This window comes from Chanodichthys erythropterus, chromosome 11, assembly GCF_024489055.1.
Source record: "Chanodichthys erythropterus isolate Z2021 chromosome 11, ASM2448905v1, whole genome shotgun sequence".
Lineage (NCBI taxonomy): Eukaryota > Metazoa > Chordata > Actinopteri > Cypriniformes > Xenocyprididae > Chanodichthys > Chanodichthys erythropterus.
In genome coordinates this window covers 11,738,095-11,799,042 of record NC_090231.1, presented here as the reverse complement: position 1 = coordinate 11,799,042, position 60,948 = coordinate 11,738,095, and the positions used below count along the sequence as shown (strand labels likewise).

The 60,948-nt window shown below is 36.2% G+C and overlaps 3 protein-coding genes, 1 long non-coding RNA gene and 2 other non-coding genes across 11 annotated transcripts; 4 read left to right on the top strand and 2 right to left on the bottom strand.

Moving 5' to 3' along the window:
- Nucleotides 1-7,330: 7,330 nt before the first annotated feature.
- Nucleotides 7,331-30,091, top strand: zgc:77439 (uncharacterized protein LOC378987 homolog). 4 transcript variants are annotated; one of them, XM_067400893.1, is made up of 8 exons: nt 7,331-7,353; nt 20,984-21,237; nt 21,545-21,683; nt 22,016-22,158; nt 22,412-22,464; nt 24,920-25,044; nt 26,433-26,747; nt 29,266-30,091. In XM_067400893.1, exons 2-8 carry the CDS (start codon nt 21,023-21,025, stop codon nt 29,623-29,625), a joined length of 1,350 nt encoding a protein of 449 aa, XP_067256994.1. In that variant the 5' UTR covers nt 7,331-7,353; nt 20,984-21,022; the 3' UTR covers nt 29,626-30,091. The 4 variants fall into 4 exon arrangements, with proteins under 4 accessions (XP_067256994.1, XP_067256991.1, XP_067256992.1 ...); XM_067400890.1 differs by lacking the exon at nt 7,331-7,353 and adding an exon at nt 19,876-19,942; XM_067400891.1 differs by lacking the exon at nt 7,331-7,353 and adding an exon at nt 20,830-20,884.
- trnas-uga (transfer RNA serine (anticodon UGA)) lies at nt 20,236-20,317 on the top strand. Its single transcript has one exon. It is a non-coding gene; the product is annotated as a tRNA-Ser (tRNA).
- Nucleotides 30,092-30,652: 561 nt separating the features above from the next.
- On the bottom strand, nt 30,653-30,726 carry trnat-agu (transfer RNA threonine (anticodon AGU)). The gene has a single exon. It is a non-coding gene; the product is annotated as a tRNA-Thr (tRNA).
- Nucleotides 30,727-32,751: 2,025 nt separating this feature from the next.
- Nucleotides 32,752-38,667, bottom strand: LOC137030429 (uncharacterized). Of its 2 annotated transcripts, none has more exons than XR_010896406.1 (3): nt 38,522-38,667; nt 37,227-37,409; nt 32,752-35,424 (listed from the first exon to the last, which is right to left on the bottom strand). It is a non-coding gene; the product is annotated as an uncharacterized lncRNA (long non-coding RNA). The 2 variants fall into 2 exon arrangements; XR_010896407.1 differs by having other exon boundaries at nt 37,227-37,394.
- Nucleotides 38,668-44,401: 5,734 nt separating this feature from the next.
- Nucleotides 44,402-47,480, top strand: serpine1 (serpin peptidase inhibitor, clade E (nexin, plasminogen activator inhibitor type 1), member 1). Its single transcript, XM_067400459.1, has 9 exons — nt 44,402-44,513; nt 44,922-45,163; nt 45,386-45,610; nt 45,756-45,950; nt 46,058-46,256; nt 46,369-46,469; nt 46,589-46,675; nt 46,781-46,864; nt 46,983-47,480. Exons 2-9 carry the CDS (start codon nt 44,923-44,925, stop codon nt 47,027-47,029), a joined length of 1,179 nt encoding a protein of 392 aa, XP_067256560.1. The 5' UTR covers nt 44,402-44,513; nt 44,922; the 3' UTR covers nt 47,030-47,480.
- An 870-nt stretch (nt 47,481-48,350) lies between these two features.
- ap1s1 (adaptor related protein complex 1 subunit sigma 1) lies at nt 48,351-58,286 on the top strand. 2 transcript variants are annotated; one of them, XM_067401679.1, is made up of 5 exons: nt 48,351-48,496; nt 52,528-52,706; nt 54,301-54,409; nt 56,756-56,903; nt 57,096-58,286. In XM_067401679.1, coding segments are annotated over exons 1-5 (441 nt in total). In that variant the 5' UTR covers nt 48,351-48,493; the 3' UTR covers nt 57,098-58,286. The 2 variants fall into 2 exon arrangements, with proteins under 2 accessions (XP_067257780.1, XP_067257779.1); XM_067401678.1 differs by having other exon boundaries at nt 56,756-56,893; nt 57,096-58,283.
- Nucleotides 58,287-60,948: the final 2,662 nt, after the last annotated feature.

Below are 60,948 nucleotides of genomic sequence, written 5' to 3'. Positions count from 1 at the left end.
TTCATATTTTTTTTACACAGCCAATTTTACCGGGTCTGGTGGACCCACCACATTATTAGGCTTTTAAATCAACACAGCCATAACAATTCATGTAAAAAATACTTGACAAATGTTTACTTTAGCTATTTACCCCTGTGAGATCGCATTTATGATCGTTTGTTTTTTGTGAGAAACCAAGGAAATTCAATAAAAAAAAAATAGAAAAGATTTTATCATTATTAGTGATTATTTCTTAGAACTTAATCAGAATAGGTGAAAATGCTTGAAATGTAACAATTTTGTAACTTTGTGTGGGAATAGCAGGTGCAGAAAGACAACACTCCCGCACTCAGACGGCCAATGAGTTTGTGTTAGAAAAAATAATAAATAGCATATTTTTTTCTTTTAGCAACCTTTAAAACGGGTCCCAAAGACCCAAACACCTTGGATTAAATGAGCTACAATAATAACAAGACCAGTAATACAATTAATTACCTTTTTATTTAAATAAAATGAAGAAAAACATTAAGAAAACTCTCATTAAGAAAACTTTTGCTCAGTGTTCCCTCACTGTTAGACAGGATTAGCTACTTTCCACCTCAAATGAACCCAAAGCCTGAAGTCCTTGTTAAGGGGTTGCCTGTCGGGCCTGTCTATTACCCCCCCCCCACATCCCCTCAGTCCCTAGCACCAATGAGCCACTTGGAGACCGCCTTCTCTGCAGCTTTACAGGTGATTTGGCTGGTCATGGTGCTTTTCTTTAAGCCTCCTGCAAGAAACAAATATAACGGTCACTTACTTTATATGTGCCAACACAACTCTCAGCCAGGACTGTAAAGACCACTATGTAAAGAAAAGTGCTACATAAATTAAGATTATTATTAGAACTACACATACTCTTAAACACACAAGATAGGCAACTTACTTGCAACTCCATACACAGTGGCTACGTTGACATGCACCAATTTTCACCAATCCGAATGAATTGAATCTGATTGCAGATCTGTTTACATGTACTCTAAACATTGTAATCTGATTCAAATATCCGTTTATATGTGTTTTATATACATTGTGATTAAAACGTTTGCGCACACACTGTGCGTGTGTGACGTCATATCAGTCACACATGCAGTAACCCAGGTTGCGTCAACAGACGATTATCATGTCTCGACGATAGCAAGAGATATTGTCAACAGCTTCAAATCTTGGCAATATTAAGAGGATTTGGTATTTCCAATTAATGTAGGCCTGTTACATTTTTCTAGTCTTATTATAACTATTAGGTTCAGCTTCTTTTATTATTATATTAATATTATATGTGCTGTGAGAATAATAAAAGATTAGGCTATTAGCTATCTTTAAAAATGATTTAATTTTTTTTTAGGTCTATTATTACAATGAATTATAGCCTATAATTAAAATTATTTAGAGTGTATGCTATAATACTATTTCCTAACACTGCAGTCATCAATGAAAATTAAGTGCAGCGTTACTTCAAGCACCGACTTAAAAAAAACTTCAAGCACCGACTTTGTGCACTGCGTAATGCGTGTCAACACTGCACTGCGCATGTGCCCCAGAGTCTTCTGAGAACGAATGAGAAAGTAGTCGGATTTAAGCGTTTACATGGTCATTTTTTGCTGTTGGATTGGATTAGAAAAGGAATAAACCACCCCTTCCAATCCGATCGAAATTTCATTCGGATCAAGCTCAGTCGGATCGATTAAGGTGTTTACATGAACGTCTTTCAATTTGATTGAGCTGTCAATCCAATTACAAATGGATTATTTGGGTGCAAGTAAACATAGCCAGTAAATAATGTTTATAACTTTGGGGTATTGTGACAGCTTTCTAGTCTCAGTACAACTTAAAACATTATCCACATGCACACCTACCATTACTTCATACAGTTTTAAGGCCTTGAACTCTCTCTTCCCGTTTCGGCCCACAAAGTTGTACTGCCAGTTGGATGGAGGCCATGGAGGTGTCAGCAGAGATCTGAGGGTGGATGGAGCCCGGTGGAGGTGTCGGCACAGATCAGAGGGTGGATGCAGCTGGTGCGCTGTAAAAAAAAACAAACAAAAAAAACACAACTTTGAAATGAATAATTTTGTTGTGTTGGTTCAGCAAAAATCCACACTGTAAAAATCTTGTACAACAAAAAAATCTTTTAATACACACACACATATATATATATATATATATATATATATATATATATATATATATATATATATATATATATATATATATATATAAATTAAATTCTTAAGTACTTCTGTATCCAATAGACATTAAATGTTGAATTGGCTCAACTACAAAAGATTTGGTACAGAATAGTTTTCTCCAGAAAACAAATAATGTCAAGTTGACTTCTTTTTTTTATAGTGGAGGTGATGACCTGAGGGTGGATGGAGGTGTAGGCCTGATGGGGCTCATCCTCACTGGACAAAATCACTCGCCTAGAAATCTATAATATACAAGCACAATCAATGAGTTTAAGTGTTTTAAAAACAGTTGGTTAAAAAATATATACATAAAAAATATATACATCTCTGGTATCTACACTCTAGATACCAGAGAGACCCTCACATTGATCCTTAACATCTGTTCCAACACCCCATGCTCCCTTCAGGCATGCACACATCCATTTGTATACATCTCTTTTCCCCTCAAAACGTGATTGTTACTTTTATTAACTGATTACATTTAATATTATTTATTTCTTAATCGTATATCTGTTGTCTACCTCCCTCGTTTTGACAGCTTTGAGCCAAATACACTTAACAAAACTCCCACAAAACATGTCCTTCCTGTGTCATTGGGAAATTTTTCACCATCCATTTAGTAGTAGTAATTCAAATAGCCTCACCTCTTTCTGCGCTTCCCCCTTCCCATATTCTCTGTAGAATCGGACTCGGTTGGTACATCTGTGTTCTGTTCATACTCAACTAATTTTGTGTGGGCAATTTCATACGTTGCTGTGGGAAACAGAGTGGCAATTAGTTTCATCCAGAGCAAATTTTACATTTCTAATGACACCCACAACCTACAAACAAAATATATATATTAAATTAATTATTATCAGTAAGTGTATAATATTTAAAACATTGAAATAAATGAATAAACTTTTAATAGTAATAGAAGATAACTACTTCTCTTGTCAGAGAAGAGTCAACATTTTTTGAGTGCACACCCACAAAATTGTCCGAATGCGCCACGTGCAACATGGATTGGGTCTTCTGACCTTTTGATTTTGATTAATATGTGAAATATGAGAGAGTTAAGACAGTTCTTATTTTGAAGACAGAGAGAGGGGCGGGGGAGGGGCTCTCTGCTCGTTCTCTCTGTCACTCAGTTAACATGCGCAGCAGGCATCTACATCACTCATAAACCGGGCTTTGGCGGGATAAAAAATTGTTTTGTCGGCCGCTAAAAAAATAAACGCAGGAAAACCCTGTTAACGTTTGGTGATTTACGGTAGAAATCTAAAGGCACAAGTTGACAAAATATAATGAAATAACCACCTTAATGTGTAATGTTGACAATTTTTTATTTTGACATGAAAGCTTACATGTTAAGGGAGCAAACTGGTTCAAAATCTCAAAATTGATCACTGCATAGAAAACGATGTTTTCACCTGCCGTGTTTCGAAGTGCAGCAGAGTGCACGCGCGCTCCCGTGGCCAGGGGATGCAAATCATGGCGGGGATATGTGGGGCCTTAATTGGCACGACACCCTAGCCGATAAAACTTTGCTGACATTCACATGGACTTTCATCAGTGTTTTTGCTTTAACTGTAAATGCAACAAGTGCAAATATTAAAATTCCACCAGCTGGTAAAAGCGGAGAAATGGGCATTTTACAGCCTTTTTAACAGCTTGCTAATACCTGTTCGACTGCCTTGCTAAGAAGTGTACAACCAAATACTTCTAAACAATATATTTAAGTCAACCACTCAAATAAGCTCAAATGCTACTGACTTAATAAATTAAAGTCGTCTGTTCAACGCTTTAACCAGGTTTAAGCTACATCTGCTAATGCACAAACATTTGCTAAAAGCTTTCCTCGTAACTAATACTTTCCAAAAAAGCTTTAGGTTAACATCATGCGGTAAAATCATCCCCAGTTTATTATACTCTTACCTGCCTTTTGTCCACACGACGACACCGGTGAACTCGAGGATCCTTAACGGACAGCAGCATACTGAAAAGGCGGCAAAGTTGTTGCTTGGCAGATTTCGCTCGGTGATGGGGGTGGAGCTTTCCAGATGTGCGCTGCACAGAGTGCGCACTGCTTACGGTTTGAACATTACGGTTGAAACCGTACAAACTTGTCTTTTGAAACTCGTACAACGTTCTTAAGACAACTGTTTAGCTGCAGCCTGCAATTTGGCGCTCTAGCGATTAATAAACAGAATTCTTCTTGCGGAAGAACACTGCAGCCGGAACTACTTCTCCTGTTTATGTCTATGACGAGTCACGCAGGGACTTTGCTCCTCCGCAGCGATTCCTACTTGACCGGCCTGAAATAGTCCCAATATAAACACTTATTATAAATGTATAATGATTCGGGGTAAGACAAAAACACGGTTAGGAAAATGGATTGTTAGATGGATGGATTGAAAATGAATGTTGTACATTTTCATTATAAAATTTTTGTAAATCTTAAAACACACAAAAAAGTTACAGAGAGCAGCTAATCTAATAAAATTTGTATAAAAAGTGGACCTAGCCCAGAATCTATATTGTTAAAAATAGCATCCATGTCTGACAGTCCATTTTGAATGGAGCCCTTTAGCCTATCTACTGCCCATGTGGGGCCCAACAACAACAGCCCACCCTGAGCCCATGCCCAGCCGAAGCCCAACTAGCCCAAGCGAGGCCCATGTGGGCCCCAACTGGACGTGTTTGCAGGGATCTTGACACAAAATGATAACTGCAAATCCATGTTTCTCTGCTGGAGTCCAGTTGTTTCTGTGAATTGCAGTGATCCATTTGCTTCTTTTTTCTGTAGCTTTCGGCAGTCCTTAAATATATATACCTCGGATTTTGTGTCAAAGCTATTTGTACAGTCAGTCGCAAAGCTCATTCCTGTTTTGGAAGTGTTTTTCACTACATTCACGCTAAAAACCGGTGATACAGCTCAGTCTTTGTGCCACTCAGTGGGCGTAACCGCAGTCCTAACGGTCGACGGTAACGTCACGTGCATACCATCTATACAGCAGCTATGGGAGTGACAGTAAAAATTACATCTTTCTCTCTTCTGACTGCCGTTATCAATCGCTCTCTACTTTTTTTCCTATTTTTGAAAGTCTATTTTGAGCAAAAGGAAATACAAAAATATATATTTAATGTATTCTCTCATTCACCATTTTACCCGACTATTACGACTTCCGCTTCTGAGAAACCCGGAAATGTGAAAAATGGTCTGTTGGCAGCTGCTATTTAAGAGTGTAAATTGATGTGTAAATAGGTGCTATTTACACTAAGTGTAGCAATTAGATGCTATTCACACTAAGTGAAAATAGCAATAGATTATATTTACACCACATAAAAGTATCAGTTCTTTGGAATAAGAGTAAATGGTAATTAGATGCTATCTGTAGGCCTACTTTATATCGCCACATACTATTTGCACCTCAGTATTTTTGTACATTAACAGGATGCAATAATATCATAGAGTGTAAATGAGTACATTTATTAAAATTATTAAATGGATGCTGCCTTATTGGGAAAATAAAAAGCGAGGAAACGAGGAAGCATCAGTTTGACTATTGAGACGCATCCATGGTCTTATTATTCAGAAATAGGAAGGTCCATGGCTCTACCACTGGAGAAAGCCTAACAGCTAACTTGGATCACATGTGCCTTGATAACCAATCACCTTACAGCCTTGACGTCATTGAATTTCATTCAGAATTGTGTGATAGTCAATCACTGATTAGCTAGCGTAGCGCCTTTTTCAGCTTGCCTTCAGTTGGCTTTGCTCACAGTGCATTAGGGGTATTCTCTTGAATATAGCCTACATCGGATGTACACTCGTTATTGCGATGCATTATGGGATTGAATGAGTGCACCCAATAACATCCACGTTTCAGACACCACTACAAATGGATGTCCCCTTAAATAGTGCCCTATTTAAGGATGATTTCAGACACAGCCCATTACAACTAATGAACAGGGACAAAGGAAACAAGAACTAAGAGGGGCCATTTACACTATGTCACGTTTTCTGTTTTTTAAAAACAGAAAACTTTTTATGTATTAGCCTATTGTCTCAGTGTAAACTACAAAAAAGTGAATTTGTGAAAACGGTGACGTCATGAGCACGCATATTACGTGTGCATCGCCAACTAGGCATGCATAATTGACCCTTCGGGAGTTTGATTGACAAGTGATCTAACCCATCATGGTCACCGTGATTTTGCCAACTAAGACATGTTCATGGATCAACATCTTTGTTGATCCTGGAACAACATTCCAATCAACCAATCAGATTTGAGGGACAAGTTCACCATTTATGTCAAGTTTAGGCTTACAACCTGGGTTAGGTGCTTCCACAACAGTGTTATTCAACTATCATTTCCCTCTTTTTAGGGATAAGTTATGGGTAGAGTTAGGTTTGGGGGTTGGGAATTTTTGGATAGGAATGTTGTTCCAGGATTAACAAAATATGTTGATCCAGGAACATGTCTTACTTGGCAAAATGACGGTGACCGTGGCATGGCGTGACAGTGCCATGGCTTGTCGGACAAAGCAACAGTAACTAAGGGGGGGTGGGACCTTGCAAAGGGTCAATTGTCACATTATACTTTGGGCCTGTCCATATACCCACACTTGCCGTCTTGGCCACCTGCATGTGCACGCAACAGGAAGCAAGTGCGCAAGACCGCCCCATGTCATAAAAATTCCAAAGCGCAGTGCCGTGAACACACACTAAACCCACACTATCTCCTTCGGAGTGGAATAAAACTTTTGGAGTTTTCTCCATTGATTACCCAGCAATCAATATTATTGTGAAATATGAGACATTTTTATGAAAATGTTCCCAATTACTCGCATTATTACACATCTTTTTTCATTATATGTTGCTTCAAGAATACATTAATATGCAAATTAGATACAGATGCATTGCATAGAATAGGTATAGAAATTATGGCCATGTTTACATGCATATTGCATAAAGTAAAATTGTATATCAATCATTCTGCTATATCTTTCATCTTTCATAATATAGTTGAGAATCATCTTTAAACAAAATTTGGATACCTAAAATCGATTGGTGAATGAAAGAATTTGTGTCTTTTCGTGTCTTTTCTTATTAAAAGGGATCCTGGTTCAACAGGCTGGTTCTCAGGAGGCTATAACACAGGTAAAACAAAAACCTCATGTGACTTATTTTGTTAAATATCTTGAAAAATAATATAAAAAAACACATAACAATAGTTTTCCATGACACTTGCAAAATGACTGAAGTAATTCATAAGTCTTCCAGTTACATCATTTTTCACTGAGGTAATATTACTTGTATATATTACTTCTGATGCTAAATTAATTCTGTCCTGTGACCAGAACTGATGGGAATCACTCCTATGTTATTGAGAATCCACCCTGTTGTCTGATAACGCATGTACTGTACTTTATGATGCCTATAAAAAGAGGCGCCCTGAGAATGTGTTGAATCAGGTCCAGCCCATCGATGTGAGTCACTAAAGCTTGATGAGTCGAGGTCTTGTATACATTGATTAGTCGCCTATAAAAAACATCATTGTTATATAATATTTAACAGGTCTGAACATGCTTACTGATCTGTTAAGCGTTATACCATGTGCGGTAATTACTTTATTGTAAAGTGGTACTGAATCATCTGTATACGTGATGCAGCCTTCAGATGAAAAGTAGTAGTTTTGCAACTGAAACTTTTGTTTCTGTTTGCTTATAGTTGCAAAATACATCATTTTCATTATAAAGTTCTTGGAAATTAATGGTCTTACAGTCATACAAGGAAGACAAACAGGTGGGAAATGATTTGAGAAATGTATACTTGTATTCATGCCTGCACATGCACAGTGAGTGTGATCTGATTCAAATGTAGATTGAGTAACATTTTACAATAATGTTCAAATTTGTTAACCTTTGTAAATGCATTAGGTGTAAATATAACAACAAACTATTTTTTACAGCATTTGTTAATCTAGGTTAATATTAATTTATAGATATACAGTTGTTCATTGTTAATTCATGTTTGTTCATAATAATAAATGAACTAGTGTTCTAAAGTCAGAAAACATTTTTGAAAGAAATGACTACTCTTATTCAGTGAGGATGCCTTCATTTAATCAAAAGTGACAATAAAGACGTATAATGACACAAAAGATTTGTATTACAAAAAGTGCTGTTCTTTTGAACTTAAAATCTCTTAAAAGTCTCTTTAGATTTTAAATATATATACCAGTTTCCACACACACACACAAAAAAATTAAGCAGCATAACTGTTCAACATTGATAATAATAAGAAATGTTCCTTGAGCAGCAAATCAGCATATTAGAATAATTTCTGAAGGATCATGAGACACTGAAGACTGGAGTAATGAATAAATCAGCTTTGCCATCACAGGAATAAATTCAATTTTAAAGTATATTGAAATGAAAAACAGTTATTTTAAATTGTAATCATAGTTTACAATATTACTGTTTTGCTGTATTTTTGATAAAATAAATGCAGCCTTTGTTAGCATCAAAACATTAAACGTTACAAAATCTTAAAAAATTAATTAACATTAATAAAGATAATAAATATTGGGAAAAGTATTGTTCATTAGCTATTGAGTTTCAATAAAGTTAATGTATAGAACCTTATTGTTACTTTACATTTTTGAATTCTTCCCTGTAATATTTTTTTTTTTTTTTTTGCCATGCATATAGACATGCCTGTTGCCACTCTATACTGATACATTTGATCCTTACACTGTTTTTTTTTTAACCTGTTCTTGTATGTACCATAGAGAGAGAATTTTTATTGCCTAAAACATTAATAAGTGGCTTGACCCCAGGAAACCATACAGCGATAAGCAAACCTTTGTCCCATATCTATGGTGTATTATGGTACATTATAATCCTCTGAGTCATGACTGTACCAAAACCTTTTCAACATATGATTTAATCATCACCTTAACTCACAATCACTATGTTAATTTTCAAACAACCTATAGAGTCAGACCCCTCTCATTCATCATTTACTTTAATCTGTCTTCCCATACAGATCCTCCTTTTCTTTGAACTTTACAATTATGTCTCTGTTCTTCCTGGTATTTAAAAAAATTAATGTGCATAATATGTCATAAGAAATGCCACCTACCACATTGAGAATTTTACTGTTACTCATATGCGATTTCTCCATCTATGTTGCAACAATAATCTCACATCAAACAACACAATGTTGCAACATTTGTTATTATTTTATAATTTATGTAATATTCCATATTATTTTATACATAATGACCAAAATTCAAAAGCAAAATAAAATATTGTTGTTGTTTTTTAAAATAAAGTATTTTCCTCATAATTTGATGGTTTAGTAGTTAATTGGGTCATTAAACCTAATATCCCATCCAGACATCACCTCTGGCTTATTTGTTTAAGTTACTGTACACCAATCAGGGATAACATTATGACCTCCTTCCTAATATTGTGTTGGTCCCCCTTTTGCTGCCAAAACAGCCCTGACCCATTGAGGCATGATATCCACTAGACCCCTGAAGGTGTGATGTGGTATCTGACACAAAGATGTTAGCAGCAGATCCTTTAAGTCCTGTAAGTTGCAAGGTGGGGCCCCATGGATCGGACTTATTTGTTCAGCACATCCTATAGATGCTCGATTGGATTGAGTTCTGGGGAATTTGGAGGCCAAGTCAACATGTCCATGTCTACAACACGACCCTGGTGCCATTTGTTCCCCAGGTAAGCGAAGCACACACACCTGGCCATCCATGTGATTTAAAAAAAAACGTGATTCATCAGACCAGGCCACTTTCTTCCATTGCTCCAGTTCTGATGCTCAAGCACCCACTGTTGGTACTTTCGGCAGTGGACAGGGGCTAGCATGGGCACCCTGACTGGTCTGCGGCTATGCAGTCCCATTCGCAGCAAACTGTGATGTACTGTGCATTCTGACACCTTTATCAGAACCAGCATTAACATCTTGAGCAATTTGAGCTACAGTAGCTCGTCTGTTGGATCGGACCACACAGACCAGCCTTTGCTCCATACATGCATCAATGAGCCATGACCTTGTCGCCGGTCGCCACTGTTCCCTCCTTGGACCAGTTTTATTAGATACTGACCACTGCAGACCAGGAACACCCCACAAGAGCTGCAGTTTTGGAGTTGCTCTGACCCTGTCATCTAACCATCACAATTTGGCCCTTGTCAGACTCACTCAAATCATTATGCTTGCCCATTTTTCCTGCTTCTAACACATCAACTTGAAATGTTCACTTGCTGCCTAATACAGATGCATCTCAATAAATTAGAATATCATGAAAAAGGTTTTTTTTTCTTCTGAAATTTAATTCAAAAAGTAAAAGTTAAATATATTCTAGATTTATTAGACATAATGTAAAATATTTCCTTTTTTGTTTTCATTTTGATGAATACATCTTGCTGTTCATCAAAATTAAAAAATCAGTATCTCAAATTATTAGAATATTCAATTTCAAGTTCTATTAAATTACCATTCTCAGGGTATAAATACTGGGTTTAGGTCAGTAATCCCAAAAGCCGCCATGGGGAAGTCTGACAGTTGTCCAGAAGACGATCATCAAGACCCTCTACAATGAGGGTAAGCCACAGAGGGGCATTGCTGAAAGAGCTGGCTGTTCACAGAGTGCTGTGCCAAAGCATATTCATGGAGAGTTGACTGGAAGGAAAAAGTGTGGTAGGAAAAGGTGCACAAGTGAAATGAACGACTGCAGGCTTGAGAAGATTGTCAAGTGAAGCCGATTTAAGAACTTAGGAGAGCTTCAAAAGAAGTGGACAGAAGCTGGAGTCAGTGCATCAAGAGCCACCACACACAGACGTCTTCAGGAAATGAGCTACAACTGTCACATTCCACGTACCAAGCCACTTCTGAACCAAAGACAACGTCAAAGCGTCTTACCTGGGCTAAGGAGAAGAAGAACTGGACTGTTACTCAGTGGTCCAAAGTCCTCTTTTCAGATGAAAGTAAATTTTGCATTTCATTTGGAAATCAAGGCCCCAGAGTCTGGAGGAAGAGTGGAGAGGCACAGAAACCATGTTGCTTGAAGTCCAGTGTGAAGTTTCCACAGTCAGTGATGATTTGGGCTGCCATGTCATCTGCTGGTGTTGGTCCACTGTGTTTTCTGAAGTCCACAGTCAACGCAGCCGTCTACTAGGAAATTTTAGAGCACTTCATGCTTCCTTCTGCTGACAAGCTTTATGGGGATGCTGATTACATTTTCCAGCAGGATTTGGCACCTGCCCACACTGCTAAAAGTACCAACAGCTGATTCAATGACCATGGTGTTACTGTGCTTGATTAGCCAGCAAACTCGCCTGACCTGAACCCCATAGAGAATCTATAGGGTATTGTCAAGAGGAAGATGAGAGACACCAGACCCAACAATGCAGATGACCTGAAGGCCATTATCAAAGCAACCTGGGCTTCCATAACACCTGAGCAGTGCCACAGGCTGATCGCCTTCATGCCACGTCGCATTGATGCAGTAATTCATGTAAAAGGAGGCCCAACCAAGTATTGAGTGCATAGGAATGAACATACTTTTCACACTTAAAAGAACCAAAGACTTAAAGTACTTCATTCTGTGTGCACTGAATTTATTTAATACACGAGTTCAACAATTTGAGTTGAATTACTGAAATAAAGGGACTTTTCCATGACATTCTAATTTATTGAGATGCAGATCTGTATATCCCACCCACTAACAGGTACCGTGATGAAGAGATAATCAGTGTTATTCACTTCACCTGTCAGTATAACTGAGCAGAAGTTGGAAAGAATGTCTGCAAAGTATGTTTTCAAAAAAGAACACTGAAGGTTTAAATGTATCTTGAATTTCATGAGGTTCAAGTGGTGATACTGATTTTGTGGGGAGAGAGAGACAGGGAAAGAGACAAACAAAGCATAGATTGGCCCAACAACAGAACCTTACAGCTCTGGACATAACAATATACAAAGATTTCTAAAGTATCAAACTCATCTTTACAGCATTACTTCTGTTAATTTATACAGCTCTCCTGTCATAGCATAACTGCATTTACCACTGTATGAAATGTTGACCTTTTTATATTTATTCAGTATCATCCTGGAAAGATAGATTTTACAATTGTTGAAAACAGCCTTATAAACCCAGATTTAGAAGCAGTTACATTTGCTGCTTTGAGTTTATTGCTGGAGTCTGGTCCTCCTGCCATAGTGTTAAGACACACCTGAATACTTTAAAGGGTTAGTTCACCCAAAAATTCTGTCATTTATTACTCACCCTCATGCTGTTCCACACCCGTAAGACCTTTATTAATCTTCGGAACACAAATTAAGGTATTTTAGTTCAAATCTGATGGCTCCGTGAGGCCTCCATAGGGAGTAATGACACTTCCTCTGTCAAGATCCATAAAGGTACTAAAAACACATCTAAATCAGTTCATGTGAGTACAGTTGTTCAATATTAATATTATAAACCGACGAGAATATTTTTGGTGCGGCAAAAAAACAAAATAACGACTTATTTAGTGATGACCGATTTCAAAACACTGCTTCAGGAAGATTCGGGGCATTATGAATCATCGAATCATGAATCGGATCGCGGTTCAAACCCGCCAAACGGCTGAAATCACGTGACTTTGGCGCTCCGAACTGCAGATTCGATACAGATTCACTTTGCTCCGATGCTTCTTGAAGCAGTGTTTTGAAATCGGCCATCACTAAATAAGTCGTCTTTTTTTTTTTTGGCGCACCAAAAATATTCTCGTCGCTTTATAATATTAATATTGAACCACTGTACGCACATGAACTGATTTCGATGTGTTTTTAGTACCTTTATGGATCTTGACAGAGGAATTGACATTACTTCCTATGGAGGCCTCACGGAGCCATCGGATTTGAACTAAAATATCTTAATTTGTTTTCCGAAGATTAATGAAGGTCTTACGGGTGTGGAACGGCATGAGGGTGAGTAATAAATGACAGAATTTTCATTTTTGGGTGAACTAACCCTTTAAGTCTCCTAAAAATTCTGTATATGGGCACTTTATTACTCTCTTATAGGCACATCACCTGTGGCAGTGAAGATGCACTTAATTTTGTCCCATGTTTGAAACCCAATTTTGGTTTCCACATTTTGGCTTTCCTTTGAAAAAATAATGACAGGATAGTGTGTTATATGTTATCTGAAACTATAATTGAAGAATATAGAATTTGTCTGTATTCAAGAATAACAATGAAGATAATTTAACCTGACAATATGCTGAAAATAACTTTAAAATATGATTGAATGCTTCTTCATACTGATAGTGGACAGATTTGTATCTGTTGGATTTAAAAAAAACTATAGAATAGAATAGAATAGAATTTATACATGGAATAGCTTGTGGAAAGACTACAATATACTAACTATAATACAGTACAAGGAACAATACCAAACCATAAACATAAACCATATACAAACTGTGATACAGTATATTTGAGGAGGCCGTGGGAGGTAAAGAATGATAAATTAAGGTGCTTTTAATTTGACAGGGTGCTATGTAAACGTGGATTATACAGCGCTGTTACTAATAAGGTCACTTAGGAGTGTTTGTTGAAAAAGTTGACAGCTGTTAGAAAGAAGCTGTTCTTTAATCTGGATGTTTTTGTTGATCTCATGCATCTAATCTTTTCATCCTATGTGATGGATGTACAGATTCCACTAGACTGGTGGGAGATCTCTACCTGTGTTTTTTTGCACACTGATGGATGATTTCAGGATTCTTATTACAAAGGCTTTGAAAAAAAAAAAGTGTGGCTGACTGACTTCAGATTTTCTCAGTTGTATAAGGACGAAAAGTCTTTGATGTGCTTTTCTGTCTGTGTTGAATTGCTGCAGAAGTTGGTTTTCATAAATTTGAATGCGTGTTATGGAAATTGGTTTGTTGATGGCTGCTGTCCTGTGTGTCTAAATTCCAAAAACACTGTCTGATTTTTAGATTCTGTGGGTAGCCATGTGTAAAAGGTTGTAAACGTTTAATTGGCATTACGTGTGGCTATGATATATGTGGTTGCCAGCAACAAAACTAAACAATGTACTTGTGAAATGTGGGAAGAGTGCATTGATCTTTGTACAAAGAGGTTCACTTGGCTGAGCCATTGTATGATACTGGGTGCGGTTTAGACTTGGTCTGCCTTGTTGTAAGGTCTTTTTGACTTTCTTAAACACTTTAGTCATGGATCTTATGTGGCATTTTGCTGCTGACCAGTTATTATTGGCCCATCCTTATCAAATTCTGATGCACTCTATAATTTATTATTTGATTCTAGCTACTGTGCAATATCATCAGACATATATTTAAATTATAAGGGTTTGTTCTTGATAAATTATATATATGAAACACTATCATGGAAACGATATTAATAGCACTATCATGCCATTAATATCGTTCAGACACTTTAGGTGCTGATTCAAGGTCATCAGTTCAAAGACACATAGATATGACTCCTATAACAAACATGATTATTTGTGAGTTGCTATTATTACATGAGGGGACACTGATAACTCCAAAGATTCTATACAGAATACATTTATCCTATAATTGGACATCAAATATGACTTCACTTTTTCTGACACAGTACGTGTCACAATACAGTACGTGTTAAAGTCTGGATATCCTTTTTAGTGCAGATTCAGAGCTTTTCAGAGATACCAAATGTTTGGAGGTCTTTAAAATTACTGACATATCTTATGGAAATCTGATAATATTTTGTAATTATCATTTAAATCTGACTAATTTTCAAATTGTTTATCATAAATCAACATCTCAGGAAATTGTTATGGGGTTTCAAATCCGAATATGACTTTCTGTTACGAAACAGGATATCAATTTCATACGTTCATACTGTAGTGGACACCAGGACTTAAAGCATTTGTAAATTAGACATTTTGGGAGACACAACAAGTGAATGGAAATAAATGATATATAAATATTCTTGTGTAATATTAGATATTCTTTTGAAAATGTTGCCAAATATTACTCACATTATTACGCTTATATTTTCCATTACATGTTGCCCCAAGAACATATTAATATGCAAATTAAAATACATTGTATAGATGCATTGTATTAGATGGGACTACCTATTTATGGCCATTTTACACACACATCACATAAAGTAAAATAGTATATCAAATCATTCTGTTATATCTTTCATAACATAATTGAGAATCATCTTTATACAATGCTTGGTTGAATCCTGAAACCTAAAAATTAATTGGTGATTAAAAAAAATCTATTGTTTTTGCCTATACATGTCTTTTCATTCCTTGTTAGAATAGAATAGGAAGTTCTAAAAGTCCCTATCAAAAATAGGGAGTTCTATGAACAACATATGAATAACACACACACATTCGTTTCTTATGCTCCAAACAGTTTAATGACTGGGGTAAAATAAAACAAACAAACAAAAAAAAAGAACAGTAAATTCACAAAACTTTTCCCCCTGGTTCTCAGGATGATATGAGCAGATTATGACATTATTTCTGTGGAATACCTCCACCTACTGGACGTTGACTGAAACATCCATGCATGTAACATTTAATGTTCCACACTTGTGGCTATCACCAGACCAACCTCAATTTAAAATTGAACATTGGTCTGGGGAGTTTGCTATGTATTTCCTACTGCACAAGAGGCGTGATCAACGAGCATTATTCACGCAATTGGATAGTCCTTCAATCAGATCAACGATCCGGGTGACGTACATTTGAAGAGCGATGCGAAAACTCCAGACAGGCTTAGTTTGTATTGGTTTGTAGCATTGATCAGCGGTTTGCAGAAGCAGCAATGGCATCGAGCGATTTTTGCAGGTTGTGCAAAAAAACATGAAAGTGAGTGGTATTTACACCCAGTTGAGCGATTTGTTTGCTAAACGAAAGAAGTCATTTAGCATCGTTGAGAGGTTAAAAGGAATTGGATTGACGGTCGTGCGAGAGACGTCATCGTGATATACCCGCCCAGAGCCATAGAAAGAGCTCTGTACCCGCCAATAGCGAGCAATGTGGATAAGCCAGTCTGTGATTGGTTCCTGCAAAAGTGTAACAGATGCAGCAGAAATGAATGTACGGGTTTCCAGACTGAGTTGCCGGGCGAAATCAAATCGCCGGCAGATCAGGCTGGGTTTACCCAGTCTAGTTCCACACTATAGTACAGTACAAATTCTGTGTAGAAAAACCTATAATCACATTGTAGTTTTTATATATATATATATATATATATATATATATATATATATATATATATATATATATAGTTTTTTACTTGCAATAATTATACACAAAAGCCAACGCTTTTCCACACTCCCACTTGCCAAACTGTTTTTTCACAAATATTGTAACAATGTATTGCTCATTGTTAGATAATATTATTTAATGCATTAACTAATGTTAACTACTATAGGGACCTTATTGTAAATTGTTACCGGATAGCTATAAGAAATGTGTACATTCAAATCGCAACAAGTTCCTGCACAATTTCTGTAATTTTGTAAAAGAGTCATTCTATAATTAGGGGTATATGTCGTTTCCATGGACTCTATTATCAATTTTATTAATTTTTCATTAACTTTTCACTTCAAGCAATGATCACTTTTATATCAGGGGACATTTCTAATTAATTTAATGCAAAAATACAACAGATACCCATCTTTTATCTTGCAAAAATGGCATATTCTATACTTGAATTTGCTGTTTTTGTGCTGTCTGATTTGGTAAATGTGAGGTTTTGCTCTTCAGATTAGCTCTAAAATACATGTTTCTGTATATATTTATTATACATATTTGGCCAAAATAATCATTAAATTATGAGAAAGGTGTTTTTTTAAATATTTTGCTTATGCATCTACATTAAATCATCCATTTTGTGTATGTCCGAGAAATCAGCGTCAACTGTGTTACTCCCTATAAAAACCCCTATAAATCAGCAATGGTTTGTTCCAAAGTCACATGTCCAACATCACGTGATGTAATTTACATTTTTGGAAGGAAATTTGAAGACAGTGTGGGAAGTCATAACTTCTCCTCTTCAATATTTTATTTATATTATTGTCTGCACATATAGATTAATTGACTGTGTTATCAACATGTTCTAGTGAACTTGCGTCACATGCTATATTTATAAATATGTTGAGAAAGAATATAGAAACATAAGTTAATCAAGGTCATGTACTAACTAGTCCCAAGGTCAGCAGTTTGCACAAGGCCCTAAAATGGCCGAAATGTCAACCGTGTTACCCATCAAAGGTAACACGGTTGACAATGTTGGCAATTCAGTGTCAATTTATGCTCACACTGAGTGTTGATAAAAAAAATTATTATTCACAAACTATTGTCATTACACAGAAGTTACATAGGAATTGCCTAAAACCATGATTTGCATTACAATGGATAAACTTAACAGATCTAATCACGGCCACACTTTCTATGAATTCAGTATCCATAATATTATATACACATTATATTCACATTTGTCATGGGTTATAAAGCATTGAGAATTCCTCATGATTGACTTAAACCTGTGTAATATTATAGATTTGACATATATCTATTTCTGCTTAGTCATGACTGATAAAGTATTATGATGTTATTGTATAGGTCCTTACAACTTGAAGTGTCATGATGCATTATAAAACTTAATTTACATTTATAATATAATACATTCATTAATGTTATAATATATATATATTTATGAATACTTTATGGATACTGAGTTCATATTAAAAGAACACTCCACTTTTTTTGAAAATAGGCTCATTTTCCAACTCCCCTAGAGTTAAACAGTTGAGTTTTACCGTTTTCGAATCCATTCAGCCGATCTCCGGTTCTGGCGGTACCACTTTTAGCATAGCTTAGCATAGTTCATTGAATCTGATTAGACCGTTAGCATCGCGCTTAAAAATGACCAAAGAGTTTTGATATTTTTCCTATTTAAAACTTGACTCTTCTGTAGTTAAATCGGGTACTAAGACCGACAGAAAATTAAAAGTGGCGATTTTCTAGGCTGATATGGCTAGGAACTATACTCTCATTCCGGCGTAATAATCAAGGAACTTTGCTGCCGTATCATGGCTGCAGCAGGCGCAATGATATTACGCAGCGTCTCTTACAAACGTCTCCATGGTTGCAAGGCACGTTCCCCGTGCAAGCAGGGGCTCACGGGCGCTGCGTAATATCATTGCACTGCTGCAACCATGGAACGGCAGCAAAGTTCCCAGAAAATCACAACTTTTTATTTTCCGTCGGTCTTAGTACACGATTTAACTACAGAAGAGTCAAGTTTTAAATAGGAAAAATATCAAAACAATGATTTCATGGACTTTCACAAATTCGACATGACTCCATGATTTGAATAAGCCTACCATAATATTAAAGCTACAATATGTACATTTTTCACCGCTAGAGGTCGCCTATTCAAAACAAAAGCGTAGCTTGATGACGCCAAATTTGAGCACGGAATCTTGGGAAATGTCGTCTTCACCTCACAGTCAGTGTAAAAGAATCGGGACGGGACACGAGCAGAAATCATGTTCATGGATGAGATTATTAACGTTACTGTAGTTTGAAGCAGAGCAGGACCGAGTGATGTTGGAGCTGAACGAGGCCGCTGGACCGATTGCTAATGAGAGACGAGCTTTTGTTGTGCTGCAGTCGCCGCTTCCACTTCTTCTGGTCAAGCATATGTGGGGTAAAGCAGCGCTGCTTATCATATTAGACACATTTGACTGTGTTGAAAATGAAATTATAACATTACACTTAGCGTTTGCTCAGGGCTGCTGTGAGACACTGTTACTGCAGTAAGCTAGATCATGGTTTCTATAAAATAAAACCGGAAACCGAGGGTAACGCAAATATAACGCCATTTTTGACTTAAGTGGTCCTGACTGAACTCTGGTGAATACTCTGGAAAAACCTTCAAACAAATGTGTTATCAAACATGTGGTATTTCAATTCATGTTTCATTTGACACAGCATTTGTCTGTAACACAGTTGACAAGATAATGAATCATTGACATTTAAAAAGTCATTAGAGCTTAAGCTTGCCAAATAATTATTTTAGCACATTAAGGGGATATATTATTCAACCACCTAGTTTATTTATCAAAAATGAATCCTGATCTCCTGACTTTTTGAAATGTATCCCTAAATATAGAATGACTCAAAAGCTGTTTAAGAAGAAAACTGTCTGTGTTTTCAAGTTGCAGGTCGTGAAAAGACACATTAAAGCAAAAATTATTTAAATAAGGATAGTAAGTGTAAATCCACTCTGCTCAAGAAGAAATTAAGATGCTAAGTGGGTCTTGCTATTCGACGCAGTAAAAAGTGAGGTGGATAAAAGCAAAATGTCTCCTAGTTTATAAAACAGACCTCTCTCGGGTCAGTGCAGATCCCTTGTCAACAAGTCACCAAGTTTCCATGACGTGCTCTCGTACTTTTTAGACTTGCCAGTCTGGGAATTCTTATTTGTTTATAGAAACTGTCTAATAAAATAAGAAAGTAGTTTATTGTATTGAAACAAACAGCCTTATTGATTGATTAATTACACCATAAATTTGAACGGGGAGGGCATCTGGCAACCAAAACCATCATGTGACGCTCTGTTTGATATAACGTAACGGGAAAGTAGGCCAGTTTGCTGGAGGTCCGCTGAAGCTGCATTTATTCTCTTAGCATCCATTCACGGTACGATTGACCATTTTCCATATTTCTATGATTAACTCCAAATGCAAAAAATAAATTTTATGATCGATGTCAAAATAGCTAATTGACAATAGCTAATTGACAAAACTAAAAAACAAACAAACATTAACGTTGGCGTGCATTTTGGTTAGTAAAAGCTATATAATGTTACGTTCCAATTTGCACCTGGGCTTTTGCAATTTAATGAAGTTGTTTTAATACATTTCTTTAAGTGTTTTCTATATCAAATTTGTTGTTCAACAACAAAGGAGGAAGTTATGAAGTTTAGTTCCGGCGCTGCGATGGCCGAGTGGTTAAGGCGTTGGACTTGAAATCCAATGGGGTCTCCCCGCGCAGGTTCGAACCCTGCTCGCAGCGAAAAAAAATATTGTTTTGAGTAAATTAAAATTGCACTCGTATGACAGAAAAGTGTGTGATGTATGTTGGTATTAAATAAAAAAATGCTGAATCCAACAAGAAATTGCATATGATAGTAACTGTATCCATGTACAAGTGTGAATAGCCTACTGAAAATAACTTTTGCAGGCGAGGCAAGTAACAACCTTCTCAAGCACACGGCAATTCATATTTTAACTTTTGAGCAATTACTGATAAGTTAGTTCAGACTGCCTTTAAATAGAACGCTTAGATGTTTATGATCAAAATTCCACATTTCATGTGGAAATAATTCACCAAGTCCATGTTAATATATATATATGTATTCTAAATGTTATTTAAAAACTAACGTAATTTTAAAATACAGGCACGCAAATTGCTATCTTCAATTCAGATGAAAATGTGACTTCAAAACACGAAGGGTTAATCTGATTGCCGGGGAAGCTGGACAGTTTCCAACGCGTCTTCGATATAATTAGACAAGCTTTCGACAGACAGACCCCATTACTGATCATCCGAGGACAGCTGTAGATACCGGTTTGAAATTCAGTTAGCAGATCATCAAAACCATTGTGAATTGAACAAGTTTTTTTTTCCACTTACACTGGTTTCACCAAGGTATCTGTGGATTTGCATTTATTTTGTCAGGTGTCAACTTTCTAGGTCGTACCCACATTTTGCATAACGATGGCCGGCTTTGGGAAGCTGCGCGTCGCTGTTGTCGGGGCCGGTGCTGCGGGACTCTGCGCGGCCCGCCATCTGCTCTCCCGCCCGGACACTTTCGCGCCGCCTGTGGTATACGAGCTCACCAAGAACATTGGAGGAACTTGGGTCTATGAGGAAAGAATAGGATGTTACGACAATGGCTTACCGATTCACAGCAGCATGTACAGGGACCTCAGGTGAATTGATCAGTGTCAGTGGTTATCATTTTAGTGCTAATGTAACTGAAATAATTTATATTTATTACATTGCACTGTGATTAAATATTGCAGGAGATATGGATTGACGACCCATAGTAAATGAACATCTTAATGAATTAATAAGAGTTTTTTTTTCTTATTAAAAGTAATGTAAATTTTTCATTTTTATTTTATTGTTTGCTTAATGTCCTTCTGTTTAATTTCTTCTTGGAGTATCACATATTTTAAGTGTATAAAGCTGTATTGTAGTTTTTAATGTGTTGCATGTATTCTCCTTGCATGACAGAACCAATATTCCCAAAGAGGTGATGTCCTTCCCTGACTTTCCTTTTGCAAAGCATCTCCCCTCTTTTGTCCATCACACAGAGGTACGGAAGTACCTTGAGCAGTACTGTGATCACTTTCGCCTGTGGGACCATATACAGGTGAAAAAGAATACACCTTTTGCCCATTTCTTACATCTCTAAATACCCGCACATCTTTGTTCACGTTTAACGTGTCAGGTCAATTCGTGCGTAGTTTGATAGATAATCATTAATTTCACTGTTTATGACCAGTCGGTCCTGTTGGAAATCACATACCTTATCTTTTCTGTACATTTATGATCAGTCTATGGGATTGTGGAAAACTGCTAGAGAATTTATAGCCACCTATACAAAGGACTGAATGCTGCTGATTCATTCATTTGCTTGATAAACATCAGTCTGAATCTTTAAAAAAAAAAGTATTGATAAGTGTATTCCTCTCTTCCAACAAGTTTGGCACCTCAGTGGCCTCAGTGACCCCGGTAGATGTGAAGGGAGGGTGGAATGGGTTGGCTTGGAATGTCACCTCCAATGATGGCATAGACCACAGCAAATCCACTACAGAGCAATTTGATGCTGTTATGGTGTGTAATGGGTAAGTGCACAGCAAAATGAGTGAACTATGCTCTGCAAAACCTTCCTATGTGCAACATAGTTGAAATGTATGCCTACATCAATAAGGTCATCGGGTACAGTGGATTAAACAGTAACTAATGATGCAATGAATCTGTATTGCACTTTTACTTATATACTGTGCCAGTTTTCCCGTGTAAGATGTGATTATGTAATCAGGTGAGAAAATGATTACAAATTGAGTCTTACAAATTAAATTATGTGATTTATTTCAGACATTTCTATGACCCCTACATCCCTGCAATACCTGGACTGGAAAAATTCAAAGGTTTTCCCTTCCTTATATTACATTTACTTTTGTGAAGTAAATCAAAAGAATTTCATGTCTTGCACACCAAGTGTGTGCTTAACAGCAAAAAAAATTTAAAAATGTGCTTAGACTTGTTTTAGGCGAATGCCTAAAGCACCCTTTGCTGTTTCAACATGTTATCAGTTTATCAGCATGGGGGTCTTACTGAGAAATGCTTGAGATATAACAGTGGCTTTGGTTGGAGAGTAGACCCAGTTTTGGTTAATCATTATATTACTTTATGTTTATCAGTGGAATAACTGCATTAGAATTTGGAAGTTAAACCTTTAAGTTTTTTATGATGTTGAGATTGGAATATTTGTTATCTACTTATCAAAGTGCAATGAACAGTCAAGGCTTTATTGTATCACATTATATAATAGAAAAGCTATATATGCAAATTTATTAATGCATTTAATGTACATTCGGTGCCGGTCCGAGACTTCTGGGGGCCCTAAGCCATAAAATCTATTCGTTCATAAAAACCCCAAAATGAAGGTGCTAAAGAGGATCTTTTCATCGACTGAGAAACCATAGACTGTTAGTGAGTTTTTGAAATGAGCGCATGCGTAAGAACAACCCCCCCTCCTTTCGAGGGAACGCCACCCAAAACTCGTGCCACGAGTATTGGAACACGAGTGTTTACCACCGGCATTCGCTGTGTCATGTTAGTGGATTCATTATGTCGGACTCACTGCAGGTAACTCATAATCTGCAGTTGTTACTCCTGTCTCCTGACAAAAACATTGCATGCGGCGCCTGTGGAGTGTGGAAAGTTACTGGAGCGCGCAGCCGCGCTCGTCTCTGACAAGCGAGAGGGATTGGCTGATGTTTTTAAGGCCCTACCTCGTGCACAGATGATGTATATTAATATTATTCCCTTCAGTGCACCTAATAAATAGTCTTTTATCAGTTAGTAAAGACAGTTTCAAGTAATATTGCAAAAATGTATAAAACAAAACATCCTCTTTAGCACCTTTAATCTGTTCTTTCAGTCAAACAACAGCGAGTTAAAACAGTCAGTAATTCCATAAAAAAATACAATTACAAACAGTAGGGCAAATACAACAGAAAAAGATTCAAATTAAATAAACAATTTAGTCTACTACTAATAATAGCCTACTATACAGAAAAGTAATCAAATGTAAAAAATAAAACTTTGGTATAGTCATCACTGTTTGAATGAAATATACATTGATACTTAGTAAAGTTACTTAAGTGTTTCATTGAAGAGCAGTGAATGATTCTCTCGTTTTCTTTTGATGTTAGATTAACAATAAAGGACACAGATAGCAGCAGGTTTATTGGGCTGCTGTCACTTTACGACCAAATGCACAGATCTACTGATAAGCATTCGGTTACTTTCCCAACTGTTTATGGTCTCTTAAGACATAACTGTCTGCTTTTAAGCGAAAACTCGCCAAGACTGCCATTTTGACATATTTTTATGTGTATTTGTCCTTTTAAAGGGTTAGTTCACCCTAAAAATGAAAATGAATAACTCACCCTCATGTTGTTCCAAACCCGTAAGACTTTCGTTCATCTTCAGAATGCAACTGAAGATCAGTTTGATGAAATCTGAGCAATTTCTGTCCCTCCATTGACAGGCTATGCAACTGCAACGTTGACACTTCTTAAAACTAATCCATATGAATTGAGTGGTTTAGTCCAAGTTTTCTAAAGAGACTTGACAGATTTAATTTAGGCACAGAAGCTCAACAGAACCTGAATGATGCCCGAGAACAAACCTCTTCCGGAAGCTCAAACGTGTTGTGTAACCAATGAGGTTTATTCTTGTGTGTTACGCAGCAAGTTCTTCCACAAGAGGTTTGCTCTCTCACGCCATTCAGGTTTGGTTTAGTTTTTGTTTATGTTTGCTGAACGACATGAGGGTGAGTATTTAATGACAGAATTTTCATTTTTAGGTGAACTAACCCTTTAAACGCATGCCCGAAGCCCAAAGCAGCCAATATTTCGCTTCATCTTAGATTGTGCACACAGAAAGCTGCCTGGGGAGCAGCATCTCATTCGTGACAGCTCAATACACTTTTAACTGTTTTAGTATCGAGCAAGTCTGACAGGAGACTGTATGTCACGACAATCATATTACATGATTTTACTTATTTGGACTTTCCTTTGAAGGAAAGGTGACAGCGCAACGCTTTAAAGGAAAGGAACGGAATGCGGCATCGTGTTTTCATAATCCAAAGCCAAAATCAAAACCAAAACTAAAATTCTATTAATCACATCCCTAGTCATTAAATCATTGGAGGTTTGAGAGCCCTATGCAACTTGCGTACTTTGCTTCAAGGGAGGACCGGCTCTGTGTACACATAATGCTTGCATGCTTTAGGGTTGCAGTTTTAGTAATTGTTGTTATTGCTATTAAACTTTGCAAAAAATAATGTATTTGTCCAAATGTTTGTTTTTTTAGGGACGCTGATGCACAGTCATGATTACCGTAGTGCTGAACCTTTGGCAGGAAAGTCAGTGGTGCTGCTGGGAGCTGGTCTCTCTGGACTAGATATTGCCATGGAGCTCTCCAATGTTGATGCTAAGGTCCTTTACGATGTGAAATTGTTTAATGGTTTAATGGTCCATATTTGACTGGGATGGAAGGCTGGAATACACTATGTCAGTGGTTCTCAAACTTTTTAGAGGAGTAAATTTTGACAACAGTGGAGTTAACGGTGGAAAAGCATTTAACATCTTTCCGAGATGGAACTAATATTTCGTTGCAAAATTGAGCAAAGAATACTGACAGTACTCCATTTAAAATGTTTGTCACTATATTTGTTGAACTGATAAAATCAAACATTTGCAGTCTTGTGAATATTTGGGGAAAAATTGCATTCTTGCTCATATAATATATCATCATCATTAGAACTCAGGGTTTTTGTATTGAAGAGAATTTGAGTCATCGAGCACAGTCTGTGTTTTATAGGCTTTTTTGTTCTTAATGCTAGTAAGTGCTAAATCCCAACTTTTACAAAGGTACATTGTCGAGAATGGCAGTAATGTAGTGCGTTTTGATAAGACAGCATCTGCATTCAACATATTTGCATGCTGCTTGTATGGATGCAGTCAGTTTTGACCGCAAAAGATTGGATGTCATGTATTTACAACATTTTGCCTGTTAGAAATACTTGCTCGGTTTTAATGTTATTTTAAGGTGGGGTAGAATAAAATGAATGGCAAAACTCAGCATTTTGTTCGCGTACCCCCTCTTGTCATCTCACGTACCCCAGTTTGAGAACCACTGCACTATGTGAATTTTTCCCCCGATTTGCAGTCTGATTTTTCAGTCTAAAAATAAGAGCCAGTCTGCAGATTTTGGGCAGTTGGAATCAACAGATTTCACAGAAAAGTGTAGTGTATGATGGGCACTGATTTTGATTCCATCCAGTCGGAGGATATCAAACATATTTTGATATGGTTTTAGAACATGTTTTAATTTGTCATGAGGTGCACATGTTACACGTAGTTACATTGTAATAACTCAAATAAGTACTGAGTAATATTAATTAACTACATGAACGTACTATAGAGTTACGATTAGGGTTATGGTTTGGTTTAGGGTTAGTTACTTGTAATTATGCATAATTTACTGTTATTAATATAATAAGTACATGTAATGTGTAACTACGACACCTTAAAATAGTGTTACCGGTGCACGTTTCTTCAGGAGTTTGTTGCGTTCGAAATGGCATGAAAAGTCTGTTCCTGTGTGATCCTCAGTGGTTTAGTATATTATGCCCAGTTTTTCTCTGTAACTATAGAATTTACAAATTTATATTTACTTATACTCAGATTTGTTACAAAAGAAACTTGTTCTGGTGCTTTTATAGATGATTGAATGACTGCAAGCATAAAAAAACACCATCCAAAGTATTATATCTGGAATTTCTTTGCATATTTACCTTTATTTACACATTATTTACCTTTAGGTGATCCTGAGTCATGGACAGCAGCCTTTGACCTGCCCCCTTCCTCCAGGAGTCCAGCAGGCTCCTCCAGTAACCTCTGTACTGGATGATGGGACTCTTGAGTTTAAGAACGGGGAGAGGGCCAAGCCAGAGGTGTTCCTGTTTTGTACAGGCTACAACTTCACCTTCCCATTCCTAGATGAGAAAGTGGGTGTAAATGTGCAGGAGCACCTTGTCTGGCCTCTCTATAAGTTCCTAATTCCTCCGGCCTACCCATCTCTGTTTATAGTGGGCATCTGCAGAGCTATATGCCCCTTCCCACATTTCCATATTCAGGTTAGTTGTGAAAGATACATTTTGTGTGACTGAGGTTTTTTTTTTTTTAATCTTTTTTTTTAAAGATTTTTTTTAGACACTTTACATTAAGGTTCCATTTTTTTTTTATACATTTATAGTTATTCACATTTCAATTCAAATTTATTTGTATAGCATTTTTCACAAAACATATCCTTTCAAAGCAAGTAGTCTACCAGTAATATGTAGCTTTACAAATAAATATGAAGATACACATTATAAGAATATAATGTGTTTAAAATCCATATACACTGTTCAGTTGAATGATAATAAGCCCTCTAATGTTTTAAAAAATGAACACATGAAGTAAACTGTTTGCTGAAAATATCCACAGCTTAACAACACTGAAAGAGGAACAGTGGAAACTAATTCCATGTTTTCTAATAATATTACCAAGGGGCAGCATGTATACTGAAAATAGCAGAGGGCCTAAAACAGACCCTCGTGACACATATTTTACTGACGTTAACTTGGATAATTCTCTGATTAAATAAACAAACTAGTAACAGTCAGATAGGTACAATCTAAACCATCTTAAAGGGATAGTTCACCTATTCACCTCATGTTGTTCTAAACCTGTATGAGTATCTTTCTTCTGTTGAACACAAAAGAATGTATTTTAAAGAATGCTGGTAACCAGACAGTTGACAGTAGCTAGAGTAAAGACAGAAGAAACAGAAGAAAGAAACTCATAAAGGTTTAGAACAACTTGAGGGTGAGTAAGTGATGACAAAAGATGATCTAAGAGTATGTCATGTGCTATAGAACGAAGCACTAAGATCAAGTAAAACTAGTACTGAGATTCAGCCTTGGTCAGAAGCTACAAACCCGATTCCAAAAAAGTTGGGACACTGTACAAATTGTAAATAAAAAAGGAATGCAATAATTTACAAATCTCATTAACTTATATTTTATTCACAATAGAATATAGATAACATATCAAATGTTGAAAGTGAGACATTTTGAAATGTCATGCCAAATATTGGCTCATTTTGGACTTCATGAGAGCTACACATTCCAAAAAAGTTGGGACAGGTAGCAATAAGAGGCCGGAAAAGTTAAATGTACATATAAGGAACAGCTGGAGGACCAATTTGCAACTTATTAGGTCAACTGGCAACATGATTGGGTATAAAAAGAGCCTCTCAGAGTGACAGTGTCTCTCAGAAGTCAAGATGGGCAGAGGATCACCAATTCCCCCAACATGATCCAGAAGTGCAGGTGTTTTCTCTGGGCCAAGGCTCATTTAAAATGGATTGTGGCAAAGTGGAAAACTGTTCTGTGGTCAGACGAATCAAAATTTGAAGTTCTTTTTGGAAAATTGGGATGCCATGTCATCCGGACTAAAGAGGACAAGGACAACCCAAGTTGTTATGAGCGCTCAGTTCAGAAGCCTGCATCTCTGATGGTATGGGCTTGCATGAGTGCGTGAGGCATGGGCAGCTTACACATCTGGAAAGGCACCATCAATGCTGAAAGGTACATCCAAGTTCTAGAACAACATATGCTCCCATCCAGACGTCGTCTCTTTCAGGGAAGACCTTGCATTTTCCAACATGACAATGCCAGACCACATACTGCATCAATTACAACATCATGGCTGCGTAGAAGAAGGATCCGGGTACTGAAATGGCCAGCCTTCAGTCCAGATCTTTCACCCATAGAAAACATTTGGCGCATCATAAAGAGGAATATGCGACAAAGAAGACCTAAGACCGTTGAGCAACTAGAATCCTGTATTAGACAAGAATGGGACAACATTCCTATTCCTAAACTTGACCAACTTGTCTCCTCAGTTCCCAGACGTTTGCAGACTGTTATAAAAAGAAGAGGGGATGCCACACAGTGGTAAACATGGCCTTGTCCCAACTTTTTTGAGATGTGTTGATGCCATGAAATTTAAAATCAACTTATTTTTCCCTTAAAATTATAAATTTTCTCAGTTTAAACATTTGATATGTCATCTATGTTGTATTCTGAATAAAATATTGAAATTTAAAACTTCCACATCATTGCATTCTGTTTTTATTCACAATTTGTACAGTGTCCCACCATTTTTGGAATCGGGTTTGTAGAAGTCATTTGTAATTTTAATGAGCGCAGTATCTATGCTATGATGGGGCCTGAATCCTGACATTTTTTAAAATCCATATATGGAAGATTTGAAATGGGTCTGTAATTTGCCCATTCATTTGGATCTAGTTGTAGTTTCTTTATGAGAGGCTTAATAACTGCCCGCTTGAAGGGTCTTGGGACATGATCATGATCAGAGACATCATCACTTTGCTAAGGGATATCTATATCTGTAAGTCATAGAATTAAATCTAGTGTTTGATTAAAACGAAGAGTGGGTCTGGTGATGTTTTGCTTGACCTGTTTTCTGCATTAGTTAATGTGAACTAACAATGAAATACTTCTAAAACAGGTAATCATTTGAACATTTACTAATACATTATTAGATTCTTATTTTAAAATAAGTTTCCTCACTTTTTCCCCTCAGTCTCAGTTTGTCCTGTCAGTGTTGGATGGTTCTTTCCCCCTGCCTTCACGTGAGGATATGGAGAACGATATCAAGCAGGACATTGCCGCCCGTCGTGCCCGTGGGATTGCCACCCGCCATATCCTTAAACTGGATTCTGAGCAGTGGGCCTACAATGATGAGCTCGCCCGCCTGGGGGGTTTCCAACCCCTCCCACGCTACTGGAGCAACCTGTACGAATCCAACAAGGTGTTCCGTGCCCGAGACATGCTCAATTACAAGACCTACAACTACAGTGTCCTCGAAAACATGGAGTGGAAGGTTCACAATTTGCATGGCCAGCAGCTGCAGAAGCCTCTGGCTGTTAATAAACAAATATAAGCTATGATTGAAAAATATACCATCATTCAGGTGCTAATAGGCATATGCCAGTGTAGCAAGTAAAATTAGGAAATTAACAAATTGTTCAATATTTTGACTAATATGTTTTTCAATTATTTGATAAAATATCTAAAAGTACTCTTTTATTTTTATGAGCCGAAATATCTTTAGTTTATAATCTTGTTTATAATAAGCTGCTTTTAAAATAATAAACCATAAATAAACTTAAAACAATATGCACTTGCAGCGTGTTAAAATAATTAATGTCATGATTTAAAAAATGTCATCAGGACCAGAGATTCCCAACGCCAGGGGATGCTTATAGAGATCCACTCCAAAAAATAAATAAATAAATAAATAAAAATTCACCATCATGTCATTCCAAACACATATGACTTAATTTCTTTTGTGGAAATATAAAATAAGATATTGAGAAAAATATCTCAATTTTTCCCCCCATACAACAGAAATTAATGGTCACAATGGTAACATTATTCAAAAAATATTTTTCAAAATAATAATAAAAAAAAACTTATTTTGTGTCTGTTTGTATTTTGTGTGCCCTGTATGCAACATTAATGTCTTTTGTCAGTCACATGCCTGTTGAAGTGATGAACTCCACTAGTGGTTGTTTTCAGAGATGGTAACAGACATTTTATACTTGCGCTATAATTGTGTGGCATGTGCTACAAAACTTCCAACCTCTGTAGCACCAGTGCTATGTGCAAAAAAGTTAATGTACAGCTCTGTAAGGATATCTAACACATTTCAGAAGTGATGTTGTAGTGGGGCTTAAGATGTTCTAATACATAAAAGGTTGAGAAACACTGATCAAGACTTTGTAGTTGTAATTATCTCTTCTCATTAGAATAAACAGTTTTTATTAACGGTTAAAGCACAACCCAGTCAAATGTATTTTCAGAATAATATCAGATAGGCAGTACATGTTCCAAAAGAATAACCACAAGCACAGTAGCCAATGGATGTTCAGTGCTATTTTATGAAATGAACACACAGACGCACTAAAAGGCACCGCTGGGATTCGAACCCAGGATCTCCTGTTTACTAGACAGGCGCTTTAACCAACTAAGCCACGGCGCCTTGTGTCGACGCAACGAAATTTTGCTTTCAAGAATGCCACAGTGAGTCATAAATAAATAACTACTACACATTAAATCATTCTTATACTCAAAACATTTGAACTTTGGAATGCCGCAAATAATGCAGAACTGTCCGAACATTTCAGTAATTTTGATATAGGCTGACATGAGATCCAGCTAACAGCATAGACACTTTTGAAGTGATTTACGAGCTTTAAATATAGTTAGTTAAATAACTGTGACACTCTAAATGCAATGCATTATCCAGAAGTTCGATCATGGAACAACTTCATGGAAGCACCGTAAAGAAACAACTGCATTACTCCGGTTGTTTATGTAACTCACGATGACGATGATGCTAATGCGGCGAATAATGCTCCAGCCACGCGATGGCAGCACACCATACATGACCACGAGCAGGCATACCGTACAGCAATTCTAACATTTTGTGAACATATATCACAATATGACACACTGGAAATTTTAAACAGTGAAGCTGTTGAAATCACGATTAAGCAACACGCATAAACACAGTCTACTCATAACTGGAACAATGCAGACACACAATCCAAGCAAAATTCTGAGTCACTGGTTCTTTCCATGTGAGTAACTTTCACTGATGCCGCCATTCCAAAATAGGGTCTACAATGGAGATAAAGACCACGAATTATTTATTCAGTCATTTCACCAGCCGCAATGTTAAAGTCGTGGTTTTATTCTAACTGCATTCACACATTTATTCACTTCCTTTTGGAAGCTTGAATCATCACAGAAGAAAGTGTCAGCATTCTCCTCACACATCTTATAATTTAACAAAGCCAAAAACTAAAAGGTAGCTTGTAAATTGTAAGTGTGTTACAAAAGCTTTGTTCTTGTTAAATTGTTTAATTTTATTTGATCGTTTTCTCAAAATGGGAATCATTCGGCATGGATCTTGATTGACCAGGGGTTGAGATTAAAGGGTTAGTTCACACAAAAATGAAAATAATGTACTCACCCTCATGTCGTTCCACACCTGTAAAACCTTCGTTCATGTTCATCTTCGGAACACAAATTAAGATATTTTTGTTGAAATCCGATGGCTCAGTGAGGCCTGCATAGCCAGCAATGATATTTCCTCTCTCAAGATCAATAAAGGTACTAAAAACATATTTAAAACAGTTCATGCGAGTTCAGTAGTTCTACCTTAATATTATAAAGTGACGAGAATATTTTTGTGCACCAAAAAAACTAAAACAAAATAACGACTTTTCAACAATATAGTGATGTGCCAATTTCAAAACACTGCATCAGAGCTTTACGAATCGAATCAGTGACTCGGAGCGCCAAAATCATGTGATTTCAGCAGTTTATCAGTTTGATAGGAGATCTGAGTCACTGATTCGATTCGTAAAGCTCAGAAGCAGTGTTTGAATGCACTGAGCCATCGGATTTAATCAAAAATATTTGTGTGTTCCGAAGATGAATGAAGGCCTTATAGGTATAGAACGACATGAGGGTGAGTAATTAATGACATTATTTTCATTTTTGGGTGAACTAATCCTTTAAGTCGCAACATCTAGCTACTGGGGTGCCTCAGGGCACAGTGCTTCGATCTACATGTCATCACTAGAATCTGTCATTCAGAAACTCTCATTGCTATGCTGATGACACACAACTCTACCTCTCATTCCAACCAGATGATCCGACTGTAGCTGCTTTCATCTCAGCCTTCATAACTCATTGCTAGAACTGCCCGGTCCTGCAGATTTGCTTTATACAACATTAGGAATATTAGACCCTTCCTATCAGAGCATGCTACGCAACTTTTTGTCCAAGCTGTTGTTCTACCCTTACAGAACAAAAATATATGGGAATATACTGCAAAATATATTACATAATACATTTCCATAAATGGGAAACTACTGCTTATATTTTTCAATATACTGCAATATATGCATTGACAATGTATGGCTATATATTGATACATATACAATATTTATAAATGAAGACATAAATAGCTTTACATTTATAAAGTTTGATCCTTTATTGTGTACATGTATTGCAGATACATGTTCCCATATAAATGTGAATGTATTGTACACACACATATATATACACACATTCATGGAATGAGTTACAATCAGTGGTTACAACAGATTTCTAGTTCTGGAATGCTTTGCTTCTGACTGTTAAAGGAGAGTAAATGTTAAAATTAAGTGTTATTTCATGTGTTTTGCTCAATATTGGTATAGGGGGAGACCTGTTAGTGTTTAAAGTTGTATTATTTTGGAATTTAAAAGGTTTTCTGGTATGTGTGAGTTTTTGGGGTTACCATTGTGCTGAAGAGTAGAGCCTGTGGTTAGGTTTATGATTGGCTGAACACCATTGAGACTATAATAACTTTATGAAAAGGCTGTGCATGTCATAGCACAGTGATAGTCTCTTTGGTAGAAACTTTAGTACAACTAACTTGAAAGGTTAATAATTATAAAATATAAGAAATGTGTTACATAATATATTTTACCATGTATGTGTTTATACTGCATGAGTAAATATATCTGCAATATATGCATGTAGTACCATATCTGATCACATATAAATCTACATATTTTGAAGTTGTCCATTAGTCTAAAGTTAGTACATTTAGAGAATTATTGGTGCATTTTTGTATGTTTAATTGCTTAAAGGTGCCCTAGAATGTTTTTTTACAAGATGTAATATAAGTCTAAGGTGTCCCCTGAATGTGTCTGTGAAGATTCAGCTCAAAATACCCCATTTTTAATTAATTTTTTTTAACTGCCTATCTTGGGGCATCATTAACTATGCACGGATTCAGCGTGCGGCCCCTTTAAATTGAGAGCTCCCTGGCAGTTTAATGTGTGTGTCTGTGTCTGTGTGTGTGTGTGTGTGTGTGGGGGGGGGGGGGGGGATTTGGGGGGTTTGGGGGGTTACATGACCAGTAATTATCCACCCAAATGTCTCAGAAAGTTTAGGGGGACTATAGGGACTAGTGCTTAAGGAAACCAATAAGTTGTCTTGTTATTAATCCTATGTATTAAACTAATTTTTCACATGTACTGTAATTTTAAAATTTTAATTTTAAAACAACTTTCATATTTAATTTCTTTTTGAAAGATAATTCCTTTAGGCTTAATCCTCAGATATGTAGACTGCTTCCAGATGTTTTTGCTCTTCTGTGCTATTCCTCTCTACTGTTTTTTTCTCTACACATTTTTCTAATTTTACTCAAAGCCACTGGTTTTCCAAGTGATGTAATATCCTATGTACAACAATGTCCTAGTAGTGCAGTGTAGAGTCATGACTTAAATATCTATGCATCATTCTGGGATATGTTTTACATTCCCGCTTGTCTATTTTTAGCTATAATATATTTTATTCAGTTAATTATTTAAGCACAAAAATCACTTTATTTGTAATGCATGATAAAATTAACAGTAAATATGATTTAAAAAGTGCTTTAATTTATACACACACACACACACACACACACACAGTATAATAGGATGTGACTAGTACTTTGCAGTCCAAGAAGCAGATATTTCACATTTCAATACAGATCAAGAGCGATTGTATTATGGATAGTTTATTTAGTTTGACCAAAACGTGGGTGGTGACGATTGAAAGCTGAATAGACATACCGCCGAGGCCGGCTGTTATTGTTTTTTTTGTTTTTTGTTTCGTTTTGATTTTTCTTTGAGCTCGAATGTGGAGACAGTTGAAGGTGACCAGAGCCAAATGATCTTAGATTATACTTGCGCTACAATTGTGTGGCATGTGCTACAAAACAGATTAAGAACATTGATTAAAATACAGAAGAACACATGTGTGTGGGTGTTTCCAACTGACTTGGTGGAGCCTGCTGTCTAACACAGAATTCAGTTTCACAATTAGTTCCAGAGCTTAACAGTATATGCACTCTCATAATTTACTCTCATGTAATTTCATCAGTATGATGCAATAAAAATGACAGTAAGAAAAACTAAATAGAGGAAAAGGAGCAACGCTTCCGTAATGAGTCAAATATAAAGTGGACTTTTGAAGTCAGACTCGAACTATACATCATTACACTTTGCATTTTAAAGTGTTGAAATAGAGAAAAAGACAAACACACCTGAAGCAACTGAGAGATAATAATGCTTTGTAAGAAGGGAGATGGCAAATTAATAATCTCAGGTTTCTAAATCATTAAATCCAGATTTGATGGCATGGAAAGTATCATGCTTTAGTTCAACCTGTTGTATGCAGTGCTATTATTATGTAATTCAAGGCAGTTACAAAAGTATTTACCTGATTCTGAATGAGAAATGAACAGTGGTAGTGAGAGAGCGGGGTGAGTGTGACTGTGAGGATAGACCTTGCTCCGCAGAAACTACAGGAATCCCAAAACAGAGATTGCTTAGATTGACTTAGTTTAGATTTGGTTTTGGACAAATGTTTTCACTTGCTTCTGATTTACATAGCTAAGAGAGTTGATTGTTTTGTGTACTGTTTGCTTAGTAATGACCTTTTAGCAGTGTTTGTTTGTGTGGGTGTTGGCAAAGCAACATTTTACTTCTCTCAGGTTGGCTTTTGTAGAACAGCATGTCTTCTGTAGTGTTTTTGGCGTCTTAAGGATTCCTCTTTTTCCACTCTGTCTTGAAAACACACCAAAGACCATGTGAATCATTGTGGTTTTACAGACTCACCTCCTTGAGCACTGGGAAAATATGAGCAAGCATTTCAACTGAATTGAATAAGGTCTTGTACTCTCAGCACAGAAATACAAATATTTTTTAATATATTGCTAGGTAAGGCTAAACGTTACGGAAGAGGCTTAGGGCCATGCAATAATAAAAAAAATAAAACCATCTCGAGATTAAAGTTGTTAAATTTTGAGAAAAACTCATTACATTTCGAGAAAAAAGTCGAAATAAAATGTCGAGAATAAACTCGTAAAAATATTATGAGAAAAAACTCGTTAAATTTCAAGAAAAAAGTCGAGATAAAATGTTGAGAATAAACTCATTAAATTACGAGAAAAAACTTGTTAAATTTCAAGAAAAAATTCGAGATAAAATGTTGAGAATAAACTGGTTAAATTACAAGAAGAAAAATTGTTAAATTTCGAGAAAAAATTCAAGATAAAATGTTGAGAATAAAGTCATTAAATTCAGAGAAAAAAATTGTTAAATTACAAGAACAAATTTGTTAAATTATGAGAAAAATATCATTAAATTTCGAGAAAAAAGTCTAGATAAAATGCTGAGAATAAAGTCATTAAATTACGAGAACAAATTCGTTAAATTATGAGAAAAATGTCGTTCGATTTCGAGAAAAAAGTCGAGATAAAATGTTGAGAATAAAGTCATTAAATTACGAGAAAAAAGTTGTTAAATTACGAGAACAAATTCGTTAAATTATGAGAAAAATGTCATTAAATTTCGAGAAAAAAGTCGAGATAAAATGTTGAGAATAAACTCATTAAATTATGAGAAAAAAGTCATTAATTATGAGAAAAAAGTCGTTAAATTATGAGAACAAATTCGTAATTTTTCTCGAAATTTAACAAGTTTATTCTCAACATTTTATTTTCGACTTTTTTCTCGAAATTTAACGAGTTTTTTCTCGAAATTTAACAACTTTAATCTCGAGATGTTTTTTATTTCTTTTTATTATTGCTTGGCCCTAATCCTCTTCCATAGAAGAGACACAATGTCAAGGTCATAGGTTTGATTTTATAGGGAATTCCTTGTAAGTATCTGATGTAATTCACTTTAGACAAAAGTGTTAATAATGCATAAACGTAAAGGTTTGTTGACAGTATCATCTTCTATGTGTTACATATGTTACATATGCATATTTTCACAAGATCCATATGTAAAAAACTTACATCATTGTTAAAATTTACAATATTACATAAGATAGAGACACCAATATTTAAATCACACATAGATGTATGTTAATACATTTAATAGGACAATTGTAGTTATGTAATTGTATTTATTAATTAATTTGTTATTGTAATTTGTATTTAAAATGTGAATGTATGCATGTACAAAAGTTTGGGGTCGGTAAGATTTTTTAATGTTTTTGAAAATGTCTCATGCTCACCAAAGCTGTGTTTATTTAATTAAAAATACAGTAAAACAGAAATATCATTACAATTGAAAATAACTGCTTTCTATTTTAAAATGTAATTCATTCCTTTAATGGCAAAGCTGAGTTTTAGCGTCATTACTTCAGTCTCCAGCGTCACATGATCCTCAAAATTCATTCTAAGATGCTGATTTGATGTAAAGGTCTTCAATTTTAATCAAATTAATGCATCCCTGCTTAATAAAAGTATTAGTTAATAAATAAACCCCAGACTTTTGAATGATAGTGAGCATAATGTTGACTTTCATTGTTCTCTTTCACAGTTTTCTGTGAAAAAAAGACATCTCTATAAAGGCAAGTATTCATTTAGAGAGTAAAGTGAGTAATACTTTGCTAAAGGAAAAAGTTTAGTGTCAAACTCACATTTTTGTACCCATAAATCCTTGTACCTGTCGATGATTCAGTTCGAGCCACACTCTAGAAATAAGCGTGTCAAAAGTCAGCATGAGTGTGCGGTGCGATATTGTTGCTTTTTAATGTTGTTTTCATCTCCAGACTGATGAACACTTCCTGAACCATCTCAGACAGTGACTGTTGGGAAACACACTGAAGGTAAGAAGAGATAAGAGCAATTAAATGGCAGCACACGTGCGGCATGTGTGATTCAGCAGCTCCTGTACCCACTGCTGTCACTGAGTCATAGATGCTCATACACATGCACACACATGCTGCATGCTTTCTGTTTTGTTAATGCCATAGATGTCTTTAAGTTCTTGAAATGTCTAGGGCACAGTGTCTGTCTGGTATATTTGTTTCAGGGAGGTGAGTTTGGATATGTGTCTCTGCAAGGTTCTTTGTCAGGTGAAGACAAGTTTATGTTATGTAAGCGTCTGGATCCTGTGACCTGTGCGCATTTGTGTGTGTTTAAATCATTGTGTGTGAAATGAGATTTATTTTATCACATCATTTTTTTTCTACTGTAATATACTTAACCCCTTCTAAGCTATTTGTTTGGATGGTCTAAAGGGTTGCCACTTCACTTCTGTGTATATTTGTGTGTTTGTTGTGGCTCATCTCGAACATCCTGAGAGGGACTTTTTTCCATGCAAGCATACAACCAGATATCATTCCATCCTATTTTTTGTTTGTAGACCACAACCACAACATCAAGTCTCATGCCATTTAGATTAAGGGAATTTATATATATATATATATATACATATATATACATTATTTATATATATATTTCAGCAAACATCATTTGGGGACAAAAAGACCCCAGATAGCTTAGAAGGGTTAAGAATGTAATTTATTCCTATGATGGTAAAGCTGAATTTTCTGCAGCCATTACTCCGGTCTTCAGTGTCACATGATTCTAATATGCTGATTTGGTGCTCAAGTAACATTTCTGATTATTATCAATGTTGAAAACCATTGGAAACCCTGATACATTATTTTAGAAAAATTGTAAATGTCTTTACTTGCACATTTCCTTATCAGTGTGCATCCTTGCTAATTAAAAGCATTTTTCCATCAAAAAAATTGTACTGACCCCAAAATTTTGGACAGTAGTGTACTTCAGAAGTAGCATTCACGAAATATAAAGTTGGAATTGTTTGTTTTAGAGTCACAGTTATGGCAAATACTTTTAAAATAGAAAGATTTGAAGTCAAAAATTCAGAATGGAAAGTTGCAAAAAAATAAATAAAAATAAATACCAGTTAATGTGGCTGTGGATGTGCGTGCAGATGAGGAGAAGATTCTGACCACAGTTTGTTCTTTGACTGCAACCATGGCTTCTACTCCTAAGGCACCACAGCCACAAAACACGTTTACACAAGTTGTGGCTCTCAAGACTTTGAACTCTCAGCCTCTGAATCATTTCATAAATCTGTAGACTAATTATTTTCTTTTGTGTACACCCTCTATGGCAGTGGTAGATGTTTATCTTGTTGATGTCTTTGCCAGATATAATTGTTTTGGCATGTTATGCCTGCAGTTATGTAACCTTGAACAAAATGTCTCTTGTTAGCAACCTTGTTTACCAGTAAAGCAAATGTTACAGTGATTATTTGAAATATATATATATATATATATATATATATATATATATATATATATATATATATATATATATATATATATATATATATATATATATATATATATATATATTAAATAGGCTCTTTCAAAACTAAACACAGTCTAAGTTTCTTCCTCATCCTATTTAAACATCTTTGGGGCATTGAGTAAAAGATGCCTCCTCAACATTTCTCAACTAAAAACATCAAGCATATCTATTGCAAAATATTCATTGTCATTGTCTGGTCTTCAAAAATTCCACCCTTCCCATCAGCAACACCCTTCATCTGAGAAACACGCAATTTCATGTAAATGTTAAAAGAGTTCAAGGCCTTTCCTGGTTCATGTTTCCACTGAGGCTCATTTCTCAGTCTCTAAGTACAAGCTGTGTTTGTAGACCTGGATGCATGAATTTGTTGTGACTCTTGGATCTCAAAGCTGAGACACAGGACATGTTTTTGCCTGATGCAGCGCTCTCTCCTCATTGGTCATATCCTGTGCCTTATCTATTTGGCCAGAGCTTTGTGGTTCCAATGCAGTCATTGTTCAGAAATAAATCTTGCTGCGAATCATATACACTGAAATTTGTACACTGGAATTTGTGGTTGATCACTTGTTTGAAGTAGTTCAGTGATGGCAGAGTAAAGAAGTAGGAGTCTTTTATGTAACCACAGTGAAATGATTCTTTTTTAATGAAGAGCTAATGAGTTTAAATTTCTTTTCCATGAATTTCCATATTGGTAAATATCATCATTGGTGTATCCACTGTAACAAAAATAATCTTTAAGATTTGGTTGAGAAACATGAATTCAGCCTATGAACTGGAGATTTTTAAAGACTGTTTTGTTATGTTAATGAAAGACAATATGAACTATTACTGTTTATGTAAATCTCAAATTTAAGCTTTACAGTGGCCTTTAACTCGCTAGAAAATGAAACCTGGCTGAATTAACTTTCATTTTATTTGCAGAATATAAATTCATCATCAGGTTGCAAATCATCACTTTCTTTGGTGAACCACGCAAGAGCTCAAGGGTCAAGGAATACCCCATGTCCCACTTACACAGCATTCTTTGTCATCCACTCATCTTTTTACCCACTGTTTCCCTCAGACATTTCCACTTACTCATCTCTTCCAAAATAGAGTACCCCAGAGAATCACATATCCTCCTTCTTATTTAAACCCATCTGGCTACGGTTATGATAATATATTGATGTGATATGTATATATAAATAATAAGCTTCTTGGCTACTGGTTCATTAAATAGGATGATCTGCCAGATGCCTATTTGTGCAACAGAGAAACAAGATTTCTGCAAATAAAGAAGGCATGAGGCAATGTCCAGGATTAGGTTATAAGTTAAGATGTTATGAACATTTCCTGTTTATTACCACATTAGCACTTTTTAGTCTAGAAAATTTCTTTAAATCCACATAAATCATGATTCTTCATTTGAAAGATCCTCAATCAGCATGGCTGCTATATTTTCCATGGACATTGCATAAAAGTTAAGTGAGCTCCTACACAATGTTCTTGAGTTTTCAGTATGTGCAATACAGATAAATACACCAGAATCTTGTCTATATGAGTTACATATAGAGTAGACTTAAGTTTATTATTTGTTTTGAATTTTCTGTTTATTCATGAAGTTCATATTTGGCCTTGTATCTGAACAAATGTTGTATACTCATCAACTGATATAGTGATTTCATGTTGTTGAGTACAGTTTTACTTTTAAAGGCCAATTCACACCGCACAGACAAACACCAACAAACACGTTTGTTGGGTTTGGTTTGATCAGTGTGTTACCCCTGTTGGCATCTATTCGAATTGGTCAGAGTTTGTTTTCATGTGACTGGCCATGTTCAATCAGTGTCTGTTGGGGCAGTGTAAACATTACAGTTATTTCTCATAAAATTACAAATCCAACTTGTTTGTTGGCGTTTGTATGTGCGGTGTAAATTGGCCTTGAGATCTATTATATCTTCCTCTCTTCACAGCAAGATGCTCCCACGTTTAAAGTTTCCACTTGGTCTTCCTCAACTACATCTGGTGTCTTTCGCCCACTCTTCAGCTATTGTTTATCAGTTATTAGTCATAATGACCACAAATAAATTATTTCACTATTTCACTATTTTCTCTGTTTGTATGAACTCCATGACAACAGAATAAAACAATGCTGAAATTTAACATTAGGGTCAAATGAAAAGGTCAAGTGAGCCCTACCCACACAACAAATTACTGCTGGATTATAGTTGGTTAATGTGGGTTTGCATATTATATTTAATACAAGGGTTTCCATGTCGTAATTTTTTAACAGTACATTAAGACTAATGCACCTATATCTGTATATCTCTCTCTCTCTCTCTCTCTCTCTCTCTCTCTCTCTCTCTATATATATATATATATATATATATATATATATATATATATATATATATGCTTATTTTATGTATATATGAGAGAGAGAAAGAGAAGGTGGTCGATTGGAAAGGTTGATTGGACCATTGACATTTTACAATTGAGATGAGTGGGAAAAAGTGTCCCAATCAACCTGAATTCACCCTACCAATAGTGGTTGTTGTCACCAAGTGCAAGAAATATAACATTGGCTATACTGAGAAACTTGAGGGTGGTGCAGTGGAGCTAGGAGACCAAGTTACCCCAAAACAACAACACTCTAAACAAAATGGAGCTATATAGTACTAAAAGTGGTTATTTGGCTTGTAATCATAGGGGAACCACTAAGTGCTAAGCACCAAATCTGGGTGCTTCAGTGGTTCTTCAGTGGTTCTTGGGGTGGTTAAGGTGCTATATAGCACCACTGTCATAAAAGAACCTGTTAAGCCCCTTTAAAGGTTCTTTACGAGCCAAAGAACCACTGTTGGTGCTGTTTAGCACCATTTTTGTTGAAGAAATAAAATGCGATATGGCACCTCTTATGGGTTCTACATAGCACCATTTGACAAAGGTTTTTTTAGAGTGAACAACATAAAATGAATATTATGTTCTGCGTGTTAAAATAAGGTATCATTCTGTAGATGCATATTTTTGTTTATTATCATTTACTATCAGTTTTGTTTTTTAATCGGGGCTTGAAGCTGGAGTTTTTGAATATTGCATAAAGCACTTAATCTTTCAAAATGTGGTTTTGGATTGTTCCTTTCCCAAACGTTCCTTGGATGGATGTGGTTACAGTGAAACTTAGCAAACTCATTCCATTGGGAAATGGAGTTGGCGTTCCTTTGTGAGCACTGCGAGTCCAATTTTCCATTCACAAGTTTACTAGAGGAGAGGCTGAGTTGACATGACAACGACACATGACATCATTATCAGAAGGGTGTTAAAAGTAAAACGTTACTGTAACACATTAGTATTGTGTACTAATAAAACAGACTAATTCACAATAGTACTACTTGGCAGAATTTTTATATAGGCCATTATGTTTGTGGGAATGAAGTGTAAATTTATAAGACACCTACATGTAAGTGTATAAGGAGGAGATATTACAATACATTTGACATTGTATTTTACTATTTAGTGCCTGTATGCGAGTCATAAAAACAAAGACATGTAAATACATCTGTGAACTTAATTAAAGCATGACATAATGTTTACTTTATGGCCAGTGAATTTTGTATTTTGACACTTCATTGTCTGATCCTTTCAAGCTCTTGCTCCCTTTACAGTTAGTTGCTAAGGAGACAGATGTTGTATTCCAGTAAAAGAGCTGGTAAGTACTTTAACATTACTCACAAGAAGTACATGGCTTGTGTGTGTTTTTCCTGTTTTATAGACATGCTTCTCTGCAGACTTTCTTTTCACATTGAGTGCCATGTTTGGCCTTGATGATAAAGCTCATTCCAGAGTGAATTAAACGTGACATGAAACATGCTCCAGCCTCCAAGTTATTTCATCAATAGTTTTGTCCGAGTCCCCTGTCCTTCTGTCCCTAGACACCAAACTATTCCGTACACTCAGGGAATGTAGCCTTCTTTGTGAGCATGTGTGAAGGAATGTGTTTGTGGTAGAACCAAATATGGTCATGTGATACGTCTTCTTCCCAAAGATGAGTCAGTGGTTCAGCTTAATGTTCTTAATTACTCCAGATGAAGAACCTATTTTTATAGACGTTCTGGAGTGTTGAGGGGATGAATTCGGTCAAATTTGATCTGTCTATCCATCAATCCATCCATCCATCCATCCATCCATCCATCCACCCATCTATCCATCCATCCATCTATCTATCTATCTATCTATCTATCTATCTATCTATCTATCTATCTATCTATCTATCTATCTATCTATCTATCTATCTATCTATCTATCTATCTATCTATCTATCTATCTATCTATCTATCCACCCACCTATCCATCCATCCACCCACCCACCCACCTATCCATCCATCCATCCATCCACCTATCTATCTATCTATCTATCTATCTATCTATCCGTCCGTCCGTCCATCCACCCACCCACCCACCTATCTATCTATCTATCTATCTATCTATCTATCTATCTATCTATCTATCTATCTATCTATCTATCTATCTATCTATCTATCTATCTATCTATCTATCTATCTATCTATCTATCTATCTATCCACCCACCTATCCACCCACCTATCCATCCATCCACCCACCCACCTATCCATCCATCCATCCATCCATCCATCCATCCATCCATCCATCCACCTATCTATCTATCTATCTATCTATCTATCTATCTATCTATCTATCTATCTATCTATCTATCTATCTATCTATCTATCTATCTATCTATCTATCTATCTATCTATCTATCTGTCCGTCCGTCCGTCCGTCCGTCCATCCACCCACCCACCCACCCATCTATCTATCTATCTATCTATCTATCTATCTATCTATCTATCTATCTATCTATCTATCTATCTATCTATCTATCTATCTATCTATCTATCTATCTATCTATCCATCCAACCATCCACCCACCCACCTATCCATCCCTCCACCTATCTATCTATCTATCCATCCGTCCATCCATCCATCCACCCACCCACCTATCTATCTATCTATCTATCTATCTATCTATCTATCTATCTATCTATCTATCTATCTATCTATCTATCTATCTATCTATCTATCTATCTATCTATCTATCTATCTATCTATCTATCTATCTATCTATCTATCTATCTATCTATCCATTCATCCAATCCATCCACCCACCCACCCATATACAATAAAAGTGGATATAGTATATAAAAGTGGATTTGAGAGTTTTATTAAACAGCGAAACACTATTCAAAGCTTTACTTACTGAACTGAACTTAGACTAAACGTATGACTTTGTAGTTTAGCAGTCCCGTAACAATTAAAAGAGACAGACGAGGAAAGAGACTGGGTGGGAAAAGTGTTTATGTTTGTCTGTGTGAAAAAGGGGGAGAGGGGGACGAAAAAGGCAGACAAGGATGACTTCATAACTTCCGCTAGTGTGTGAGCGACTGAAGGGGAGGTCTTAAGTCCTTTAAATAGCGCAGCGCTACTCACAGACACTCAGAACAACTCTGGACTTGCACCGCATTGGAGGATCACAATAACTCGCTATATCTACAAAGAAACTCTACAAAAATAAAGCATCTTTCAGGTAATTGTATAATCTTGTTCTGCCTATAACCGATAAAGTTTCAAACTATTTTCGTTGTTATTATGCCCACATGTTTTGGTATGAACAGCATGGGAAAAACTTGAAAATGTGAAACTTAATTTAATTACTAGTTGTGTAAATATCAGTTATGAGTGAACTGTTGTAGACAAAGGTTTTTGTTTATTGATCTGAGTCAAGAGAGACAAACAGAAATAGCATTGCGTTTGAACAGTGGGTGTAGTGTCTTGCACCTGAGGGAGAATTTTTCACAAGGGAAAGTGAACATTTCTCCATGATTTTGCCAAGTGACCAGAAACATACTTAAGAAGAAATTAACTATCTTTACCAAGCATTTACAATTTGAAATTAACACCACTGACATTTCTTTCCTCTTCCTCACTTATTCAGAATGCAGAGCCTCAGTATACTGCTGATCTTCACCCTTTGCGGGTCAAGCTTGTGCAACCTTTTTCAAGAGAAACATACAGATTTTGGACTTCACGTGTTCTCTGAAGCTATTCAGTCTGCTCCAGACAAAAATCTGGCTCTCTCTCCCTATGGCATTTCCTCAGTGCTGGGCATGGCTCAGCTGGGTGCCTATGGCAGCACACTTGAAATGCTCACCTCCAAGATGGGCTACTCACTGCAAGGTAGATAAATAAGAGCAGTAGATGTAATTCAGATGAACTGGAATTTTTTTTTCTGGAACAGCTTTGAAGAAATGTAATTCAAAATATATAATTTGAATCTTTGTATAGAGCCTACATGTATCATTTATATAATATACTCTGATATTTAAATCGTAATAGTTTGCATTCCTAATGCAATGTGTAAAATTTATCTTAACTCTCTTCTTTCTTTATCTTTGATAGCACGAGGAATGCCAAAGCTCCAGAAGCTTCTTCAGAGAGATTTGGCCAGTGAAGATGGAGTGGAAGTGGCCAGCGGTGTCATGGTCGACAGGAAGATAATCCTGGAAAAGGTCTTTAGACGCAGCCTAACCAAAGCCTTCCAGAGCGTCCCACACCAAATCGACTTCAGCCACCCAGAGATGGCCAGGCAGGTGATCAACTCCTGGACATCTGACCACACTGGTGGTAAGTAGGCCTAATTAAAGTTACTGCTATTTTGAATTGCCATATTTGTATATCACTTTGGATTAAAAACATCTGCTAAATTATTAAGAGTAAATGTAAGTTCATTCATCATACGCTTAATGTGTCTGTTGTTTTTATTTATTAGGAATGATTTCTGAATTCCTTCCATCTGGAATGCTGAGTGAACAGACACGTTTAGTCCTGTTAAATGCCATCCACTTCCATGGGATCTGGATGACACCCTTCGACCCTAAACTTACTAGGGAACAGCTCTTCCACAGAGCCAACGGCAGTGCTGTATCTGTTCCCATGATGACAACGACTCAAAAATTCAACTACGGTGAGTGTTGAGGATTCATTTAAAGGAACTGATAGACTGATTGATGGCAAGGAAAAAATGCTTACGTGGTTTACAATGTTACATTTTTATTTTTTTTCTCCATCCAGGTGAGTTTGTGACTGAGGACGGTGTGGACTACGATGTCATTGAGGTGCCTTATGAGGGGGAGACACTAAGTATGCTTCTGGTGACACCATTTGAGAAGGATGTGCCTCTGATGGCCTTGATCAAAGAGCTAAGCAGCAGCAGGATTCACCAATGGAGAAAAGAGATGAGAAGGATTAGCAAACAACTGGCTATTCCAAGGTAACCGAGACTTTGATCCATTTCTGTGAATTTTTATGGATTTTTTTAAAAAGAAATTGATAAACATTTAAAACAGCAGGCCTAATATGTGTTACATAATGATATTTTACAGGTTCTCTATGGATACAGAAATTGATCTGAAGTCTACACTGAGCAAGATGGGTCTTGGAGATATTTTCAGCCAGAGCAAAGCTGATTTCTCTCGCATTACCAGTGAGTATTGGAAACTGATCAGTTTTTATTTTTGGCAACTGTAGCTGTTTTGTTTAGGAATAAATGTTAATGGATTAATCTAATATAGTTGCTTCTCTATCTCTGCTTTGTCCACCTAGCTGAGGAACCGTTATGTCTATCCAAGGTCCTTCAGAGAGTAAAACTTGAGGTGAATGAAGAAGGAACCAAAGGCTCATCTGCCACAGGTACAATCACTAAATTACAGCCTACCACAACAAAGATTTTATAGCATTAAAAATCATTACAGCGATACCAAAATGCATCTTTGACATTATTCTGTGGTTCCACAGCGGCTGTCATCTACTCTCGCATGGCTATCGAGGAGATCACGCTGGATAGACCGTTCTACTTCCTCATTCAACACAAACCCACAGGTCAGTTGTGCTTTCACCTCGTTACATCACATTTTGCTGGCTTTTTATCTAAATAAATGTCAGCGTAATTTTGTTTGTTGGCTCCCTCAATATTAATACCCCCTGTTTAACTTCACAGGTGCATTGTTGTTCAGCGGTCAAGTTAACCAGCCTCAGGAATACTAACAGACCAAGGTTGTGCCTAAAGTAACCACACACGCAGAAGGACCAAGGAAAAGTCTGCACAACATACTACTGAAGACAAGAGATCTGTTTTAAAATGAAGTGGGGGGGAAATGCAAAACTTTCTATATCTGCCATTTGAGCATAGCTTGGAGTGCCAAACTTTAATAATAAATGTATAAACATGGTTATTCAGTATGTGATCTCTCTGTTATAGCGGTGGAAAGATCTAGACTAAAAGAAAGGACATGAATTTGAAGCCTCAGCAGACAGAAGTTCTACATGCACTAACTTTTTGAAGATTGTATTAATTTCTATGCTTGTTTCATCTGATGTTTAATGTGCTTGTATTTTTTTTTAAAGTATTTATATTTATTTATTGTCGAAGGTCATATTTTTCTTGAAGATTGTGTATTAAAATTGTTTCCTTTTATAATAAAAGCAATCATCTGCGACCATAAAACACTTCTGCATTCTTTATTAAGTTACTTTGGAGCTGGCGACACCTTGTGTTCAAAGTTTGGCAACAACAAAAAGTCAAGTATATTACAACAATTTTAAGATCAAATGAAAGGCGTAGGTAGGCTATTTTAATAATAAACTTTCAGATTAATGTGTTATTAGCAAGAGTTAGTTCTTGACTACAGATGGCATTGCGATGTTTGTGGCAATTAATGACCAAACTGAGCAGCACGAATCTGGGTTATATTATACAATGAAAAGATTACATTTCTTTGACTCACCCTATCTCCGTTACCATGGTAACCTGAATCAGCCCCCCGTTTTGTCATGGCAACAACATCTGAACATCTTGCCCTAATGTCAGAGGCAAAGCTGTTAATTTTCACAAACTAGAAAAAAAGAAAACCACTTCATTCCTTTTGTAAACAAACACATCACTATTTTCTTTGTAAAATATTTTTTAAAGCAGGAATTAATTTCTTGTGAAGGCAGTAAACGGACTTTCTGCAAGGGATCTTGTGGAGACAGGAATTCGCACAGCGCATGCGCGCTGGTGGTGATGACGCTATACCTGACTCATCTCTAGTGACGGAAAGTCCGGCTCAGTTCCGCGAATCGGTTCTTTCAAACAGTTCGTTTCAATTAACCGATTCAGCAGTTCTTTTAAGTCACGATTAATTGTGGCCCTTGGCATCTCGGCCTAGCATATTACATACTCCAAAATTTTGTCGACGCATTATTACGTTACGTTTCATTAATACGGCCGTTTACAGTAATTCATCAGTCTGTTTCGTGAACGAATCGGTTCACACGATGCATTGAAAAGATCCGACTCAAAAGAACAATTCGTTCACGAATCGGACAGCGCTACCTCAGGCTGCTTCAATGGGGCTCTAAAACTACGAGCAGTCAGTTAGACATGTACTGATATTATTTTGTGGTATTTACCAAAAAGCGGGTTGCTGTTCACTGAAATTACCCGACTGCTCTCATTAAGCCGTCAGAATGGTAAGTTATACTTTTATAGCGCCATTAATGTGCACTTTTCAAGACAGAGCTAGCTAGCTAAAGCTAAGTTAGTACCTGGACACCTCAAAACCTGTTTAAAGATTCACTTTTCACCTGTCGGGCCCTTGGTGGTCTGTTCAGTTTGGACGCGTTGTGTGGTTTACATCTCTCAAATAAATCGTGAAATTCTCTAACGTTAGATGTCAGACGAGAAGCGTTTGTTCATTACCCGGTTAGTTTGACAGCTAGGTTTAATGTGTTAAGTTGATATTAATTAATCAGCTAAATGCTACTGCTTGGTGCTCAAACGGAGTATTTTCTAAATACCTGAGGTATCGTTGATTGAAGCTAAAGTTTCAAAATGAAATAATTTTCTGAAATAAATCGAAACTAAAAATTTTAAAAGTTGCCTTTTGACTCTTTTGATCCGACCCGGAAACGGTTGTTTAGTTGCAGCAGTGTAATTTTAATATGAGATTCAGATGAGCTTTGAGTCAGAAATGAATGCCTTAAACCCTACAGTACATTTAATTGCGGTTTGTTAGCGTCACAACAGTGTGTTCTCTCGAAACCATTTCGTTATAGAAGTATTTCACAACATATTTCCTTTGTTTAATCAGTTAAGCATGAAAGGAAGTGCTGCTCTGAGAGATAACATCCAACACATCATAAAACAAGAAAGCACTAATGCTCATGACAGAGGAAAGCAAAATGTGATGTCTTTTTACACTGTCCAAACATTTCCCTGTTTGCCATATTCAATAAACTGGCTGACCTGAACTTGCTTATTCTTACATCTATTAACAGATGTTACAGATGTTAAGTCTAAAGAGAGCATTTTTCTCTATATAAGACCTTTTGTTTCCCCCTCTTTCTACATTGCTAGAAAAACAGCAGAAAACATTGGTCACAGTAAGTAAAGATGCGTAGTTTAGCAGTAGACCGTGATCAGATTGTCTGTTCTGTAGATTTTAATGTTCATTATTAACAGTAGATTTTCATTAATGTGTGAGTTTAAAGATCAACATCTGTGTTTAATCTACTAACAAGTGTTATAAGACATGCTTTTGATCTAGTAAAAACAATGCATAGTTTTAACAAACTTGTCTATACATGTGGAGGCTAAATTTCCACTAAATTTGGCTGTGAAATATAGACCTTTTTATAGCATTGAAGAATATAGTCTCTTTCCCTTAGGAGGTTACTATTCTCGTCTTTGGCCTCAATAAATTTTTTTTTTCCGCCACATGTCTCTCGTCTTTTTTATCTCTTTCTTTTTTTTTTTATATTAAGCGGGTGTTGTACATCAGAGCCTTTTGCTCACAAGTGCAGTGCACCATTTTTAGACTCTTTCAAGGGCTGATGTAGGCTGACAAATTCTGGCACATAGTGAAAGTCCTCAATTTAGCAAGCCAATAAAAATGCTCCACAATTAAACTAATGTGTGCTTAGAGTAGTATTCCATGTGACAGTCTTGTGGTTTTTAATCATAGTGTGTCGTATACTAGTTCTGTGATCAGAAAATGTGATGGTTATAGATAGCATCTGGAGTGGATTGAGCTGAATGCATCGTGTTGGATATGTGGGCCGTGTCTGTTGGGAGCAGATGCAGTGCTCTTCAGCTCTCCTCTTAAATATTTAACACATCTGAAATGTATAGGCCAGCTCGTTTTCTATTTTTATAATGACGGATGATGCTGAAGTTCTTTTGGGGAGGGGAAAAAAAGTACAATTTTTACACAATTTTCCATTACGCCTTCATCCTTTCTGATATGTCTGGTTATGAGTACAGTTCTATAAAATCATCATTTGTATGTGGCTAGTTGACAAGTAACATGGACATGACCCTTTTTTTTTGACGTCAGGATTTTAAGTTGTAATTTATTTGAATGTGTAGGTGTATACTTTGTCATCAGTTGATAAATGTCTTTCACCACCAGTTATAGTTGCTTTTGGTCATTAGTCCAAATTAGTCCACTTTATTTAAAATGTTCTTTGATAAGTAACTGCATGCCATGCCATTACTCACTTACAGTTTTTGATCATTATTCAGTTTTTTTTGTTGTTGTTATTTCAAACTAAAACTATAAAGACAATTGTTTTCATTAATTAAAATTCATTTAAAATAAAATTAAAATATAAATATTAGATGAGTTAAGTTTGTTGAAATGTTAAAATGACTAAACCTAAATCTGAGATATATATATACATACATATACACAGTGCTCAGCGTAAATGAGTACACCCCTTTTGAAAAGTAAAATTTTTTCAATGAACACAAAAACAATTTCCAAAATGTTGACAAGACTAAGTTTAATATGACATCTGTGTAACAGATAAAAGTAAGGTTAATAATAACTTGGATAACTGCAAAAATGAGTACACCCCACATCAAAAACTACTACATCTAGTACTTTGAATGGCCTCCATGATTTTTAATACAAGTCTTCTAGGCATGGAATGAACAAGTTGTTGACATTTTGCAACATCTATCTTTTTCCATTCTCCAAGAATGACCTCTTTTAGAGACTGGATGCTGGATGGAGAGTGATGCTCAACTTGTTTCTTCAGAATTCCCCATCGGTGTTCGATTGGGTTCAGATCAGGAGCCACTGAATCACTTTCACACAGTTCTTCTTCAGAAATCCAACAGTGGCCTTAGATATGTGTTTAGGATCATTGTCATGTTGGAAAAGTGCACGACGACCAAGGGCACAGAGTGATGGTAGCATCTTCTCTTTCAGTATAGAGCAGTACATCTGTGACTTCATGAAGCCATCAATGAAATGCAGCTCCCTGACACCAGCAGCACTCATGCGGCCCCACATAAGGACACTGACACCACCATGTTTCACTGTAGGCACCATGCATTTTTCTTTGTATTCCTCACCTTTGCGACGCCATACAGTTTTGAAGCGATCAGTTCCAAAAACATTTATCTTGGTCTCATCACTCCAGAGTATAGAATCCCAGTACTTTGTCCGCATGGGTCCTGGAAAACTCTAGGCGGGCTTTTTTGTGCCTGGGCTTTAGGAGAGGCTTCTTTCGTGGACTGCACCGATGCATGCCATTCCTCTGCAGTGTACGCCGTTTTGTGTCACAGGAAATAGTCACCCCAGTTTGGCTATCTACTTCTTTAGATAACAGCAGTGAACTTGCATGCCGATTTTCTTCAAGACGCTCCTGTCAAGGTGTTAACTTCCGTGGATGACCTGGACGTCTCTGTGAGATGGTTGCAGTTCTATCTTTTAAAAAAAAATTGTTCCACTTTTGCTACAGTATTCTGACTGATAAGTAAAGCTTTGCTGATCTTCTTGTAGCCTTCACCTTTCTTGTGTAAAGAAATTATTTTCTTGAGACATTTCCATGTGTTGCCATTGCTGACAGCATGAAATGGGAAGGGGTTTTAACACCCTTTTATAGTCAACTGTCTGCTGGACACCTGTGTAATGAATAATTAGACTTACCTGTGGTTGAATTCTTGTTAAATTAGACATTTGTAGTCTAAAATTTAGCTTTGCTTTCCAGAGACTTTCAGTGGGGTGTACTAATTTTTGCATCACCCTAATTTGAGTAAAACTGAAAATTTTGTTCTCTAAGTTATAACATGAAAAAAAGGTTAATAATATAAGTTAAACAGATGTTATGTAAAACTTAGTCTTGTCAACATTTTGGAAATAGTTTTTGTGTTCATAGAGATATTGTTTAAAATGTTTCTTTTCAAAGGGGGTGTACTCATTTACGCTGAGCAATGTATATATTTAAGTAACTAATAAAAAAAGTCAGAAGCACAACAAAATTGCTAAATCTTCATAAAAATAACAATAATAAAGGTTAATAAATACTATAATAGTATATAAATAATTCTAAAATAACAACTTTATTTTCCGCAGAATTATTTATTTATTTATTTTACATTGTTTGCCATATTGATATTTTCCGAGGAACTATTTTTCTTTATGCGATCATCTCCTGTCTTTCTCTCTCTCTCTGTGCGATCCTCTCCTGTCTTTCTCTCTGTTTTTCTGTAGATGCGCTTTATGCTTCTGTTCAGCCGGCAGGGGAAGCTGCGACTCCAGAAATGGTACACGGCTACGGCTGAGCGCGACAAAAAAAAGATGGTCAGAGAGCTCATGCAGGTGGTGCTGGCCAGAAAACCCAAAATGTGCAGCTTCCTGGAATGGAGAGATCTAAAGATAGTCTACAAGAGGTAGAAAACCACACATGCATTTGCTGTCTTTGTGAGACAGAAATGTCGGTTGCAAATGTCACTATTTTTCACATACACACAAAAAGTTATCTGAAATAAAAGCTAAAGCTAAAAAAAAAAAATTTAGTCCTGGTACACACTAAACACCTTTTTTCCTGTCTGGGCTGTTAATTATTTTCTGCAACTGTCAAGTGAAGCATGCATCAAATTATTGTGAACAATGAGTCATTTAATGCGTCACTTAAAGTGTGGAATTGTTTGAAACATCAAAATACATTTCATATCTAGTTACCTACGCACATACACTGACTTGATTCATTACCTCTTGGAAACTCTCACAGTGCACTTTTGCATTGCATAATAGTATTTTATAAGTGTTGAATACTGTCACTGCACTTGACAATAAAAAGAAGTGTAGTGAGAGGGTTATTGTTTTTGTTTTTTTTGCCACAAGGTGGCACTAAAAGTAAAGCAGCCTCGTTCTGTTGTGTATGATGCTTGTTTTTCACTTCAGCACTGCATCTGATGATATGTTCTTGATTTGCCAACTACTTAATGTCATTGCGGTTAGATTAAAGTGCCCCTATTATGCTATTTCAAAGGTTTCTAATTTTGTTTTGGAGATCTCCCACAATAGGTTTACATTTATCCAAGGTCAAAAAACACATTATCATAATATACATTGCACATCACCTCATTTTTCAGAGTCTGACAGTTCATTTGAAGATTGAGTCTCTCTAAACCCCTCCTTTACAGCCCAGTTTGTTGTGGTTGGTCTACCGCTTATAGTGCTAAATGCTCATTACCATATCTGAATTTTAGCACAAGAGGCTTCCTCTGCGCTTGATACACAGTGATATGAATGATGCTGTCGTTTTTACTGTATCAATTCAAGCATGAGTTGTCATTCTTTTGAAGTGCATGCAAAGTGAATTCTCAGTGCTGAAAACATTGTCTTTACGACATCTCAACAACTCAAACCAAACTCTTCAAAGTCTCAACTAACTGCCGTGTTTGAGGGCGGGTCAAAAGTAAACAACATTCAGGGGCAGCCAATGAAGACCATAGGTTGCCATTATGCAAATTTGTAACAGTGTTACGTAGGTATGTAACAGGATGTGAGAATGTAATTGCTGATGACTTGTTTCAGCTGTGCAGAATTGATTCTTTCTTTTAAGAGACAATAACTTTATTTGTTGTGCACTTTGATGTTTAAAACTTTGCAGACAGCTTCACAAACAGCTATATTTAATGGTTGTGAGAATGTGATATGGTTTGGTGCGATCATCAAATTGCAATGGTTGTGATGCAGTTATGTAAATATAGTGTGAGGCACTGCATGTTTCATACAAAAGTCAAAGCACAGCACTGTTCATTTTCTCTCTTTCTATATATCTTTTTTTTCAGTTTTATTTAAATTCACAAAAAAATGTTTTTTAATTTTAGGTTTAGTTAATGATCGTAACCCTGGTTTTTATGCTTGCTATTTTATTTATTTATTTATTTATTTTTTAACATGATTGACTGCATATTCACTTTTTTTTATGGATGTATTATAGCTAACCCATTTATCGGGGTGTATTTGGGTGTGTAGGTATGCCAGTCTATATTTCTGCTGTGCGGTGGAGGAGCAGGACAATGAGCTGATTACCCTGGAGGTCATCCATCGCTTTGTGGAGCTGCTGGATAAGTACTTTGGCAGTGTGAGTCATTCCTCGCCACCACCCCTCTTTCATCTGGCCTCTCTATTTCTCTCATCCTTACTCACCATTTCATACCTCACATCACATCACAGCAACCCAAAACCTCTGAAATTCTCTTTACTTTCCTATCCCTTTTGCTTTTTCGTCCATCCACTCCTCTGCTTTTCTATCCTCTGCTATTTGTCCTATGTCCACATGCCACATGACACCCTCTGTATTGATATTATTTGCTGTCGTTCTCATGGCTTTTCTGTTTTGATGATGTGACTGTTTTGGTTGCCTGTCATTTATTAAGGTTAATTCCCTTGTGCGTCATAGTGTTACAGTTTTGAGTGTAGCATTCACAATGTTTCTTTTTGACCATTTTAACATTCACAGAATTGTCCTATTACAGTTATTGTTTTGATTTAGTTGTTCTTGCCAATTATTAAAGGGTTAGTTCACTCCAAAATGAAAATTCTGTCATTAATTACTCACCCTCATGTCGTTCCAAACCCGTAAAACTTTCGTTCATCTTTGGAACACAACCAAAGATCTTTTTGATTAAATCAGAGAGCTTTCTGTCCCTCGATCGACAGCTACATGACTATCACTTTGACGCTTCAAAAAGTTCATAAAGAAATCGTAAAACTAAAAAGCTCAAACGTGCTGCAAAAACACATGAGAATGAACCTCATTGGTTCTCGCACGTCAAGCAATCATGCTTGAGCTTCCGTTTACCACAACTGATGTGTAAGTTGGTGAAAGTATATGTGAATAAAGGCCTAAAATCAAACTGTTATAAAGCGATCGAGAAAATTATATATGTTTTGGACTATATAAAATGATAAAAGCAGAATTACAAATAGGAACACATTACTTACGGATGATGATCTAATAGATCTCAATGAGTTATTAGAACAAAAATTAACAGAATTACAGAGTAAAGAAGATTTTAAAATTTTAAAAACTATACACAAATTTGAAAAAAGTCTAAAATTGTCAAAACTCCAACTTGTGTTTCTCTAAGATCCTACAATAATGAAAATGTTTTTTTTTTGTTTTTTTTTTAATCTAAAATTTTTAAAGTCTGTTTATATAGGGATTTTAAAGGTTTAAACAGTTTCACCAGCTTGACCCCAACATGTATGACCGTATGAAATATAAGAAAATAAAAAGTCTTAGCTACATCAACAAATTTGCCAAGTTATTTTTAATATTCCTCACCATTTTCTTTACATGTTTTTTTAAAACTAAGATTTGAGTCCAACATTAGACCAAGATAATTTAACTCATTAACTATTTCAGTCATTTCACCATTAATAAAAATATAATTTGTCTTTGAGAAGAACAATCCTTTTGTAATGTTTAGGCTAAGACAAGCTGCTGTGTAATCCAGCAGCTTTTAACTTCTCAGCTGCTAACTCTGCTGTTATCACATGTGTAAAAATAACAATATCATCAGCATACATTTACACCTGTATCCCTTCACACTATTGTGGGAGATCATTAATATACAGACAAAATAATAAGGGACCTAACACTGCTCCTTGGGGTACACCCATTGTATAATGCAAGTTACAGGACTTAACCCCTTTTTAATTTTTACACATTGTCCTCTGTTTGTTTGATAAATATAAGGATATCCACCCTAAACCTCCAGATGAAAACTGAAAGTTAGACCGTCTAGAAAGGAGAACTTTGTGATTAACTGTATCAAAGGCTTTACGCAATTCTAAAAAATAGCTCCAACTAATCTTCCTTTGTCAACTTTACATTTTATTTGCTCTTTTAAATGTAAATGGCTGTTTCAGTAGAATAATTCACTCTGAAACCAAACTGCATACAATGTAAACCAGACTTAACTGTATTAAGATAGCATATCAGTTGTTCAGAAACAATCTTCTCTGCAACCTTTGAAAGTATTTGCAATATGCTTATGCTAAATTTAAAAATATGACAATGGCTTGTTTCCATGCAGTAGGAAAAACACTATATTAAAATGAGATTACTTAAATGAGTAAAGACAGGGGTTTGAATATCTTTGAGTTATTACAAACATAGTATCCAATTGATGAATATCTTTAATAACTAAGCTAATAACTTTGTTGACTTGCATTTCAATAGTCTTGGTTAGATTAAAACTTTTACCCACAACATCATTCGGAAACATATTTATTTCCCTTCTTTCAAATTTTCCCCCTAATTCATTAACAGAATTACTAAAAAAAACTATTAAAAGCAGTAGCAATGGCATAATCGCCTTCAGTTTGCATTCCCTGAACTTTAAGCTTGGATTCTTGTGCACTTAAACAAGATTGTTTCTCATGTCTCCACTGTTTTCTGTGTGTGTTGTACATAATGTAGGTTTGTGAGCTTGACATCATTTTTAACTTTGAAAAAGCTTACTTTATCCTGGACGAGTTTCTTATGGGGGGAGAAATTCAGGACACTTCCAAGAAGAGCGTGCTCAAGGCCATCGAACAGGCCGACCTTCTACAAGAGGTGTGTGTATGTATGTTATTTATGTATTCTTGAACGTTGTTTGCATAGAAAAGCCTAATAATGTTACTTGAATTCTGTTGTTGTGGCTCCCTCATTTATATACTCACAACTCCTCTGAGAATTGCACATTGTAAGCTGCCAAGTTAATCAGGGTATTGTGTAACGCCTCACTGGAAACCCTTGTCTCCTTTTCTCCGGACAGGAGGATGAGTCACCCAGGAGTGTCCTAGAGGAGATGGGGCTGGCCTAGTACTAGTTTCCAATGCAGTCAAGACAGGTGGTAAATTTCGGTACTACTGAGACACATGAAGTGGGTCCAAGGGGAGGGAGAAGAAAATGGGAATAAAAGAGGTTAGGTGGGGTTAATTTTGAACTACTGAGATCAGCATGTGATTGTATTTCAATTCCAACCTTTTTTGTCTTTTACATTTTAAAATGGCTGCCTAGCTGGGAACTCGTCTTTCTTAAGAGATACATTTGAAAGAGAGTTGCAGATAGACATTTGAATTTAGCAATCAGAAACATATTTAAAAAAAGATTTGAGGCTCGCCACTTTAAAAACAGGTCATGCAATCTCAGCTTTTAGTTTTATTCCAAATACTGATTTATTGTTACATTGATCAAGTGACCTGCTTTGGAAAAGCTACCTGTTGTAGATGATAACCTAAAAATTGAATCTTCCTAAATGCCATTACTATACATCTACTGTAGCTGCTCAGGAAACAATGACATTGACCATCCAGCCATTTTTATTTGTGTGAGATGCAAAAATATTTGTACTTGTACCACTTTAGATTAAGTGCTATGGACCATAAGTAAATCTTCTAATGGGTTTTTTCTAATGGATCGATTTTAAAGAGATATTCACCAAATGGGAGGAATATTAAATAGACATTTTGAAATGGCTGCAATACTGAATGGACTATTTTTTTGTGTGGTCTATTCATTCTGTCCCTTGAGCCACAGTAGTAAAACGCCTGAATGTGTATCTTACTTAGAGAACAGGGCACTGAATCTCAACCACAAAATGGCGCTGAAGCTCTTTCCTGTTTATCTTGGTCTACGTCCTGCTTTCCAAAGACATGTTTCTGACTGTAAGCGTGGCGTTGGAGTTGTAATAAGTGAGGGAGTATTTGTAGCCTGTTTCAGATAACAAAAGAGGGCTTTGATATTAAGTGTGATGTATTTACATAGCTTTTTAAACGTGGTGTGAAATAAGGGAATATTTTGAGATGAAGTGTTTCTTTTTTTCTTTTTAACAATTGATTAATTTTAGCATGAGGGCATGTTTTTCCCTGTGTAAAAACCGTCAGGTAACCAAAACAGAATTATTATGTGTGAATGTAATTTTATAAATAATAAAACACACTTTTAGCCTAAACTTCCAGGTACAATGACTTTTTCTTTCTCATCTGTTTTTATGTTTTTCCCCATTCTTTTTCAATTTTTAGTGAATGTAACCTTATACCTAATGACAGCAGTTGCAGATTATACAGAAAACTTGCAGACCTGTCTTCATGTTTGTTTGATTGATATTTCTACATTCGTCATGGCGTGACCTCTGATGGTATAATGTTTGCATCCTCAAACAAAAAAGACGGATGCTTTGTCAGGAATGTATTATTTGTGTGTGTGTGGAGCAAAGATAAAGAGTGCTGAAGAGAGAAAATGAGAGAGAGAGAGAGAGCGAGAGATTGAGTATGTAAGTGGATGAGTCACCAGTCGGTCGTTTGTGACAGTGGTGCAGTGAAGCTGACTGCACCACCATTGTGGCAAGAAACAGACAATGAAGGAGTGATGGAAAAGTAGAAAAAGAGATTACAGGCGAAGGCACAACATGTCCATATAATGACAACGGACGGGCTTTTAGAGGAAAAGGATATTCATAAAATCAGTGATGATTAAAAAGATGGAAGTCAAAACACCACAGAAATTAAAGACAAACGCACAATTCATATTTTCAGTTTCATGTGAGCTAATTGCATTGGTAATACAAATTAGTTGTGCTTTTTTCATCATCACTTTAGCTTCATCCCTCATTCTCAAAATGTCTTGTTAATGATGTCTGTCTGTGTTTCCTTCCATTTGTTGGGGATTTATGAAACCAGAAATCTTTTGCCTGTTGTGTTTTTTTTTCACCATCATCAGTGTGCAGGTGTCAAACGATTTGACCCACAGTGTGATTGCAGCCCTCCCTCCTTTTTCTAAATATAAACTCAGCTGTTGGTCAGAGTGTCTTCCTTTATCTCCTGTCAGTGGAGATGGACATCAGACATGTGCCCTTCAGCTTTTCACCCTTCTGTCAATTGCATTTCTGCAGCACTTAGTGACTAATTGTGTTTCCGGTGGTTTTTCATGCAAATGCGATGTCTTCATTTTTTTTAATGGATGTAGCATTATAATGCTTGTTTACAAGTCGCTAATGTGCTTTCCTTAATATGTGTGCAGGGTTTATGTAGTGCATGATATTCTAACTAAAATATGTATTTTATTATTCTCCTTTAAATATGCAGTTTAAAGGATTAGTCCACTTTTAAATACACTTTTCCTGATAATTTACTCACCTCCATGTCATCCAAGATGTTTATGTCTTTCTTTCATCACTTTAAAAGGAATGACGGTTTTTGATGAAAACATTCCAGGATTTTTCTCCATATAGTGGATTTTAATGGCTACCAACAGGTTGAAGGTCCAAATTGCAGTTTCAGTGCAGCTTCAAAGGGCTTTAAATGATACCAGATGAGTAACAAGAGTCTTATCTAGAGAAACGATAGGTTATTTTTGAAAAAAATAAAAAAATAAAAATACAACCGTTTATGCTTTATAAACAAAATATCGCCTTGAACGTATAGTTTCCGTTTCCGCATTCTTCATAACGCTTGCGCTGAATGTTCTACGCCTTTCCTATTCAACTTACGGAAAAAACTAAATTGGCGCCGCGTTCCTTCCGTAAGTAGAATACGGAAGGCGTAGAACATTCAGTGTAAGCGTTATGAAGAATGCGGAAACGGAAACTACGTTCAAGGCGATATTTTGTTTATAAAGCATAAACGGTTGTATTTTTTTCGAAAATGACTGATCGTTTCTCTAGATAAGACCCTTATTACTCATTTGGTATTGTTTAAAGCTCTTTGAAGCTGCACTGAAATTGCAATTTGGACCTTCAACCTGTTGGTAGCCATTGAAATCCACTACGTTATATGGAGAAAAAGTTATTTTCGACTGATGACGTGGGGGTGAGTAAATTTATTAGGAAAAGTGTATTTAAAAGTGGACTAATCCTTAAAAGGATTATTGTCTGAATTTAGGTAGAGCACTTTTTCTGTAAAAATAAACATACAGTTAATTAAAGGTGCCCTAGAACTTTTTTTTTAGAAGATGTAATATAAGTCTAAGGTGTCCCCTGAATGTGTCTGTGAAGTTTCAGCTCAAAATACCCCATGGATTTTTTTTTTATTCATTTTTTTAACTGCCTATTTTGGGGCATCATTATAAATGAGCCGATTCAGGGTACGCGGCCCCTTTAAATCTGGTGCTCCACACCCCAAGAGCTCGCGCTTGCCTTAAACAACATAAAAAAAGTTCAAACACCTAATATAACCCTCAAAATGGATCTTTACAAGGTGTTCGTCATGCAACATGTCTAATCGCGTAAGTACAGTGTTTATTTGAATGTTTACATTTGGTTATGAATGAGTTTAAGGCTGTGCTCCGTGGTTAACGGCTAATGCTACACTGTTGGAGAGATTTATAAAGAATGAAGTTGTGTTTATGAATTATACAGACTGCAAGTGTTTAATAATGAAAATAGCGACGGCTCTCTTGTCTCCGTGAATACAGTAATAAACGATGGTAACTTTAACCACATTTAACAGTACATTAGCAACATGCTAACGAAACATTTAGAAAGACAATTTACAAATATCACTAAAAATATCATGTTATCATGTCAGTTATTATTGCTCCATCTGCCATTTTTCGCTATTGTTCTAGCTTGCTTACCTAGTCTGATGATTCAGCTGGGCAGATCCAGACGTGTAATCCCTTTCATAATG

What these genes read in the sequence shown, in the direction of transcription:
- serpine1 (XM_067400459.1), top strand. Translation starts at nt 44,923, where the DNA reads ATGCAGAGCCTCAGTATACTGCTGATCTTCACCCTTTGCGGGTCAAGC. An exon ending in AAACAACTGGCTATTCCAAG is followed by an intron (nt 46,257 to 46,368) that starts GTAACCGAGACT and finishes GATATTTTACAG; the next exon opens with GTTCTCTATGGATACAGAAA. An exon ending in CAAAGGCTCATCTGCCACAG is followed by an intron (nt 46,676 to 46,780) that starts GTACAATCACTA and finishes GTGGTTCCACAG; the next exon opens with CGGCTGTCATCTACTCTCGC.
- zgc:77439 (XM_067400893.1), top strand. Translation starts at nt 21,023, where the DNA reads ATGGCCGGCTTTGGGAAGCTGCGCGTCGCTGTTGTCGGGGCCGGTGCT. An exon ending in GCTGTTATGGTGTGTAATGG is followed by an intron (nt 22,159 to 22,411) that starts GTAAGTGCACAG and finishes GATTTATTTCAG; the next exon opens with ACATTTCTATGACCCCTACA. An exon ending in TCCCACATTTCCATATTCAG is followed by an intron (nt 26,748 to 29,265) that starts GTTAGTTGTGAA and finishes TTTTCCCCTCAG; the next exon opens with TCTCAGTTTGTCCTGTCAGT.
- ap1s1 (XM_067401678.1), top strand. An exon ending in CTAAAGATAGTCTACAAGAG is followed by an intron (nt 52,707 to 54,300) that starts GTAGAAAACCAC and finishes TTGGGTGTGTAG; the next exon opens with GTATGCCAGTCTATATTTCT. An exon ending in TGGATAAGTACTTTGGCAGT is followed by an intron (nt 54,410 to 56,755) that starts GTGAGTCATTCC and finishes TACATAATGTAG; the next exon opens with GTTTGTGAGCTTGACATCAT.